Consider the following 72,089-nt stretch of genomic DNA (forward strand, 5'->3'; position numbering starts at 1 on the left):
GAAGAAGAAGAAGAGTGACCCAGCAAGAGCACAGGTCTCAGTGAGTTACTCAAAAATGAAAGTAAGTGCAAGCGGATACAAATAACAAATATCTAAAAGATACTGACAAAGAGAATGGGAATTACTCTTTCTCATTTGTCCTTGTTCCTCCCATCTAATTGCCTTTTTAATTTGACTTGCTTGCTGGGCTGTCTCCTTTCCTGGCCAATGTGCCCAGGTGGCCGAGAAGGCCACTGGCACCTGGCCTGTATCAGCAATGGGGTGGCCAGCAGGAGCAGGGCAATGATTGTTCCCCTTGGCGCTGGTGACACCACACTTCAATCCCCGTGTCCATTTCTGGGCCCCTCACTGCAGGAAGGACACTGAGGGGCTGGAGTGAGTCCAGAGAAGGGCCATGGAGCTGGAGAAGGATCTGGAGCACAAGTTCCGTGAGGAGAAGCTGAGAGACCTGAGGGTTGTTTAGCCTGGAGAAAAGGAGGCTCAGGGGAGACCTTACTGCTCTCTACAGTTTACCTGAAAGGAGGTTGTAGCCAGCTGGGCTTGGTCTCTTCTCCAAGTAACAAGGAATAGGACAAGAGGAAATGGATTCAAGTTGTGCCAGTGGAGGTTTAGGTCAAATATTAGGGAAAAACTATTTTAAAGGGTTGTCAAGCATTGGAACGGGCTGCCATCCCAGAAGGCATTTAAAATCTGTGGCAGCTGAGGACATGGTTTAATGGTGGACTTGGTAGTGCTGGATAAATTGTTGGACTGGATGATCATATAGGTCTTTTCCAACCAAAATGATTGTATGATTATAACTATCTGATTTTTTGTTTGTTTTTTTTTTTTACTGTTGCTTTTCCCCTTGATGCCAGGAAAGTGAAACACAGAAATACAACACATGAAAATCATGCCAGAAATACAAATCTAGCAGTGAAAATACAAATTAGCCTGATGGAATCTAGAAGAAAAGTAAAAACACAAACATATAAATAATATATATAATATATATATAATATTATGTAAATAATATTAATTATATACGGTATAAAAATAGATATATATGTGTAGTTTTGGTCATTAAATTCTAGATTAGAAATAGCAAATTATTGAAATGAAGCTATTATTAGAATTCAAATGAACCAAACTCACATAAGTATAAAGCTGTCTTTCCAATGGATATTTAAGAAGAATATCACTAAATAAAACAGAAGTGTGAGGTGCCTGCAAGCAAAGGCCCATTCATCATGGCAGGACTTAGAAACAATAATATCTGTGACAACCTCTAGAGACAGTTCAAAATAAATGCATAAATAGAACTGATCCATACGCTTTTGTACAAACGTGAATCATTTGTATCTGAACAAATGGAGACATTCCTGAGTCCCAACAAAGGGAAATTTGTCCTTGTTCTCCACTACCCACTTGTTTCTCATTTCAGTGTAAAATGAGAAATAGGGTATGATTTCATTTCACAAGAGCATTATTTTTTCTTAGGAAAACCTGAGACACATCAGAAAAACCAAATAGGATAAAAAAAATATGCTTCAAAACATCTTAGATTTGTGGCAACTTATCCACTCTTTGAAGAAGTATTTGACATCCAAAATCAGAATTGCATAATAGACTGGCTTCATGTAAAGCTGGATCAGTTAGTCCTGCTCAAATCAGGAGCTATTACTCTGTTCCATTACCATCTTTCTCCAGTTCATTTTCTGACTTCCATTCTGCCATTGTTCCCTGAGGAGCTGCAAACAGGGCTGGGGAGATGAGGAACAGCAGCACTCCTGCAGTGCCTGGGGTTGGAAAAGCCATGGAGGGGAACAAGTGGTCTCTACCAAAGGCATTTGTGTGAGGGAAATTTGTCAAGCTGAACAGTAATGCTTCTTGTAGGAAACTCTATGAGATGGAAGAAAACTTCAGAAGGTCCTTCAAGACACAGAAGCGTTGTTGTCACCCATGCCTGATCACTGCAACTCAGACACAGCTGACAGTCTCACTCTGCTGATCTAAAAGAGAAATTCATTACTCTATAATAATGGGTGTTCCCTGTAGAAAATGATAAGAAATATAAATGCTAGAATGTTTCATTTTATTTTACTTTTTACTTTATTTGCAGGGACAATACCACTTCAAAACCAGGGGGAAAAAGTCACAGCACAGCTGGAAAGAGATGTGGACAGTTAAAACTCTCTGAAATTGAATCCAGTGAGGGACATAATGTGATGGGCTTCTTCAAATGTATCGCCAGAAAAAAAAGGAAGGAGATATATGGGTTTGCTGATGAATTGTACAGGAGAGCTGGTGACAGAGGAAATGGGAAAAACCAAGCTTGTTGCCTTCTTTTCTTGGTCTGTATGGGTAAAACCAGGCTTCAGGAACCCCAGATTCCCAGGGCCAGTGGGAAAGTCTAGAGCAAGGAAGACCAGGTTAGGTATCATTTCAAGGAACTGGGCACATACAAGTCCATGGGACCTGGTGATGCACCCATCAGCACTGAGGGCACTGGCCAGTGTCATTGTAAGGTTAATCCTTTATTTTTGGACAGCCATGGCAACTGGGAGAGGATCCTGAGGACTAAAAGAAAACCAATGTGAGTCCTGTCTTCAAGCAGTAAGGGTAAGGAGGATTCAGAGAATTACAAGCTGGTCAGACACACCTTCATCTCTAGAAGGTGATGAAAAAAAAACAGTGTTCTTAATACCTTCTTTGCCTTGATCATTTCCAGTAAAACCAGACCTTAGAAATACCTGGAATTGGATGTGGCTTCCTCCTTGAAGGGAAAAGGAACTATGAAAGACCTAATATTACACCAAGTAAATGGTTGCTATTAGAATCCTTGTCTGAAGTATAGATAAATATTTAAATTGAGGAAACAGAAGGTATAACGCATAATGAATATTTTTAAAGATAACTTGAACAAGTATAAAAATGCATATATCACACTGAATTTTCAAGATAGAGGCATAGTTCTACTCCACTCTACCCAGTCAGTCACTTAGAATTTACACTCATAGATTTTTTTTATTTTTTTTTTTTTAAAAATCTAAATGTAATATAATGTACAGGAAACTTTGTGCTTTAGGGCATTCAATGAGCACCATGGAAAATAAATCCCTGGCCTTTACCTGAATTTAGTATTATTAGTTCTGCTGGAAAATGGACATTTGGCTTTTCCTGTAACCATTTTTTGTCTTTTGTCAATTTTACTAAACTCTCCAAATCAGAGCAAATTATCACACCCATATTTCTTCTAAATGCTCATGCAGACAAGGCAACCACACATCTCTGATGCAGTAACAATAATTTTGAGCAAGCCAGCATGCTGCATTTGCAGCTTGAGACCCTCTGAAGTTTGTGTGGACTGAGATGACCCCTTGGGCAAGGTCAGCAGAATCTCAGCCACTTGCTTCCCAACCAGCTTAGCCATTAAGCAGATTATGGATGCACTTGGAGAGTTTCTGAGTGCTTAACCCAATGAGAGCCCTTCTGTGTTTTGCACTCCCAGGCCCACAAAGATGTGCAAGGCTGCAGAGGCTGTTCCATTCTTGATCTGACAGTGCTTGGCCCTGAACTATTATCTGCCAGAACAGCTGATTAGTAGGGAGCAGTCCTGCATTATTTGTTTATAAACCAGCTCATAAATGATGAGCACTAGTCTGTCACTTTCTAAATCCATCTTTCTAAATCCATACATGTTTTGTCATCATTCATTGTAAAGAGGAAAAGCCAAGCTAAAGACGTACCTGTCAACAAATGTTTCATCTTACCAGCCCCTGCATTAAGAAACGCCTATTGAAAGCAAAGATTTTTTTTCACAAACAATACCAATGTTCAAATTCTCATGAATACTCAATACTTATTTTATTTTTAGAGTTGGCAATATAATATTTTTATATTTAGGATGGGTGATAACACTGTGATTTTTTCCATTGGATGACTGCAGTTTTATCTACCTGTTTATGAAGCTGACAAATGTAATGGAAAATTCTTACAGATCAAAAGATCACACCTGGGTAATTTCCAAGGTGTTCCAGCTCTGCCACTCCTCCCTGTGCCCTCCCACTCCGTATGTCACTGTAGTACAATTCCACCCTGCTCTAACCTCCCACACAAATCCTTTGGACTGATGGGTGTTCCCATCAGCTGATGGGGAGTCCAGTGGATCACCCAAGGTGTTTCCTTCAGCATCCTGGTGGGCTTCAGATGTGCCCATCAGCTTCAGCACCGACTGTAGGTGTCCATGCTCCTGCCAGTGAATATCTCACTTCCTGATGTTCACAGAATGGTTTATTACTGCCTTCCTCTTCTTTCCCCCCGCCCCGACATTTCTACTCTTCTTTTCATCACCCCTGCCTACCTTTCTCCACCCTGTCTCCTTCCAAACAAACCACCTGGTTATCCCTGTTTTGCTACATTTATTTCCAAATGCCTAACACCACTACATGTGCAATCTCAACATTAAAAGTCATTAATGATATGGTTTCCTAAGCACAGCTGCCCTTACAAGGCTCAATTCCCCAAAAGATCTTGAATTCTCCTTGAATTACCTGGTTCATACTAGTTTCAGCTGGCCTGTCTTGTATGCTTTCTGAGACATGGTGTCTCACCTATATCTTCATTCCCCTATTCAGCTTCAAGTAAGCTCAAGCACTGTCTTGTCCCATATAAAGCTTCTCCTGTAACGTTTTTTTCACCTTGTTTTTTTGGGGTTCATCCCATCCTGATCTCCCTTCCTTTCCCAGTCAGAAATCATTAGCCTGAACGTGTCCTTGGGACACCATCCTGCTTCCTGCAGAGGCACCATCCCAACACCATCCTTATCCTCTGCATCCCACAAGGTTCTCCTGGTGCTGGAGGGACACCCAGTCTGGGCACCGCAGCAGGGGCAGGACAAGGGACAGATACAGCCTCCTATTGGCTGCACAAAATGTCTCTAGGGCTCAGGTCTCCCTGGATCTATCACTGCTGGAGGTGGGTTTATCTTTGTCAATGTTTGTGCTTGAACAGATGTGCACGCTGCTTGCTTTGTTTTGGGGAGGAAACAAATTTTCTGGGTGATACAGCTTTGCTAAGAATTGACCAAACCTGGGTTTGGCTAAAAAGAGGAGGAAGAAAACCAAAGCATTTTGCTGCATTGCTTGACACCTGATGGGGAAAATGCAATTTTCCTTTCTAAGTATCTGGGAAAAGTATTTTCTATTGGCAGATATTTGCTCAGAAGTGATAAATCATTTATTGTAATAATTTTAGTAGGAATACAAGTTCTGTGAGACCTCTCTTATCCCTGCAGCCAGTCAGTTCCCCTCTCAGGCACTGGCTGCAAATTCAAGACAAGCAATTTTGTGAACACAAAAATAGGGTGCTATAATCAGAACACCTGATTATAATGTCACAAAAAGGTAAAGGAAAACACAGAAGAAATCTGATCTCCCTTTGAAATAGAAGTGCAACAATTAAAAACAGGGGGTGATGTTTTACTAGAAAAGCACAGGTGAACAGGACTTGATTTTTATTCCTTTAATTTATAAAACATTTTATGAAGACAGCTGGCCAGTGTGAAAAGAGTCACTAGCTCGATTGATCTTCCTTCCCAACAACTAAACTAGATGAAATGCTAGTTGAGCATGAGAAAAGCCCAAGTAAGCATTTTCTGTGTGAGAGGGGGTTTTTTACTATCTGGTATCAATAAAGACCTGATTATGTTCTTGCTTGTTATCAGTAAAGATCTGATTATATTCTTTCCTGATCTCTACTTCATAGGAAACTTTTTTAAAGGTTATCATTGCTCGTGTCAGTGACATTTCTGCTAAGCTCTGTGCCACTCTTGCTCCTTTCTTTGCTGCCAGGGCTGAATTCCCTGTAATCTTATCTAAAAAGTCCTTATGTGTTGTTTCTAGTTCAGTTATCTACTGTGGTAACAAACCATGGACAATGGTAGTATTTATAAAGGTAGCTGGAAGAAGGAGATTAATTAAAAGCCATTTGGAAAAGAAGATGGTCCCATTGCCTTAAAAAAAAAATATCAAGACCGTGCAGCTGTAACTGCTTTGGAAGATTTACTTTCACTTTTAAAGCAGATGTCTCTGTTGTGATTTAATTGTGAATAAACTGGAATAGCTGGATGCTATGGGAAATCTGCTGCAAAAGCAGATGTCAGCCAAACTGTTTTAGCTCATACCAAGCACTTGTAAACTCCAGAGGGTTATGGCCTCTTTTAGTTAAACCACAGAGCCTGCAACATATAGTGCTTATTGTTTATTTAATGCAGTTTGTGAAAAGCAATTTATTAGGGAATGTTGAGATTGTCCCATTCCCTGACTTGTCTTATCCTTTCCTGAAGAACAGTTCAAGGATGTTCTGCTCTTTTTTGATATGTAAAATCAGGCAAAACCAGGTTAGTACCTTATTAGCACTAAGCGCATTTTCAGTCAAAAAAATGTAATGCAAACATACAGGTTTGGAGAAAATCTTAAGCACAGCTGAGACCTTCAAAGCTCTTTTAAGACCAAATTTCTTTGACTGGCCTTTCATTTCATGCTGAAATGAGTTTTTTTCACTAAAAGATGGAACTTCTAAAATTACTCTAAGCAGACTTTTTTCTAATTTCCCTTTTTTCCCAAAATCTTGCCTCACAGTGACTGCAGTAAAGTTTTGGGCAATTGTAGTAGAGCAAGCAGGAAGCAGGCATATATCTGGAGGTCTGGGAGCTGTGACACTGGTGCATTGGAGATGGATATGGGATAAAACATGAAGATCTCTTATCTTTTCCACAGAAGACAGGATTTGGGTCCAGGATTAGATAGCAAATGCCTGCATTCAAGTCGCCCTCTGTAGACGTCCATTTGTGGTAATGAGACCTTTGATGTTCATGTAAAAACATTCATCCATTAATCTTAAATTGAGCTAAGCTGTATCCCACAATTAGTATGTTTTCTAAGATGAATAAAAGGCTAAAGGATGAATTTAGTTTTTGGACTGCAATTAATGTCCACAGAATGATGACACGTTTATCCAGTGGTAACACCAACGGATGAGGTGAGGGTATCTCTACAGTTGCTATGATCACAATGAATTCCTCACCATTGAAGGGTTGTAACCAATATTTAAACAATTGAGAGCAATGCTGTTTATGTCTTGTGGCTGACCATGGTTTGCTTTAACAGAGCTTGTGCTTCAGGTGCTTTGTGTTGTGAGAAAGCACACTGCTGTTTTCAAGATGTGCCTGTCATCTGCTGGTCCTTCTGCCTACACAGCCAAGCAAGCATGCAGGAGCACCTTTGATGGCACACTTCTGCTTCCTGCAAGTGCATCTTTGAACCCAGCAATGAGGAGGGCTAACTTTGCTCCAAGAATTTTGGTAAACTTGTATCTCTCCACAAAATTTCAGTCTGGCTGCTCAGTAATGTGTGTAGGAGAAGCAACAGAGATTCACAGGGGCCTGTCTAATTGCAGCCTAATTTTCTGACTTGACAGTAGCAGCACTGAAATTCTCTGAGGGGTTTTTCCCATTTCTGTGTGCCTGTGCAAGGAGAGGCATTTCACTCTGTCTCTCCCCCAGCAGCACAGAGATCCTGTCAGCCTCAGCAAAAAACAGCTGCTTCCCTGGAGAAACCTCTCCTAGGCCAGCACATAATACTGTGGAGCAATAAGGCAATTGGCTTAAAATTGCATTTTTTTACTTGAAAAATGTATATGGTTAGTATGTCACTCTGCATATAATTATTAATCTGTATTTCAGCTTTTCTTTAACCTATTTCTAGGCAAAGTAGGGATGAAAACAGGACTTTTATATAACCCTGATGAAAGCATCTGTCAAGTAACAGGAAAGAAATAAGTACAAGAGACTTGTTAATAAAACAGTAAAACTATCTGGAGACATAGCATTACAACGAGGGAGCTTAGTGCTCTAATTAAACCATCTGCTTTTAAAATTGATTTCCTTTAGCAACTGGCTTGATTGCTGGGGTGTCCCTGTGTGGCACTGAGCTGAGCCCCCAGACTTGCCTCAGTCAGCCTTCCCTGGCCATGGAGGCACTGTCCTCCACACCAGCTGTCTCAGATGGTGCAAAACAGCCCCCAAAGACATCATTCTCACACAGGGGTGCTCCAAAGAGGTGGCTCCTGTCCCAGGGGGGTGATGTCAGCTAAGATAGGGAGGTTTCTACCTCATCCATACATCTCCTTCACTAGGGTCGATGCTGAAACAGTAAATGACAGCCCCACTGTTTGGGGGAACAGGGAGGAGGAATAAAGTAACCTTTCTCTGTCCACTGAAGAAATTTCCTTGGTTGAAGGATAGTGGCTACTGACTGGTTTATAACATGAAACAGTAAATATTTGGAAGTTTTGATCCTGAACATAACTGGAACAACTTTTGCAGTTTTAAAGCTTTGTGAAGAAGTCAGTCCCCATGTCATTCAGTTCTACAGAAGCATCATCAAGTGTTCACTGCCCAATTTATTTTCCACACATAACGTGCTTTCACTGCAGGTGAGCAGGTTTTCCTACTTTCTTCTTGTTGTGTTTGTCTGCTTTTCCAGACATGGTGTGCAGGAGAAGCAGAAATGCCATTTCTATCACCACAGGCATGAGCATCATGCTCACTGTTGCCTGATTTTTACTGAAGATCTTTCATCAAACTAATGAAATAAAAAAAGTACCTGCAAATGTCAACCACTGGGATCAAATTCTTGCAAAAGCAAACGTGCAGGAGCCTCCCCAGCAGGAAAGTAGGCAGCAATGGGGGTGGCTGACTAATGCCAATGTGCAGAGCTGCTGGAAAGCAGTGGCACAGGTTACACATACTGCCTTACCTGCCCTCACTGAACTCAGCCTTGTAAATCCAGAGAGCAAAGCTGAAGGCATGGGAAAAGCTAATTAAATGCAGCACTCAATTAAAATCCCTCTAAAAACTTTTATTAGTTTTGTGAAAAACAGTTTACTCATCCTTTTACTATTCTTCTCAGTTTCTTTATGAGGACAGACTGTTCAGGGGAGCTGAAAAACCAAGGTGTAGAGTAATCCGTGAGCCTGGGAAATTAACCCTTTATGTGCCAGTTTGATGTGGTCTAAACAGAGTGCTGAGCTGCTGCCTGCATGCTCAGCTACCTTGAGAGGAATCATAGAACTATAGAACATCAGGTTGGAAAGGACCTCATGGACAATCTTGTTCAACCTTTCTTGACAAAAATATGGTCTAGGCAAGATGGCCCAGAACACTGTCCAGCCAAATCTTTAAACTGTCTAATGCTGGGCAGTCCACCATTACCCTGGGGAGATTATTCCAATGGCTGATTGTTCTCATTGTGAAAGACTTCACTCATTTCTCTGGTCAGCAACTCCCCAGGAGTAACATTTTCTCCTTACCCCTAGTGTTTTACATGTGACTCCTTATAAAAAGGCAGTGTCCATCTTCTTTATAAATACCCTGTAAATACTGGAGCATAGTAATAGTGTCTCCCTTCTCAAGGTTCTCAACAAACCCTTTTCCCAATGTGGAGTCTTTCTAGTCCTTAAAATATCTTTGTGGCCCTTCTCTGGACCTTCTCCAGCTGGTCCACCTCTCTTTTTGCCTAGTGGGAGCCAAAACTGAACACAGCACTTCAAGTGTGGCCTCACACGTGGGATGACTCCTTTATCATTGCTGATGCTGCCCTTGTTCATGCAGAAGCAGCTCCTTGGCTTGAAGTGATTGCTGACCACCTCCTGGGGCAAAAGACTTGAGCCTAGCTCAAAGAGCAGCAGTTAAAAATAATCCGTCTAATGCTTCTTGGAAATGGTAGGAATTGCTGTTTGAGCCTTTTCTGTTGTTTTCTACATCTGTAACACCTTGGTGTTGGCAGAAAGACACAGAGAAGGTGGTCTGTCTGTAATAACTTTTATTTTCTTCCTCTTCAGCTGTGCCAAGAAGAGGAGCCTACTGTGGAAATATGTCTCTAAAATTAATTTAATTTATCAGGAGCACCCCTACTTATTTTCTTTAATTTTAAAAGCCGCCTTATCTTGCATTAACAGAGGCTTGAGCAACATGTTCTTTATAGGCAGGCGTAAAGTGCTCACAATGCAAATGGATGACAACAGAATCACACAACGCTCCTGGGTGCTCCTCCAAGCAGACAGACCCCATCCAGCCCCAGCCACAGTCCAGTAGGGCAGGAAACACACCTTGTGGTAGGGCTTGTGCCCTGCAGCACCCAGCAGCACCCCATAGCCCCCTGCTGACACTGCAGTCAGCACAGGGTGCCAAGCAGCTGCCCGTGGACCCTGGCATTAGAGACAGAGGGCTCTGCCAGCCTCTGACCTCCCTCACCTGGATGAGTAAAGCCCATGGGCTTCACAGCCATAGCAGGTGATGGCTCTGCCAGCGTGTTCCCCAGGATGAAACTTCTGTTTCATCAACAGCTGCAAGCTGGTTTGGTCAGTCTCACATTTTGTGTTTGATGGGAAGAGGAAGAAGAGGGCACCCATGGAAGACAGCTGGTGCCTCACAGACAACAAAAGATGCCACGTCAGAGTTCAAACTGGGTAGAATGCTTAAAGGTGGCATGAGTATGGAAAGCCAGTGAGTTTCAGCTGCAAGTATCTCTGTGCCTGTGAGTGGTGCCAGGCCAGGGAAGGCTCACTATACATGAGGTTTGGTTACCTCATGTTTAACAATGTACAGACTGTCTGTGCTGTCCTCTAGATGTCAGTGACAGACAGCACATCCCAGCTCCCTGCTTCCTTCCACACCCTGCCATGGCTGGGCCAGGCTCTTCCCTCCTGCCCTTTCCCTGGCTTGATTGTCTCTGATACAGGACTGACATTTTGGGGCAGCACCAAAGGAATTCGTCCTCCAAAGCAAGCGAAGATACAAAGCCACGACTTCCATTTTTTGAAAAGGCCTGTTTCCAGTTTTCCCCTGGGTTACCACTCCTTGGTAACATGGTGTCACTATGTGCTGGTGCAGCATCTGGATGTCCATGACAACATGGCTGTGCTTTCCCAAAGCAGATGTGCTCTCCTTAGAGGTGATCAAGTGATCCCTGATTGAGATGGGGAGCACCACACCAGGGTGTGCTGACAGTGTTACAGCAGGATACCTACCAACAACGGATAGCTAAGAGGGTGCAGGAGAAAGAGAAGGCTATTCAACAACTTCCTGTACTAATTTATGTGAAGTGAGCTTGTTATTAATGGAACTGCTGGTAGAACAGTTTTCCATCAAAGCCTTTCTTGATGAAAAATGAGGTGATTGAAAGTGCACATTTAAAAAAGTCAACGTACTCGCTCTCTTTGTGGCGTCTATCTTTCAAGAAAAATGCAAAAAGTAATTATTGCATTGGCTTGTTTTCCATCTCTTTATTCTACAAGGAAAGTGAGTGACATCTCTCTAAACATCCCTAATGTAAAGATCTTCAGTCAGCACACTGAAGCACGGTGAAGACCATATTCACTAGAGACCTCATTCCCTAACTTCACCTTTCTTTCAGCCCTCTACCTAGCTTTTTATTCCCCAGGATGTGAAAAATGTCTTCGGAAAGGTGCAACAATTACAGAGTTTGCCTTTATTGATCCCCTGTAGTGCTAAGTGTCTAAGAGCATCTTTTATAAGGACTGCTGCTGATTGGTTGAAGATTTTGCTAAGATACTGTGATGTAGTTGGGCGGAATAGAGGAAGCTAAGAAAACCTGGAATGTTCTTCTAGTTTCAACTATTACCATCCACGAAGACAGTTTAATATAAATATTAGGTCATCCTAACCCTGAGAGGATGTTGAGCAGGTCTTCATGGTGAAGAAGGTCCTGTAAAGTTACAGTGATCAAAACTCTCCCCAGTCTTTAGCTGGGAAAAGCTGCTGAAGTAGTCACCATTTCATGTTTCATTCTCCATGGTTTTAGGACATATGCATCAGTGGTTTTTTTCTTATTCTTATTTATTCTTATTCTGTTGAATTATTACATTAAATTATTATTATTATTATTATTATTATTATTACTACTACTACTACTAAATAAAAGAGCATATGTCCCACTGGGGTTTGGAAAGCATGAGCTCCACAGCACCATCTCAACGCATCTACTCTGAGGGCTTTTGGCTGTCCCAGTGAGAAGTGTTTTCTGGTGAGTGGTACATTGCAATGGCAATTGATTACTCTGGGAAGAAGATAACCAGGATGTTTGTTACATTTCCCCTTATAAAATGTCCCAAAACTTCTCATTTATCTTTGTAACCTCTCAGCTGGTGACACAAGGCAGGAAGACTGATGTGAAGCCGGGGGTGGTGGCAAAGAGAAGACACAATGGCACAGAGATTGCATTTGAAGGTACAAAAAGGTGTAAAGCAAGGAGAGAAGACTGGAAATTACTCTGTTAAATGTGTTGGAAGTTTAGATAGGATGGTACAAAAAGAGGTGGAGGGATTCAGTTGCAGGAGCCTGCTGAAAGACACACGCAGGAAGCAGGTCAGACCAAACACCACAAGAGAGATTTTGTTGGGACAAATGCAGTGATTTTGCTTTGACATTAGGAAATCCAGGCAGCAGCACTGTGCTGGGGGGTGAATGAGAAGCAGCAGCAAGAGAAGGGGAAAGGGGCGCAGCCTGAGCCCTATGCAGAAACAGCAGGCAGCATTCAGCTGCTGAAGGAGACAGATTGTGTACATGCCTGTACATGAAAAGTGGCCACTGCCCTTGTCTTGCTCACCACAGCCCACAAACAGAGCCACGACCATAACAGATCTCAGGCCCCTCACATACAGGATCTTATGCAGGAGTTGCTGCTGTCTGCCAAGGATAGTCATGTTCCTTGTTCTAACTAGTGTGGAATTGGAATCTACATTTACAAACATTTTTTAAAAGGTATGTCTATCTATTAAACTGAAATAAAATTATTAAAGTTTTAAAAGATGGCTGGCTACCCATGGTCTTTTCCAGATCTGTATTTCACTCCTGCAGCTATTATAAGTTCAGGGAGTGCATCCCTGGCTATCGATTTTTCTGACACCTTTGAATTAACTGAAGGTTAAAGTCTGTCAAGAGAATGTTTAATTCATGTATTTAGCAAGCACAGTTCTTTCATCTGCCCACACAATATGCCAGGAAATATGCTAAATTGGAGCAATACCTCAATCAGGGCTAAAATGAGAAACTGTTTAACAGCAACACTTCTGCCAAGACACTGAGAGCAAGTATCAGGATCATCTTTAATTACAAATTCTGCTAGCTGAAGTAATTAAAGAGCTCATTCTGGACTTGCTTCGTGAAGCTACTCTGTGTTATTGACTAGTGGGAATCTTCTCATCCTGGGGATTTGGATTGACCCTGGATTTCAGTGGTGCCATCAGGAGAACTGGACCCTTCACTGGCTCAGCCAGTTCCTCTACCTGACAAAAGCATAGCTAAGGCAGAAGGAACCAACTCATGACAGGTAATTCCTGAAAGGGAGATATGCAAATGAAAGAACAACCAGGACAACGAAGACAAGCTGGCCACGAATAAAATTCAGCTGGAATTTGGAAGAAAGTTTATTTTTTGCTGCAAGAGAAGTAGGATTTTGAGACAACCTTCCAACTAGCACAGCAGAGCCAAAAAACCACAGGGAAAAAAAACCCAGAGCCAATGTTGTGCTTTTAGCTGGAGTTGTGTAGTTTTATGAAACAGGCTCTGTGGCAACAGAAACAGCAGAGGACTTGTCTCTGTAACCCAAGAATCTCCTCTAGGCTGATTATTTAATGCAGACTATGAAATCTGTTGCATTGAAATGCCATCCCCTCCACAGGTTTCAGTAGGTATAAGTGGGTTTGATGGATACTCACACTTTGCTCAGAGCAAGAATGTTCCAAAGGACATGAAATGGCCACTTAGGGCTTAAGTATCATAGTCCATCTGGAGCAGCACTGATGCTACAGCAATTTACCTTAATGACTCAAGAGCATATTTCACAGCAATGCTGTATAGCTCTTCCAACCTAAAAGCCCTTTCATGGCTTAAACTCAAATTTATGTCACTCACAGAATACATCTAAAAGAAAAAAAGACATATCCTTCAAAATCAGGAATAAAAACAGAGGATTTGAAGCTATGAAAACCCAAAGATTAAAATGTGCAGAAGGAATATCATACCAAGAGTGCTAGTGATTATAGAAGTCTCATAGTAGGGAGATCATTTCCTTGGGGGTCAGCAGTGAAAGCCATTAAACAGACATCACCAGGTGCAGAGTGGTAGGGCAGCAGCAGGATGGCCAGACTGCAGCACCAGTCAGAGGCAGTGCTTGTGGGACCACAGCCATCTCAGCAAGCAGCATTCCTGTCTTTTGGAGATGGCACACAGCTGTGCCACTGCTCCAGGCAGGCGATATCACCAAAGGACTCTGCAAGGGCTATTCCCAGCAGACAGACATTAGGCAACAGCTAAAAGAGAACAATACGGGGGTGTGAGCAAAGAAAACTGAAGCAGAAAAGCCGGAGCCCCATCCAAATACAGCTTTAATTAGAAAACCCACAATTAAATGACAAAGGTTATGTATCTGAACACATTAGTGTGCTGCTCATTTTACGCTCAAGAGTGATTCAGCTTTCTTAATTCTCACACCTGAGAGGCTGACCTCTTCACATCCACATTCTTCTTGCATCCCTCTGTTAAGCAGATAAAACTGTGAAATTCAGAGAATCTAAGGAAAAAAGAAGGGAAGGGCTGTTAGCCTTAACATCAGGCTCCATGAGGTGGATTTTTCAAATGAAGGATGGACCGGTGCTTATGCGCTGCAGACAGCAGCAGCACCCACACCATGTCCAGCACTGTGTGTGCTTTGCCCTGTGAAAGAGAAGTTGACACACAAATTGGCAGGAAAGAAGGAAAACTGGCTGAGGCAATCTTGGAAATGCATGCAGAAAACATGAAATTTGAGTTACCCTTTTTCTGTTGGGAAGCTGTGAACTCGAAGTATTTAATGAAGAGCAGTAATGGGGAATCAGCAGCTGGAGAAGCAGAATGGGACAAACCTGAGCTGTTACCTTCAGCAAACCTCACCCACTACAGTTCCATATTATTTGCTTGGCCTTGCCCCGAGCTCCTAACCACCTTCTTCTGCAGGTTTGTCTCCATGCCAGCATTGATCTGCTCCTCACTCCTTCAGTCACACATTGGTGAAACAAATCCCTCATGCCTAGGTGCAGTGGTGGTCTGGTCCTCTGGGAGTCAGAAAAGCAGCCATGGCTTTTGTTTGGCATCTGGGGCTAGAAGTCCTCTACACCCTCACTCTGCTATTTACCTGGGTAGACCCCAAACCTGCAGGTATTCTGGACACATTGCAATTCCCATGCAGCTACTGGGGTTCAAAGCCAATTAACATCTTACAGAATCAGGCTCACCCATCCCAGGTGAAAAGTTCTGCAGTGCTTCCACCTGCAGAGGCTGCCCAAACCAAAGCACCAGGCTGCCACCAAAGCAAGCCGCAACAAGAATAAACTCGTATTTTTTCATTTCATATTTTCATTTTAGCACATACAGCACAGTGCAAATTTCTTTTTGTGAATTACAGTTCTTTATTAGATGAACACAGTTTAATACATAACACATACACAACCTAGGATGCAACATGCTCCCTCCCCTACTGAGTTACAGAACACTGATGCCATGAAGGGGAACACCAGCTCTGTGTTTGTGACCCCACAGGGATGTTACAGATGGCTGGGAGTGGAAGCTTTGCACACAGGGAGGTCTACACAGGACAGAACGACATTCATGAGGAAGAGGTAAAGATAAGGGAGTAAGCTGGATCTGCCCTGGCTGAAGGACTGCTCTCAAGAAGACGTTGTTTTCCCTCCCAAATTCCTTAGGGAGCAGGAGGGTGAAGCATAGGCAATGATGCAGCTGAAGTCCTGTGGAAAGCAGTGGTGTGTGGTGTCACATGTGGCGCTGCCAGTGAAGGGCCCCTGTGAGAACCTCTGCTCAGGGTGCCAGAGCAAGCTGAGGGCCATTCTGCACTGGGTCTTCCACTCAGGCTCCCTGTGAAGGGTGAACATATAGGGCTCCATCCTCCTCCCACTCTTTGTGCCATGGGTAGTGAAATCAGTGAATAAGTTACTGAAAACCAAAGAGATTTGGCATTTCCCTGGTGATCACCCCAATCCTGCACTCCTGTGAAGGGCCACAAGGCATTTCAGGGTCCTACTTCTGAACCACGGTAATGCCTGAATAAGACACCTCAAATAAATGGCCTGAGGGTGAAAAAGGACAGGGAGGGACAAGCAAGAAATCCACTGAGAGCTTGGCAGCTACTCTTCATTTCAGTGATAGCACTTGGCCTGCTCAACATTGAAATCAGACACTATTTTAAAGAAAGTGTAAACATGAATTTATGGGCTTTACTCCAGGTTCACTTCCCTTGGAAGGTTTGATGCTAGACAGTCAACAAAAAGGAAAAGAAAATTAAAAAAACAAAGTCACCTAGGAAAAATCAAGAGTTCAGAAGACTCATCAAAAACTGTTTCAGTCTTACAAAGAATGTGCCTTTTGACTCAGGCCTCAAAATAAATTTACTGTATTATTAAAAAAATAGCAATATAGAAACTATGCCTTTCTCAGTTCAAAATTTAAGCACATCTAAGAAGACCCCACAGAAACAGTCCTCTTTCTGGCAAGGCACTATCCAGTAGTGTGTGGCACAAACAAAAACACCTCTATCAAAGCCACTGATACAGTGAATGTGCACGTGCACGTCAGCCCACACAGCAACTTTAGCTAGGTACAAAGATTAAGTTTCACTCACACTGCTCTCCATTTCAAAAAGTGGGGTAGTTATAAGTATTAGCTAGAAACTGGGATCATTTGGTTCTTAAGCATAGCTTTATACACCAAAATTTAAAACAGAATTAAGAATTTCCTATCGCTTTCAATAAATGTCTCTAGTTTCCCCAGACCTTTTCAGTTACCTGATAGCTACATATCATTACTACAAAACTGATTAAAAAAATTCCAGATCATCTTGTGTAACAAACTAGAAGTCTACTTGCTTTAATTACAAAAATAAGGCTGTTGTACAACAGTCAAAATTCACATCCAAACATATATACTTTTTTTTTTTTTTTTTTTGTTAAACTAGCTACTTATAATTCAAAAGCACACATTCTAAGGGACTTACACTGCCAATCCATGCAAGCAAGCAGGATATCTTTGGAGCTAGTGTTGTCCTCCATACAACTGACTATGCCCACACACATGCTCTGAAATAAGCCAGGTTTACTTAAGAGCTGAAACAAGACTAACTCTCCACTAAACGAGAGCCTTCTATTCTACAATTATCAAAATTCAAAAGGAGCTTTGTGAAACTAATTTCACCCCTGGAGAAATCAGAGTGTTTTTTCCTTTCACATCAGTAAGCCTGGGGTTTCACACCCAGGATTACTCATGTGTCTATGCTTACACACTTAGATAAATTTATCAAACCTGGGACTTCAGGCAGTTCTCAAAGTTTACAACATATCAAGTACATGATAAATCCAGGATGGCTTCTCTGTAATCAACTGCAAAATTACATAAATTCATATATCTATTCATTTACAAAGTTAAATATTTAACTTCTTTTTAGGAATAGTTATATTGAATGTGGTGAAGTTAACAATGTACAGCTCCACCTCATGTCATATTCCCTTCCTATAGCGAGGTTCAAGTCTCATGAAAATATGGGATTGGTTACAAGAATGTCACAGTACCTTGACACAGACAACATAATTCTTAAAAATGCATGTACATACATCAATGCCCGTTCAAGATTCCTCTAAAGAAGGTGCTCTGGAAAAGATTTTGACCTGTGAATACAACCACAGACTTCAAATCTGTGTGTGCTCTTGTTCCATCTAGATCTTTAGCTCAACTGAGCAGCCAGGTTTGTTCAGTCTGGTAAGAAGAAGGCTAAGAGGTGACCCAATGTTAGCCTACAACTATTTTGAGGGTCATTAAAAAAGGAATGGTGCCAATCTCTTCTTGTGACTGCCAAAAAAAAAAAACCACTGCAAAGGCAGCAGCCTCAAATTAAAGCCTAGGAGCCAAAGCTGGACTTGAAGAGATAAAGTTTTCACTAGGAAAGCACTGCAGCAATGTCACTGGTTACTTAGAGAGTTATGAGATCTTCAGCTCTGGATATTCTTAATGCTCTGCTAGACAAACCCATATCTGATCCAAGCTAGTGTGGTTCTTCAGCCTGATTTTGACAGTGCCGGACCAGAAGACCTTCAGTTGTCCCTTCCAGCTGACATGTCTGGTATGCTATGATTAGTGATGTCAACAGAATATGTGATCTACTTCACAGTGGGGTTTTGTTGTGATAGTATTGCTTTCTGACACTTTTTACAAGTCTGGCTTCCTTCAAACTACACAGTCTGAGTGATTGCAAAGCAGCTTTTCTATACAGTGGCTGTCTTTCATTTGCCCAAATACATAAGGATGTCCACTCTGATGGCACTACCTTGCCAGCATGAAATCACTAGAGTAAAAGCTACATTACAGCATAGCTGTTATTTATGTATCTGGATTTGATTCAAAATGTGTGATGCAATTTTACTTCTGTCTAGAATGCATTCTGTAATGGTCACTGGCAAGTCATAGGCCTAAGTTCTGCTATGTGCATCAATGCAGTCCCACTGGAATAATCTCCACTTCCTTTACTTGGCTCCTGTTCTTCAGCTGAACAAACTCATTGGCCTCATTTGGCAAAGCACACACACAGGTTTCTCACTGCCTTTGAGGCACCTCCACATGACCACATCTGGGGATATAACCAGGACAGCAGCTAGGCAAGTTAAGCATGATCTTGGACCATGGTGGAGTGTTTAACCATGGGACTGAAACCTTGCTCTCAAAGTAACCCCCTGACCCTCATGTGGTTTGTGGTGGAGCTGTGTGTTACTGAAGGTAAACTGAAGTTTTGGCAAAATTTCATTTTAAGACAGTCCAACTATAGAGCTCCAACCTTGGGTGTTAAAGACTTTCTCAGTTAAGACATAACTTCATATTATCATTAGCTATGAGACTCCCTTTAGCTCTTCTGAATTCCCCAGTATTGCCACCAAGTGCTTTACTGAACATTTCACCTGCATTTGGAAACATGTCAAAATATTTCACTTTGGCACCTCCTTCATGGTAGCAATTTGTTTTAAACAGTCAGTTGCAATGTGCATCATTAGACAAATTGAGTCTTCATTAACAAGATTAGCAGCCCATGTCTCTTAAAACAACCATGATCTAGAATAAACATCACAATAAATAAATGTAGAGCAAAAATATGGCAGTTATTGGCTTAGACTGAGATCTCAAGATTGATGCTTTTTACCTTCTGGATCATAGCCAGCACAAGCATCCTAATAACCACCAGCACTTCAACTATCATCATGAGCTAATTTGAACTACAGTAGTGGGAAGAATTAAAAAAGGTAAGGAATATGACAAGCCCTACACTTCCAATCCTTATTCTCAAACATACATGCCTGCTAGAATATCAGGGCCACTTGCAAAATCCAAAGACAAAAGTGAAACATCAACAGTGAGCATTTTTACAATGGAAGATGAGTAGCCCAGCCCTAATCCTATTTCATATGTGTGTTATTAGCTCCACATTATTGGAGAGCACCATCTCATGGCAAGCAGACTACTACTAATGACATGTTTGCTCTATCACAGTGATCCAGTGGGGAAGCTGTTATGTGCTGAAGAATAAAGTCACTCATTCAGGAATGTGCTTGTTGATACTTCACATGAGCTTTCTATGGTTCTGACTCCTATTGAAAAGAGAAAAAATAAAGAGTATTATTAATTATTATTAACACAATATTAATGTTATTAATACATTCTCATCTCCCATACCTGTGACCTTTGCATATAAGGCAACCCTAACCCCAAACCACTTAGGAGCTGAGGATGCATCTCTCTGAAGTACCACCAGACTGAAGCAGTAAGTTTATTGAGACACCCCTCCAGGCCTCCAACACAATATTTTTTAGGAACAGAGCTGCATAGAAGCTGCTATTTCAGATTGTGCCAGAACACTATCTTTTTCCTAGGACAAGTTATCCAATCTACAAGGTGAGGCAGGCTGCCAAAATAACCTGCTTCTGTGGTTCTCTGCTGAGGTTCCTTCCTACTCCTGTCCCTCAAGGGGTGCAGAAATAAATGAATTCCTGACAGAAGAAGAACTCTATAGATACCCAAGAGCTACCACCCAGGCCTGAAACAGTACTAGTACCAAATATAGATATACCGTATCCAAGGAAAGAAAAATCCTCCCCTCTGTGTCAGATCTACTGCCAAATGGTGCACCACAGACTGTGTTTGAACAAGTGTCCAGACTTCCATATGGCAATAAAATTTCCTGTTATACTGCCTTCAACAGAAAGACGCTACCTGGCTTTGTGTTTTGACCTGTAGATATGTGTTTGCTAAAACTGAATTCAAAAAAGTTAAATTAAGTTCTGAGTGCTCCAACATTTCAGCATTAAAAAAATTGTTAATGCCTAACAAATAAATCCTGAGCCATTATGCCAGGCTTCAGAAAGATCCCAGTTCTGTCTCCTCTTATAATTAAGCCAGTTGCAATCTTTAAACTTAACTTACCTGCTGTGCCAAATTACTCCCATGTATACGCTTGTTTTACTTTAAACTGCTTTACTTTTCGTTACAGCTATCTCAATTACTTCATTAGCATTAAGGTGATATGGACAAGGTATGGATCACAGCAGGAATGCATCCAAACACAGAGTTCCATCCCACACAGGGATCAAAGAAAATTCAATCTCAACATCTCAATAATTCCACAAAAAGTCTGCAATACTCTACTAACCTTTGATGCCAAAGTAGGTTTCAGTCCAAGAAAGGAAAATACAGTGTTGCTCTCCTTTGATTCGAAAAAGCCATCATAATCCTAGAGAATTAAAAGAGGAAAAGATGAGTCAACGTTTGTATTCCTAGTTTCCTGACTGATATTACCACACCTTGTATTAGACTAAAAAGTGACACCTAATAATGCTCATAAAAATATTGATACTTACCCCTATTCTCCTACCCAAACCTAAAACCTAAACAGAAATGATATCACAAACTACAAACTACAGTGGTGAAGAAAAACACATAAATTCTCTAACTTCAACATCTCCCACTACTTTGACAGAAAAGTATAAGCATGTACTTGCATCAAAAGAAACTCTGTTGTGGGTATATTTTAAAGGTATTTAAGTGCAGAATTTCTCCTAAAACCTTTATGGTGTGCTAGGATGAAGATGCTTTACCAGCATTTCAGTAACGATACACTGCTATATCAGTGTGAACTGGGATACTTTGCAGTTGCATAATTATTTAAACAGCCTCAGCCCTCCCAAAAACACAACCATAGCTGCACAAGGGCAGCTCCTCAGCCTAACCCCCTATACTAAAAGCACCTGTGAAAGACACCAAGAAGCCAGCAGGAGCATATAATGGTCCTCAGGCCTCAGGTATATTAGCTGACAGAAGTAGAAAGAGTAAACCCTCTTAAGATGACTTTTTGTTGTTTTCTTCTTAAAACATGGTATATGCTAACTCAGGAATTAACAAAAATTTACAAGTAATTGCCAGAAAGCAAATCCAAGTAAAACAGGCAAATCAACTAAGCCATGGTGTAAACCGAAAGATTACTGAAAGGATTCCCAACAGTGCCATGGATTAAAAAGGGACAATATAATCATTGAATACCTAGAGGAGTAATAAGTAATACTGAAGCTCTGCAGAAGGATGTTGGATTAAGCCCTTGACCTCTAAGAAAGAGACTTCAAAAGCTGCATGGACACTATTAAACCTTAAAAAGGTCTGTTCTGACTCTCCTAAAGCAGATGAAAACCCATGAGGGATAAGGCTATATAAGCAACACATGGGAAGACAGTGTGTGATCTACCTGAGAAATAACCTTACTTTGCTCCATGGGGCTCATCAACAAGTGAGTCACACTGTCTCTGGGGCTGAAGGTAGGGCAGCAGTGGATGAGTACAACCCACAGGGAGAGGGACCCTTTCTTTAACATCAGGGCTGACTCAAACTGACTGAAGATGCCCATTACAACCCTGCAGACTACCAGCAGACAACCTGTGGGCATGCAGCCATCGTGGCAGACAAGGTTCCTGTTTATTCCTGGTGGGGTCCCCACCAGGAATACTTTTTGGGTCCCCACCAGGAATACTTTTTGGGTCCCCACCAGGAATACTCTCCCTCCTAAGCACCACAGGCAGTCTCCACTAACCCCCAGACACTTCTTTGTCTCAACAGTGTGTCCAAAGAAGGTTCTATGTTTGTTTGGGTGACTCATCATCTCTCAGCACCATTTCCAAGTTCTGGGGTTCTCCTGAATTCTCTCAATCCCAGTAGTTCAGTTAGCTCTAGAAGTATCACTATTCTAAGACCATGGTTTTTACACTATTTGTTAATAAACTGGTAAGAAAAGAAAGCAGGAAAGTGACTGAAAGTAATGTCATAAGAAAAAGGGCCACACTCCTGGCTCAGACAATGACTGACACTCAGTTAATCCACCAAAATCTGTTTTTGAACATCTGTTTAACCTAACCTCCGTAACGTAATTTAATACTTAATGATAAAAAGCTTTCTTCAAGTACTAGCTATCATTTTACATTCAGAATTATCAAGTCCTGACTTGGTATGTTTTTGCCACATTTTTACTGATTACCAAACCTGGATTCACTTACTGAAAAAATTGTGAAGGTTAAGCAGCAAGCTAAACTGAGTCATTCTGTATTTGAAAGCACACAAAACCCAGTGGGGATTGATTCATTTTAAAAGGACCTGAATATTTAAGAACCACAAGAGATTATCCACCAGAACCAATCTCCCTGATGTTTTGAAATATCTGCATTGCAAAATGTATTTAAATGCTATTGAAACTTACTTTCATGGGTGGTGGGGGAGAAAAAGCATAATGCTTTTAGATAAAGTAGAAGTAAATTTTAAATAGGAGAATTTCCTAGTGATGTCTGCAATTACAACATATGATCTCAAAATATTCAAATGTGAAACAAAAAATGTTACAAAAAAGCGTAACAGTCCTATAAAAATTTTAAGAAATCACTTTGGCACAGTAATTTCTTAAGAGATTATTGTGAAATATGATCTCAATGACGCAATGGCTGTGTCATGAGTGGTAGGAGTTCAAAGTGGGCATCCCTGGCTTTTCCTGTAACACAGGCGAGATAAAAGATGTTCCAAAAACACCCTGCCTTTGATCTTACCATTAGAAGGGGAGGAAATCTGTGCAGATTTGGGCCACATGTAAAGACACTAAATCCATGAGTGAGGACATAAAAATTCTTATTGCAATAAAAAACATCACACTGCTACAAACAGTAGATGCAGAGGCTGAAGAGGGAAAAGAGCACAAGCTCAGTGAAAATGAGAATTTCATATCCAGGCAGGAGCCCAACTCACTGGTGACCCAATGGGTTCCATTTGGAAAAGTTCTGTGGGACATTCTGCCTCCCACGGAGGTTCATCCACTGGTTTTGGCAAGGCAGTGGTTCCCTTTCTTGCACCACACTTCACCACCAGCAAGCAGCAAGTTACTACAACCTTCTTGTCACTGTCCCAAGCAGCTCTGCCCCAGGAGCACTGTGGCTTTGCTGGGATCAGTGGAGCAGTGCTGTCCTGCTCCTGTGCAAGGAAGTGGCTCCCACTGCCAATGGGAGGCACTCTGAGAGCAGCTGCTAACCTCAAAATATACAAGCATGGCAAACTGCTACCCACTGCCCTACTTCAAAGGCAACTATGTGTACAAATATAATTTTGACTGTAGCATTTTAAATCATGAAACTTGGTGCTTTCCAGAGCTGCTAGTCACACTTCATTAATGTATGGAATTCTGGCAACATCGGTAGTTGATTAAAACTGATTAAAAACTGAGTACTAAAACTAGTAGGACATGGAGACAGTGCATATGAATCGTCAGCAATGCAGAGATGCTCAATCCCTCTGGAGAAGTCGAAAAGCCAAAAAAACAGATGATAAATCCTATGACTGAGGGTATGAAATGTTAGAAAAAAAGGACAAATGCCAGTTAGGAGGAAAAAGTACATCTCAGAATGGTTTAAAGGGACAAAGAAGGGATAGGAGGATAAAGAAGGTGAGTAAAAAGCCATTTCAAGGGACAATGGGCCTTTTAACAAGTTAACAACTAGATGACTGCTTTAGGCACGGTTCCTCACCCTTAAAGTTGGTGGCAGGTCCATCACCCACCACGTTACTGGAGCAGGATACAGCCTCTCTGTTTTAACACCACAACAGTTGCAGCATTCAATATGCTCAATGAGCTGCTGTGGAGTGGATTAGCTGACCTAATAAGCTCTCACTTTGTTGAAAATAAACTGAAGCCACTGCAGGTGAACTACTTGCCTGTAGCTCACCTATAAACAATGTTGGCCTGGTATGGCCTAAAGCTCTGCTTTGCTTTCCCAGCTCCTGCTGAGTGACTAAACTGGGATAGAGAGACAAGCTTTGGCTGCAAAGGTCTTCAGGACCAAAGTTACCCCAGAGGGTAATGGCAGGAAGGCTAGGAAGGCTGTGAAGCTCACTGTGGTGGCAGGATGCTTGGTAGTAGATGTGGTAGTGAGCACATGGAATGCACTTCCAGAGCATAAAGGAGATGTTAAAAGTTTCCACCACAAGGCTTCATGAAATAAAAATGTAAGAATTACTAAATATGCTAAAGTGGCATTTACTTCAGAAAAATAACTAAAGACAAGGAAAATATTCAAACTTTATATCTTGATTTGTTTGCAGTCTTTCCTAGGCTTATGGTCACTGTTGGGACAAAACTGGGCTTGATGGACCTTCAGTCTCACAAATATAAGGCCATTTATGCCAATCTTAAGGTGTATCATACACTAGGTTTTAAAATTAACATGGAATCAGAGAATGACTTGGGCTGGAAGGGACCTCAAAGATCATCTAGTTCCAACCCCCCATAATCAGCAAAGCCATGTAGTGTTGTCTATTAAGTATGATGGTAAAGGAAAAAAAAAGAAAAGAAAACAAAAAACAACCCAAGCCTCCAAGCCCCACACTCCCACAGCTTCGTTTTTAAAATTTTAATCTTTGCAGTTTATCTTGGAAATAAAAGGTGCTATGGCTGCTTTGCACCTCTTTAAAACCAGATTAATCAAAGACAGGAGAACTTTGTTAATGTCTACATTGTGCAGTAATCCCAAAGACCATGGACTGCCCAAATGTTACAGAAAACTAACATCAGTTTACTCTTTGAGACACTGGACAAGCATTCAGGAAATCTGACACAAATGCCTTAGGTTCTTCTGGCCTTCATGTGGGTTTTATGCCATCTTAATCCAGTAGGAAAACCACTGGTCCTTGGAAATTCTCTGCTCTAGAAATCCCACTTCCAGGGTAGGTTCTTCTCTCAACAGCAACAGCCAAGTTCACATAGCTCAAGGTGGCCACAGGATTAGCTGTATTCCAGCTGTGATGATTGCTAGACCTTAAGTGTGATGTATTCCTGGTGCTGGGAAACCAGATCACTGCGGTGGTATAATTACAGACACTGCCATAATTAATTTGGCTCAGGATTTTGTTAAGCAGGTATACTCAGGATTGTTTAAATAAACACTGTCACTGCTGGGAGAAACTATTTACTGCACACCAAAGTTAAAATTGGCAGTACTGCAGATCAGCATAAATAATTATTTGGGCTTCAAAGAATATAGCAGAAGCGTGAAGGCATTGGATCAAAGTAAAACACTAACACAGAGTAGATTTACAATTAGCAATTTTACCTTCACTGCTGCACCAAGATTAGGAGAACATTACATCTAATGAACTTTCAAAGACAGCAACTGTGAATAAAATTTTTTCCAGAAAGTTTCTTTAAACAAGCACGTTGGTTTTGTTGCTGTTTGCTTTAGCTGGCAATGAGAGTGAGCTTGTTAAACATCTCAGACAAATCTTTATTGCTTACCACACCAAGAAGCAAAAAACCAAGAACCTCACCCAAATGTAGCTTGCATAGCTTTTCCTAACGATTTTTAAAGTACAGTGATTACTGGACAACACTTACAGATTACTCCATTGGCATGCTGTTCAAATGTATTTCTCTTTGTCAATATTTTTAATATAAGATTATGATCTCTCTGTTCTTATGAAAGGGCCAACATAATTGCTCCTTCAAGTAGTAGTGAGGAACTCATAATTTAAACACATTCAATCAGCACTTTGCTACTGGCTGAGTTAATACTGTATGCCATTGAGAACGAGCTGTTAACATCCTCCCTGAAAAGGGCAGTTCAGTTCTCCAGAACAGATGACATTCATTTACTGATCTGATTAGTATTACAATGGAAAATTCTTACACAGCACAGCTACCCTGGCAGAATCCATGTGCATGCGTGAGTCTCTTCTAATATTAAATAAATACACAAATAAAAGATGATCACGTCTCCACGAGATCAACACAGGACAAGCTAAACACGACAGTTTTCATTACCTAACCTTCTGATAAGATCTCTACACAGGGTTTTTAAAGAGCTTATAGAATTGACTCTACAAAGCAACTTGTTACTCCTCTACTAAAGGCCAGATGTTTATTTTGGTAATCTGTTTAGTTGTAGTCTTCCAGAAACAAAGGCTTTAATAAAAGGGAGCAGATGTCAGCCCCAGCTCTATTGTTTGGACAGTACAGGACAATCTCAGGCTGATGTGATGTTTGCCATTCATGCAGCAATGGTGCCAGGGTACACAGACATCAGCAATCTAAGAACTGATATCCCTCACCTCCAAGGCAGGGAGTGCAGCAGGACTTCCCTTAGACCAGCACTGAAGACCTCAAACCTGGTGCCTAGTACCCACCTGGGGTAGGGGAATATTCAGGGGAGTTAGTGGCAGAATCTGTAAGTACTATGGGTGGTAAGAGCTGTCACCTCCACCTTTTGTGCCCCTTCCAGCCCATTGTGTCATCTTGCAAATTGTTTGCATAAGAGTATTACCAAATCAGACCACAACAGGAATTTGAGATCGAAGTATCAGGGAGCTGACTATGGTAGTCAGGCTGTTACATGAGGTAATGACTAAAAGACACAAAATGACCATGTTGCTCAGAAGCTCTGCATGCACATATTTTAACTTGGACACAAGTGGAACAGAAGTGGATTGAATTATTTCATCCTGGCTGTTGTTCACTGATGACAGCCATGACCTTCTCTAGATATTGTTCCAAAATACATCTGTATTCTGTGCAATACTATGTGACTTCAAAGTATTACTGACACTTACTAAGATTTCCTAGCCTTTCCTCAGGTATCATTTATCCTCTATTTTAGAGCTGGCCTTTTAAAACTACTTTAGTTAAGGTAGTCCAACATCTTTAATAATAAAACCTGCTTTTTCAAGAAAGCACGGCACAATAGGAAGTTTCTGTTCCATGGAAAGGAGTATCAGGATCCCAAACAAAAATTTTAATGATTATGTCATACTTGCTGATAAGTTTTGCAGAATATCAGTGTAATAAATATAAAAGTGAAAAATAAATGTGCTGTATTTTCTACGACAACCTGTAAAAGTAACAATTCTAATTTTACATCAGTCCCTTTTAAGTGTTCTAAAATACATGAACACCCTACATCATTATATTTATATATAAATATAAAATAATAATTAACTAAATAAGAAGTCTCCAAACAGAGTAAGGTATCTCCAGAGATGTCTTTGATGCCTATCATTTTTATGTAAAGGGATAGTTTACAAAACAACTGCTACTTCACTTTGAAACAACAACTAATGAAGTTTACTTAGTTTAAATAAAAACTGTGGTGTTCAACAGGATTGTAGTCTCTCCACTACAGGGTAAACAGCAGCACTATAATACATTACTGAAACGAGTCCTGACTTCTAGGAGGAAGATAAAATTATTGGATTATTTTATTTTTACTTAGTTGCTAAGCTTCTATTTTTTAAGCCTTGACACTGAGCAAGCTGGCTACTCTACACTTAGCCTCTGGTACTACATTTCCCTTTATAAAGTACATATTACACAGAACTAAAACTCTTTTCCTCAGGAGACAGAAAAGCAATGACAAGTGGATGCCAAAAGCATAGGCATAATCTGAAAGTTATAACTAACCCTTGTGAATGATCTGAACAGAATCCTCCCAGTGTGGAGAAGACTCCTGGGCAGAGGGTGCTTTCCAACACCAGCTCTGCCTTCTATATTCCTCACTTGAAAAAAGGCCTTAATCAGGAAGATAAACAGTGCATGTCACTGGCCTCAAGTCACATTCAGTCTAGGGTTTGTGGATGAGCCAAAGCCTGCTCCAAAACAACTGTAAAAGGCAATTAAGAACAATTTCACACACAGAGCTCAAATTTGCCATACAGGAAACTCTACTTCTGATAGCAAAAATAATTAGTCAAGAAAGTTTTAGCATCATTAGCCATTGTTACATGATCTCTGAGCAATTCACGTTAACTTTTATCTAGCAAAATTATCCCCCTTCTAAAACCAGACCTGGACCAAAAAAATGCTAAGTGAATCAGACAAGATATATCTAAGGGTGCAGAGAATCAAATGTAGACTTGCTGGATACCGAATTAGCCTCCCAACTCCTCTAGCTCCTAAAGTGAACACACTATAGCAGCATGCTAAGGGGAATTCTGCCACATTGTTGGAGGATCTAGAGTTCAAGCTCTTTGTACCTGTAGGCGCAAGAATAATAACAAACTCCCCAAAAGACAGGCCAGGGCAGAAAAGCTGAGGTGGCCTCTAGCCAGTTTTGTTAAATTCTTTTCTTTCTTTTATCAGTAAGCAGTTACTTATTTGCAATGTGACACCTATAAAAGAGGAAGAAAAAGAAACATGTATGCATCTTTTCACAATCTTAAAAAAAAACAGAACAGAATGATGCATAACAGTGCAAAGAAATCAGGGCTACAATAATTGTCTGTGCACTGAATAGTTTCCCAAGAACACTGCACCTCTTTCAGCAGCCTATTTTATTTCTTTCTCATCTATATGCCTTTGCTGTTTTGTTGGAGTTGACACCCATATATTACATTTCAGGGAAGGACAATAAATATCACATATCTCTGTTTCTACTGCTGCCCACTAGGCACTCTATCAGGACTTACCATAACACTCTAAACCATACAAACAGCCTCAAAGGGAAAAACAAAACAAAACAAAAACAAAAAAACCCCAAACAAAAAAAAAAGAGTCAGTCTGCTATGTAAATATTTTCCCATTGGCTCAAATTCCCACCTGGAGACAGATTTTCTGTTAATTTTGGTTGGCCTAAATTTCAGGCAATCTCTCTTCAGTGGCAGATTTCTGCATATAAAGCTGTCACTGTTCAAAGTGCTAACTTGCAGCTTCACAGGACTGCAGTTTCACTGGGAAGTGGGTATTTCCAGTCCTCTGAAAGATCCAGGAATCACTTCTACTCTAAAAAGAGTTGTGTACTCAGCTATGGAGAAGTGTGAGGCACAGCCCTAATTTCAGGCATTCCATTTTCCAGCATTTCTGGCTTTCTGCTTAAATATCTGGGCTGCTGCAGGGCACTGCTGCCTGGGTGGAGAACCTTGTAAAAGGATGTTATGCAGATGTTCACATACCTGAGAGCCATGCCACTGAAGAACAAGGAAACAAGGATCAGGCAGACCAGGCTGCCAGAACTGAAATGGCTGCAGTGGACCTGGATTGGGAAGGTAAGGACAAGCTGACCACAGCTCAGTGGGCCTGTGACACATCAGAACACCAAGGAGGAGATGTAACATAGACAGGTTCATGATCAAGGGGTGGACCTGACCACTGAAGCCACTGAACAGGTGATCCAGGAATGTGAAACGTGTACCACGACCAAGCAAGTCAGGTGGGTAAACCCCTCCGCTGTGGAGAACAGTGGCTGGGAAAGACAGTATGGGATTACTTTCTTGGGGGAACATAATCCACAATTTGAGTTGCATTTCATAGCTGTAGGTCAAAGTATTATAGCAGGAGCCACTAAATCTAACTGAAAATGAGCTCTGTAAGGAACCAGGCAAGACAAAACTGATTCCAGGGCCCAACAATGCAACACAACCTACCAGATCCTACTAAGGCTCTACTCCAAATTAACCCCACTTTACTATTCTTTATGCAAAGTACATGAGTTTTCCCCAGAAGCATGCACTAGACACTAGCATCCCCTCACTCTTACAAAGCACTAACTAGAGCAAAATAACTGTACTGATTTCAGATTTACACTACTGCAAATTTGAAAAGAAGGGTCATGTGTCTGATTTGTCTGAATGGTAGACTCTGTTCTCACATACAATTTTATAGCAATGTCACTAAGATGAAACAACAGACTGTAAAGTCATTAAAACATGCAAATTATCGTATTGCTGGTGCTATAACATAGCACTTGATTATCACTAAAATTATTTGTGTTCTTGTGTGCTTGCACCTCTTATCTTGTTCACAGGAAATAAAAATTGTTCTTGCCAAGTGCTTAATTTCAAAATCTCTTAGCATAGCTTGTTACTGAAAAATGGGGAGTGCATCTCAGAAGACTAAGAAAAGGAGACAGATTAATGATTAATAACTGTATCTGCAATTACATTTTATTAATGCAATTAATATTTTTAATAGAGAGAACTGGATTAAAGATTGCCTGGACACAAATCAGAAATTATTAACTACAAATTTCACCAACTCAACTAACAGAAAGCTCAGCATTTTTTCAGTTTGTTACTTAATAGAGATTATGCTTTAGTTGTTTATGTCAAGATAAACACATGAAAACACTCTGAATGTGTTTGAAATTAAAACACTCATGAAAACTGAAAATGACAAAGAGAAACAAGATGTGCAAGGTTTGCTGACTTCTACCTAATTGTAATATTTTACCCCCCTTTCCAGCACTGACCTCCTTTGCAATCTGCACAATGTTTTGCCTCCACTATATTACCTAAGAACTCCATTAACTAATGCAGCAGGTTAACTCATGAATGTTGGAGATGCTGCACATCCTTTCTCCTTCATCCTAGAAAATATAGTTTCTTTCAAAGCATATTTGCTCTTTGAAGATGTTCATGCAGACAGTGAAGTCTAGTAATAGGATTAAGTCTGCTCAACCAAAATGGCTATCAGCTCAGCAGACAGATTAATGAGATCATCTCACATGTTGCATGACATCTTCTGCCTTGCTAATTCCAAACAGCAACTTCTAAGACTAGGTTAAAACACTCTACAGGGAAAGAAACAACATGTAAAAATGTTGTATTTCCCAGGTAAACTAAAATCACACAGAACAATGTAAAGGTTATTATTGGTAAGTGAAGGGCTGATCCATAAGCGAGGGTAATAATCCCTTCCACGTCCCAGATACATTTCTTTGATTGACTTACCTTACCTGGAAGTAAGAAGATAAGAGTTAAACTGCTGAGGTAAACAAGTAAAACCAATACAAAGCACATGGGAAGGATGTTAAACACTTTGCTTCAAGAAACCAGTTAGCTGCTGCATCATACCCAATCTCTTTGTTGCAGAGGATCATAAATCACTTTTTATATGCTTCCTGCATTAAGCTAACAATTGCACTGCAGTCAACAGGCTCTCATCAGACCTGAGCAGCACAGCTGAATCTGCCAGGGACTAATTCAGGACCACTTTGGATGTACATATCAAAGGATACTGCTTCAGCTTGTGCTGGTGGATGGAGAAGTTTACACCAAAAAAACAGTCCACCCATCAACCTCTTGTCAGACTCAAATCAAATAGTGTTCATTTATCCTAAACAATCTGATTCCATAAAGACGCTCTGAGCAGAAATGAAATTTACACCATGACAGCAGCAGGAAAGGAGTTTAATTACAATAAAAATAATACTCAATCAAGCAGCAAGAATACCACAAATTCTCAGCTTACAGTGGTCTCACCAGGCACTTTACCATCAATAGGTTGTACATGAAGCTTGTGACATTTCTGATTTTCATATTCCTGGAGGGAATTCCCTAGACAGTCCTAGGACTTATATAAGAATGACCTGAATTTTCCCTGTTTGATCATTACCTGATCCTATTGCCCTATTAATTCAGATTCTATTAGAGAAAGCTCAACAGCAAGTCCCACGTTTAAATGGCCAGCTGAGTGTACTGAATACTGAAACCCACTGAGAACCAAAAGAGCTACTTACCCCACAGTACCGATCATCACTGAATATCTGTGGTGGCAGTGGATTGCCTTGTGCAGGCTGCCTATCCTCAGGAATATTTTTATACATCCATTGTCTCTTCTCCTCTGACATGGTGATATCCACTTCTTCGAACTCAATGCGATTGGCTTCTAGAAACCGCACCACATCCTGTTGCCTCTTCTTTATCTAGATGGAAGAAGGAAAATTAAAAAAACCTAGAGTCAGAGCAAGTCCTCCATAACACAGACATGCTTACAAATCTGAGAAGATTCCACCTCTCCCACCCCACTTTCATAGGATGGGAAGTCACAAACTCAAAAAGACAAAGGAGAAAATATTTATTGGTAATTTCAGCCTTTACCCTCTAAAGATATTTTTAGAAAGCCAGCTGTAGGGGTCTCTTTAGAAGTAAAAGTTAAAAGAGTCAGCCAGGTTTCAAAGACATTAGAGGCTACATTTTTAAAGTATACATGCACCTAAAAATGTGAGGAAAATAACCTGGAAAGTCCCAGAAAAATTTACTCCTAGAAGTGTTCATTGAGATGAACATGTCAGTACATCTGAAAACACCCATTCCAGGTACACACATTTTTGTTTTTCTAGACACCTACACATTTTTTAAAATGCAGCTCAACAGTTTCCTGAGCAAGGCTTGTTGAATATCTAGCTAAGAGTGTCTCTCAGCATAATACACCTGACTGAAAGTAAGCATGATGTGAACTCTTGAAAATGAACTTTTTTGCAAAAAAGGAAAACATGAGTTTTGTATTAAATATATGAGGTTTCTGCCCCTCAAAGAAATTATCATCTTTATACAAAGAGGCAGAACACAGGCAGTTTTTATCTCATTGTAGTTAAGATTGATTGAACTCAATGATCTTAGAGGTCTTTTCCAACCTTAAATTCTATGATATTAAGATCACCCCTTAAGAGCTAGCTGGGCTTCAAGAAGATACATTCAGGTAAAGACAACCTCTGCCTCAAATACAACTTTACTTCATGACAGCAACCTTTGAAATGAAAGTCTGTGTACTTTTTGCATCAATCTAATGAAAATATTACTTTCAGAAAGAAACTATAAATTATGTGCCACATTTTTTACAGCTATCATTGCTGTAATCTGTTTGAAAGACATCACTGCTGTCTTTTGAAAAACTTTCAGCTTTAATAATTTTACAGTATTCCTGGAGTGTCATATCCATGCAGTTGCTGGCTGGCATAAAGCCCAGGTGGATGAATCATGCCTGTGGGTATCATATGACCTAGATACTATTTGGAAATCAGAGGATTTTCAAAATGAATGTGCTAGTTGCTCCTGTCATACAACCGAGTCTATCTATCTAAATGCATCACAAAAATGCATAATTTGGGAAGCGATATTTCCTTGAAATAAGGCAGCCATCCCAAGAAACTACACATCCAAAGCTTTGAAACAATTACTGTCTTTCTTAAGAAGTGGAGTGCACAATAAATTTGTGTCACGGTCTCCTATTCTTTTTCCTTTATTTGCACACACTGATACCATTTTTTAGGCATACGTGAAAGAATTACTTTTTCATAAAGAAGGCAGCTCCTAACCTTGCATGCAAGTAATGCATTATCAACAACAGCAAAATTACTCCATCATCATCACTGGTGGTACCAAAGGCAACACGCCTTTTACTACATCCTTAAAAATTCAAAGTGTAGAAAGAAAAAAATATTTTCCTCTGTCTTTCAACAAAAAAAAAAAAAAGCTGAAAAAGAACACAAAAGAGATAGATTGAGATAGTCTTAATGCAAATATTAAATATCTGGTTAAACAGAAAAGAGATGTCTAAAATTATATATGGGAGAGGTCATTTCCTTACAGTGAAATGCTGCTAAAACTCACATGAATTCCCTCCTGCACTGGTCAGAGCCATAAACAAGCTCCAGAGTGCCTGGTCCAGCCCTCTGGCCCCAAGGCCAATTGGCATCCTCCAGCCAAAGCTACTACACCTTCAGCCTCTCAAAGCTGCTGCTTGCAAACTGCACACTGGGAATGATCCCTGGCATGCTGTAACATATAAATCATGGCCACGGGCTGCCTGTGAGACTCTAAGTTAGCCTTGGCCAAAGCTGACTGTGCCAGCAACCATCCTTCAAACAGTTCCAGAGTACCAGAGCACTCCATTCTCAGGGCCAGGAGATGCACCAGTACAGGTGTTTCCACATGGACCCATTTTCATCTGCTGTCTCCCAGCACCCTGTAAACTGAGCAACTTAGATTTAGTCTAAGTTAGCTTAAGATCCCTATTATTTTACAGTTCACACCATTAGAATTCTCCCACAAGCACAAGTTTCCTAATGCCTCATTTTATTTTTATAAACTAATTAAGATGTTGAAGTGAAGTAAATTGGAGTTTTGGGGGTTTTTTAGCCATAAGCCTTACAATTCTCCACATGACATCTGTATGAGTTATCAGCTGTGGATGTACCAGCTGCATAAACCTAAACAAAATAGCCTGAAAATTTCAAGCCAAAAAACTAGCATTTTCTCCTCCCCAATTTATTTGATTCAGGCCTTTAAACTGAAACAAGAGCATTAGTTGTATTTAAAACCCTATTAAATTACGCCTTGTTGTTTAAGATGGATGCTCAGAGCATCTGTCACAACAGAAGCCAGCTGATTATTCCCCAAGAAAACCACAGGACCTTTGTCTCTGTCTACAACTGGATCTGTGCCGCAGAAGTGCGTCAGCCTCACAATCCTGCCTGCAACTCTCATCTGTGCTTCCCCAGAGCCCTAAAAGCATTTGGCCACAGGAAACACCGAGAAAAGGCAACATGGCACAAAGAGCAGTGTCAGTCCTCGCTTCCTCACTAGCCTGTCCTGTCAAGAGCCCAGTGGAGAAAAATACATCCTCGTCTGACAAACTACAGAGGAGGATAATACTCTTTGTAAAGTATCTTGCTGCTACCAAGGTTTTCTTGAGTCTGATGATCCCATTTTCAGAGGTACCATGTTCAGAAAAATTTGGGTTGTGGCTATTCATACACCACTTTGGGAAAGCGTTTGTAGTCTTACATGACAGACTGCTTCAGCATCAAAATATTCTGGGTTTAATATCTTTCAGTACACCAAAAGTCACTGTAAAATACACCTTCAAAACATATATCCACTGTGAAGTTTCAGAGGAAAGTCTTTATGTAATATGATCCTAATCTATCTTTAAATGCAGTGAGAAAACTCTGATGGAGTTATCAGCAGTTATAGTCCAACATTTGCCTCCCCTATTTTTAGCTTGGTAATTCTTTTCTGAACATCATTTATCTGGGTTTGGTTTTATTGTTAATCTATATTTCTATTCACAAAACTAAGACAGGAAAAAAATCCCCAGAGACAACTCAATTTTATCCTTGTATTCAGAGCCCGTATCTTTATTAGAATTAAAAAGCAGCAAAAATAGGATGTCCATTGTGATACATAAAACTGCTAAAATGAGCTAATCACTTAATCAGTAACCCAATTTATAAAGGAAGTCTATTGTAGCTAAAGTATTCTGTCTTTCTGTCCTAGTTTTCATTTCTTTATACTGATTTGCAACAGGTAACAGGAGGATGCATCTTCAGACCACTTTGGAGAAATATTTCAAAGAGATACTCAGGCCAGTCCAGGTGGGACCACTGGGATTATCTGTTCTGACTATCAGCATCCCTGAATTAATTTCTTTTAGGAGCAAAGGGTTTCTTCAGACTTCTTTTCCCCTCTAAGCTCCATTCCTGAATTAATAATAACAGAGAGCTGGTCTTTGCAAATTGTTCCCACAATTAATTGACTGTCTTTACTTGAAATATTTGCTTGCTTCTGTTCAGAATCCACACCTCACTTCAGCCACCTCACTTTTCATGTCTTCGACCAGACTGAAAGCTGTTCTGTTCTAAGATTTCTGTTTCCCACACAACTAATACCAGATCTCCCACCTAAGCTGAACAGTGATCTCTGGTAGCAAGAGAAATCATATTGCTCATTTAGTAGCCAAATGGGAATATGAGGATGTTACCATTATAAATCAGGTCCAGGTTGGAGCAGAAGTTTAGGAAAATCAGATCATATCCTCTAGCAAAGTTCCCTGGAAGCTTCTCATCACTTCCAACAAGTGACAGTTTCCTTCTTTTTTGCCCTGTCTATGGTTCCTGAACCTGCTTTCAGAAGTTCTCCTGTCCCAGAAAGGCTTCCCTACTGACAGCTGCTGAACCAGAGGAGCATAGCACATGGTCTCTTCATTACTAAATGTCAGCTGCATTTCATCATTTCTATACTATTTTAACAAAGATATTCAATATTTTGCAAGAATCTTGATAGTCCAGGATTTATCTAACCCAGATAGGATAAACAAATATTATTTCTACTCTACTATATCGAAGATGACTCAAGTTGCAATATTAATAGGAACTGTGCTATTATTAAAGATAACTTCTCTGCCTTTTTTCATTAGCCCAGATAATATAAATGGGACAAAGCAGACACAGTCTCAGTGTCAAATTTCTTCACAGTGTCAACAGCAGGAATATTGCCGAGTGTCTGGTGCTCACAGAGTGGACGTGGAAGGTTGGTCTTCTGTAGACTCTTCCTTCTACCTTCTGGAAATAAGGCACTCCCTGGGTTTTTATCCTCCTGCCTGCAGGTGGAGGGAATGACAGCATGTGCATTGGCTGGTGACTGAGATGTGCAGCACTGACTGTTTTACAGGCTCATCCTCTTGGAACTGAAGGAACTGAAAGCCTAGCCTGAGCTGTCCACTTATTCCAAGTGATCCCAAGAACAAACAGCCAACTTTCTGACACAAAATCCCACCCCCAAAATATATTTGGACCACACATGGTGAGTGAGAACAAAGCCTTATGAGGTTATCTTCTAAGCTGGCTTGTCAGACCACAGGCGCGTTTTAGATGCCTGACATTTAAAAAACAAAAATTGAGTGCATGTTTAACTTCACCTTCTTACCAGGCTTGTTTCACAGCCTGGCATACCTGTGCCTCTAAAGATGGAGATGGTCCTACTAATTTCCCTCCTTTTTTTAATTTGGTTACTCTTTCCACACACCTGCCCTCACTCCAGAACTGCATCAGCCGTGTTATGCACCCACTGTCTCAGCCAAAAACTGAATGTATTGCATTTGGCAGGGGCACCTTTATGGTGCAGTTTGATGATACAGCTCAGCAGATCTCACTGCTGGCTGTCACTGAGATGACACAATGTTCCTCCCTCCTGCCAAGTAGCTCCTGCAGCTTTCCTCGCACAAGCATAATGCAGGAACCAGGGGAACAAGGGAAGGAGCATCAATAATGCCAGCACCACAGTCTCATCAGTTTATATCAGGAGCAAAACTGCATCCTAAGAAAATGGCTCAGCAGTGGCTAAAGCATGACCAGCTACAGGTATTTGAAATATGAACTGCATAAGCATCATTTGTGTTACATAAACACAAGCTCAACTCACTCCTACAACTGAAAACATTAAATGTGAGACTCTGCCTTTACAAGTCATGCAAAGATAACCAAAGGGACTGTTGCACTGAAAAATGCAGACATAATATAGCTACTGCAGAGGATTACTTACCTTCATTTCTCACACAGATGTGGCTTAACATATACTCCCAGATAATAAGGAGATACTATGCTCTAACAGATATAAGCTCTAAACACATTAAAGGAACAGGATTTTAAACTGTTTCAACACATTCTTTTCTTATGTTTCCACTATGTTTCTGCTCTCATAAAGAAGCAATAAAAAACTATCCCATGCATTCAAGAGTTTTAAATGCAAATCTTCATGGTCCTGTTACATTTGACACTGGGGTAGTGATAGAGATTTTCTGCCAAATTTCTCTTTTCTTTGCCTGACTTAGGAAAGGAGAGAGTAACTGACCCCTGACGATTTTTTATTGCAGTGAAATGGCAGCACTGTGGCAGACCTTTACAAAGGTTCATATGATTAATTCATTGTTCTTGGCACAGGAAAATACAACTCAGCTATATACATATGAGAAAAAAAAAAAAAAAAAGGCATGAGAAGCTGTGATGAATAGAAGAAGGCTAATAGAGAAGAAATTTTTAAAATAAAAAAAAACAAAAATCAGCATTGTATAACTATTTCCAAAAATAAAGTGAGGGGCTCTCCACCGTAGCAAATACCACATTGCATCTGACATAAGGAAAACACTGTCTTCTCATAGCAGGCCTCCAAATAGCTAAAAGCACCTGAATGCTTCACCCTCAAAAAAATGTATGTTTTAATACCCCAAAAACTAACCACAGAACTTTTCAACCTGAAGAGAAACAGAACAGTGTGTGAACAGTGGCCACATGCAGCCAGCACTGCCCTGGTCTCCTGCTAGCAGCAACCTTCTGCTTGCACACAGAGACATAATTAAGGACACACAATATGAAACGCTATTAAAGTGAGAGGGCAATCTGTTCAGCTTTATGCAAAATCAGTCTGCAGGTCTCTGGGAGCTGCTGAGATACTGCTTAGCCAAGGACTCTGCACACCTTTGCCTCTGTGCAATGTTTGCATGGTAACTTTGAAAAGAATCCATCATTTAAGAAACACAAGTAAAATTTGAGACAGGTTTGGTTTTTAAGAGATTCTTAATCACAAGCAGACAGCAAAGGAAGTAATTTTCTATAAAGCTACAAAGACAGTTAAACTGCTCCATGCCCAATGCCTGCTAGCCTCATACTGCCCTAGCCAGATGTTGCACTCTGATAAATGCATTTAAATCTATTTCTGTGTGTGCACATATGTCTATCACAAGGTGAGGGGGAAAGTTTAATATTTAAGGCAGTTTGTCTGCCATAAATAATAAAAATTCATTGCTCTCAGTGCAAGTAACAGAGTAACATTCTGAAACAAAAAGGAGTCTTTAGCAAGTATAAATACAACTATCACTGCTAAAAACAAGACATAATGGGAGTTTGCTCACAGGTTTATAAGGCATGGCTTCAATTAGCATTAAGGGAAAAGGAGAGACAAAAATGGAAGAAACAGAAAAAGGGGAAAGACCGAGAAAGGAAAAAGACAACATTCAACAGAAAAATCACCTAGAGACAGTGCCACATGGGGTGCCTTTGAGATGTATGCAGCTGGAAAAGCCTCTGAAGTCATACCCAGGTCTACTTCTTTTGAATTCTGTATTTTGGTAAACAAGGTTTGCTGCCAATGTACACAAATAAAGTAAGTAATTCTATAATTTTCTTCTTGCAATAGGAACAATGCGTTCTTACAGTGTTGAAAATCCATTTACACAGGAGTTTCTGATGGACTGTAGGAAAACAGATGCTATGAACCCCAAATTTTGGCTCATTGCTTCCCCATCAAAAAAATAAGAATGTCATTGATGCTGGATCTACCTTCCAATTAATAGCGTGATTTTTTTTTTCTATCGCATCAATGTGAAACTAAAAAAATCAGCATTGCTGTGGAAATAAAAAATGGCTAAAACAAAGTGAAACTTGAAGACTGCACAGCAGGAATTGAACCAGAACCTGGAAGTCTCACTGAGGGTACAGGAAGCTCCAAATTAGTGACACAGACAAAGAGCCAAAGGACTCCATGCAGACTGAGTAACATAGCCAGAAGATTCCCTGCCCAGCCTGGCAAGCAGCAGGTGACTGCCAGATTAAAGGTCAGGATGCAAAGCTGGTTGTTCTAGTAGGGGACCTTGCAGAGCCTGCTGCCAGTTTAGATTCTAACCTACAACAAGAATCCTTCTATCCTGAAAACATTTATATTTGAGAAAATGCATGCTTGAAACCGCATTTTTGCTACAGATACAGGATCTTTCCTAGTCATAGGTATTTTCTTGTGAGGACACTGGGAAAGGGTGTTGGTTCTTCAATGGTTCTTCACCTCTAACTAAAACAGAGGGCAGATTACCAGAGCTTGTCCATAACTTCATCTGATTTTAAATGAGCCACAAACTCCAAATTATTATAATAATTATACTAATATAATTATTACTAATATTATTATATAATATAAAAATGCATATTATATTATATAGTCTATATAATAAATTATATATGTAATATTATTACATAACATAATTATTCTATATTGTTATGTGTTAGGACCTTTTTTTTCCTTTTAAATGAAATTGAGGTTCCTAGTGGCTAGCCCAAGAGACAGGAGAAACTTTGACCTGCTTGGAAGATCTCAGGAATTCGTAAAATATATCACTTCTCCTGATGGAACCATCCTGCAGGGCTAGACTATTGCTTCAAAAGGCTAACAACTCAAATCTTAGCTGGCAGCTAACTTCTTTCAATAAATAGATGTTTTTGTTTACAATTTACCATATGTTTCAGTAGTTCAAGAGAGTGGTTAAAAAGAAAGTGTTATTTTCATGCATTTTTCCAGCAGAAACCTTTCAGAGACACCAGAGAATAATATAAATCTCCTGTTTGGCATTCAACATTTAACTCCTCCTCATACTACTCCCTTTTGTCAAAGTGGCATATTTATAGCAAGTATTTTGCATCATGAAAGAAACCCTTTCAACAAGCAGCATCTATCTTCCTTTTCAAAATACATACACATAAATACAAGTATGATAACTGCAACCCTCATTATTTCAATTACTTTTCAGCACCTACTAACAAAATGCAAGTTGTTCTCTGATCTCTATGCTATATTACATTTATTCATGTTCATTTCTTCTGATTTCTCCAAGTTTTTTGATTCTGGGGAATATCCTTTGCACCCCAGCAAAGTTCCAGTTCAGCAAGGTAGATGAGAACCATCAAGTCTAAACTATTGGAAACTCAGTCCTGCATAGATGAACAGAAAGTTGATCTTTCGGTCTCACAGCTGTGCAGAGTAAGCGGAGTGGGGGATAGTTTGCACACTGGAGTCTAAAACTGCTGCAGTTAAAAATCTGCAGGGATTTAGAGATGCTACCTTGTTGTGTGCATTGGCTTGCTTGGTAGAATTATGATTTTGGGAAGTACAACATGATTAATCCATTTTGTTTCTTTATTTTCCTAAAACATTAAATATTTGGTAATTGATTGAAGTTCCCTGAAATAGCACCAAAAAGAGCAGCTTTTTAAGCAGGTTTTGGAAAGTAAGCAAATGCTTACTTTCAGCAGTGTGCCCTGGCAGCCAGGAGGGCAGTCCACATCCTTGGGTTCACCAAGCACAGCATCACCAGCCGATCCAGAGGGGTGATTATCATCCCACTGCATTCAGCCTTGCTGCTGCCTCACCTTGAGTACTGCAAGCAGCTCCAGAGTTTAGGAAGAATGTGAAGGCCCCTGAATGAATCCAAAGGAAGGCAACAAAGCTGGTGGTGGGGCTGGAAGGAACGTCCTGTAAGGAGCACCTGAGGGCCCTGGGCTTGTCTAGTCTGAAGGAAGGGAGGCTAAGGGGCGACTTCATGGCTCCCTACGGTTTGCTGAGGAGGGGAAGTGGAATGGGAGGTGCAGATCTCCTCTCCCTGGTACCCAGTGATGGAATGTGTAATACCTTTGCCAGGGGAGGTTCAGACTTGTCATAAGGAAGTTCTAGTGTTTGACTACCTCTCTTCACTGGAAGAGGCTTCCTAGCTTGTCATTGTTTAAGACACATTTAGACAATGGCATTAACAACATGCTTTAATTAACTTCTGGTGAGCCCTGATGAGCAGTTAGATTAGATGATGATTGTAGGTTACTTCCAACTGAAATATTCCATTCTACTCTAAATTCTAAGAAGAAAAATAAAAGTTTAGAAACAAAAAATCCCCCTAACAAGATATTCACACACATTTCCTATTATGTAACATGTTTACCACCTGAATTTATAAGATGAAAACACAGAATTGACTTTTTTCATGATGAGGTGAGTCATCAGAACACAGAAAGTGTTTGAACTCGTTCTCTGTATTTATTAGTCACATTGTTTTGTTACAATGAATAAAGCATTCCCAGCTGTATTTTCTGTATTTACTGCAAATGAGACATAAAAGAAAATTTTCAGCACTGAAAAAAGTAGGTCATGTTTCTTCCCTCTCATTATCTTTAAGCAGCAAAACCCGGTAGCACAGGAACATTTATCTATCAGAACGGATACAAACACCTAGCAGCCCAGGAGACACTTGTTTCATCTGGGTGGGGTCTTAGTTCTGTCAGCTCAAGATACAAGTTCTTCTGGCCATCTCCTGCTATAACCATGAGGTGCACCCTCTATATTTTGTCACTCAGGGCCCATAGCCCAACATCCAGGTACACCCAACTGCGGCTCCAAAACAGGAGCAAGAGCCAGAGGATGCAGAATGTGCATCCAAAAGATGCCATGTGCAGCTGTCTCCAGACAGCAGGGCAGAGGGTTTAAGGCACAAGAAGGCAAGCTTGAGGACTGCAGTGTTGTCTAGCCCAGCCAGTGGCATGCTGGGTTTAATGCAGAATCCTATTCCTACATAAGGAATATACAAGGTCAAAGCCATATTATTCCCACACAGGTACTAATCCTCCTCCATGAATCTGGGAGAATGATACTTGACCACTTGGAAAAAACACCTAGCCTTTCCTTAAGGAGGACTATGCTTGCATTTACAATGATTCCAACATGTTTCCAGGAATTTCAAACGTAAGTTTGTGAAATAAAGTTGTCAATGCTTTTGCTAGTTTCTCCTGACAGTTACTATCCACACAGCACAGATGTGTCATTCTGCCAACTACAGATATACACACCCCTGACAATGCACTTTAAAATAACAGCAGTAACAGCAGTGCAAGTCATGCAGAATTCATTATGCTAAGTTTTTGACGATATTTACAGGTTTTCTCAGCACTATATGAAACTGCAACAGAAAAAATGCACTTGTGGCTTGAGACAAATGTCGTATTTCAGATAAAATTAGACTATATTACTGCAAAATTTTCTCATGTTTTTGTAATCCTAGAAGATGGATTTTATAAACCAGGGCTGACTGCCACTACTATTATTCAGATCTGTAACAAAATTATCTTTGAGTCAACTGAGCAGAACAAGGTTTCTAACCTTATTAATAAATGTCAACATTATTTCTCTTTCAACAAATGCAACTTTATCTGTGTAGCTTGTGTGGTTTTGCAGCTCTGTATCTGTAAATTCTCTTTTCTTTTATGCTTCTGCAGACCCATTTCTTAGTGACAAGTTGCATCCCCAAACACAGCAGCCAATTATTATTATCCCATAAACTGCAGACACATCTCCTGTAAGGTCAACAGGAGGCACCTCCACACAGCCAAAGGTATTGTTGAATACCATGCTGCATAAACCCACTGACTTTCAGACTTCCCTGGGGCCTGATGCTGGGAATCTTTACTAGAAAACAGACCTTGCTGCAGGCAAGCCAGTTTGACTGAGCAGGAAGGGACTGCTTGCACAACAGGCCCTTCATAGCAGCTGTCTTCTTTGATCAAAGACTAGTTTTGTATCTCTTTTCTAACTAATTTTAGCTTCCTAGCTGGTCCCTACTGAAGAATGTGATGCTATCTACATGTTTCAAATGCCACTCTTGTCTCTGTTTCTACATAAACCTATCAGATCACTCAATTAGAAATGTTTCAGAAAGGCTATCTGACCTCAGGAGATGCAGATCCAGATCAAAGGTTTAATGCATACTTGAATTGCATTTTTTTAGATTGGACAGGGATGATAATTTCACTAACCCTGCAGCAATTTAATGACAGTTTTCAGTTGCTGATGCTCTATTGTTCATCAGATCAAAGGAAGCTTCCTTTCAAATGAAGGCACACAGAAATTCACTTGATTTTCTCAGAAAAACAGATTAAGAAAACAGTCTTTACTTGATTTCTAATGTTACTAATAATTTGTTCCAAATAATCACTCATAAAGGTTTTAATAGCACTGGTAATACCCAATATAATCCTCTGCAGCATATGAAAATGCCAGGAAACAAAACAAACTTGTGGAAGTTTTAATAGAATTTCTACTGTTAAATTCTGATTAATTTTTCTCTGAGTCACTTTCTCTTGCTTCAAGTGGGACCTATCCAGTGAATTCAGAGGACCTGTGCTACATGGACTGGTGAAAAGAATCACAAAAGTGTATCTCCCAACATACAAAGGTAAACAATATCCTGCCCTTTTGTAACAGCATAAAAATCCAAAAGCCAATGGAAAAGCATGTTAGCATGTGTGAATGGAACATACCCAATGACGTTTTGATTTGCATTTAACATGAAGTACAAGTTCATGGTTTCAGGCCTCTTCTGACAAACAAAAGCTCTGTGGGTAACCCTGCTGGCAGAGTTTGCAACAGAACAATCCCATGAATTGGGACATTCAGAAAGCCAGAAACTCTGGCTGTTCAGGGCTTTGCCACAAGCAGAAGCTTGTCCTAAGTTATCATTACCCCTGTGACAATGGCATAACTGGACACAGCCTGGTGCTGCAGACACTGAGGTCCAGGGGCCAACGTGTCACTCGCCCACCTCAGCACCCATGGAGGAAAATGTTGACAGCTGTGATGGAGGAGGCCAGAATTCGGCCAAGTGTTCAGTCCTGGAGCTCTGCAACAGCCAGAAGAACAACTTAGAAATTATCAGCACTAAGGTCCACAAATGCCCCTGCCATTCCTGTTGGAACTGTCAGATAAAAATCTCTGTAACACTCTTTATACTGATGATACCTTTTCCCTATGGAAAGGAAGGGAACTATTTTATTCCACTGTACATCCCCATTAGCCAGCACAATCGTATTGGTGTGTATCTTATGTTGGCATGACTATTCTGATATTCTGCAAAACAACTCATTAGCTGAAGTAAGGTACATAAACAAAGCTTTTAAGCACAGGCCAGACATGTGGAATAACACAGAATAATAGAGATAGGTGAGCAAGCACCACAATTTCAGCGTTCTAGTTTACACTGAAGATAGACATCCACAGCTGCAATAAAGGAGCAGGCATTTTTGACATGGCCCCAACAGGTGATGACATATCTTGAACATCCTAAAGGCACCAGGACTTTATTTCTCTTCTGGGAATGCTAAAATCAGTGGTTTATTTTTACTGATAGATAATTAGCATCAGTGATTCAAAGGCTCAAGTATGTATATATAAACATATATATACATATCCATATCCAACATATATATATATATGGATATTTGTATCTCTCCATATGTATGTGTGCATGCAAAAGTACATATCTACATATGCATGTTCAAACAAAATGCAAGTTGATACAAATGCAAATGTCACTCCCAGGCATTGACTTCTACAAGTTTATTCCTTGCAGTAAAATGACAAACACCTTGTGTTTTCCCATTATGTCTTGGTAAGAATGACGGGGATTAGTTATTCAGGGACAGAACAGCAAAACCAACAATAACAAATCCTGGAACTCTTAAGTGTGAAGACAAGGTCAGTCCTACCCAAGGCAGATGGGCAGGAACAGAAGGAAACACTGTCACTGATGATTCACTTTACTCCCTGAACAACCTGCATCGCCTAAGAACTTCTCTTCAGAAATCAGCTAGCAAGACTGTTACTCCCTTTTCTTTGTACCAAATTCAATTACAGTGAAGTACAATATTAAATTTAGACTAAATAAGCTTGCTTACTGATGTAAATCAAATTGATTTTCCCTTCCTCCACTAATGAGATAAAAATAACTTGTTTTGAGTAGGTTCCTCATCACTGTACTTCTTATGACCACAAAAGGAGGATACCCACATGCTTTAGACTCAGCCCCTTCAGAACGGTGATAAATATCTTCCAGTAAAGTAGCACACCTGAATGGAAGGACTGCCACAGCTTTGAAATGAAGAATTAAAAGATTTCACTCAAAAATACTTCACAGATGGAGGTCTACAGCCCACATAAGACAAGAAGGAAGTTTTATGTCTCTGTTCTCTTGCAATAAGACAGGCTGTGTTAAATGAATTGCCTGTACAACGCTAATATCTCAGCCACTGCTCCTGCTCAGCCATCAACAACTTGGAAAGATCAGGTCACCCTTTGCTCATCTACATGAGACACACTGAAATCTGGTGTTTTCAGAAATGACAGGCAACGGTGACTTGGGTCTCTGAATTGAGTCCATCAGCCCATCCAACAGGCACCAACTAAACAACACACCAACCCCAGGAAAGAAGATTATGGAAACAATATTTCAGCTACTGAGGAATTCAGAGGTTCTTCTAAGCTTTGGCAGCTATCTGCAGACCAATTTCACTGACAATCACAGGTAAGAAACACCACTACTGCCTCTACATTTCCCCTCACCTTGCCAAGGAAGAAAATTTGCCAACTTAAGAGACTTGTGAAATGTTATCTTCTGTAAAACTTAGTACAAAATAAAACTGTTAAAAAACACTGGCAAACTTGAACATGGTCATGCTTTTTTGGATACAGTAGATTTCAACCAGGAATAAATTCCATGCAGAACTGTGTTTCTGCATTCATTACTTTTCTTACCAAGCTTCCACACTGTCAGGAAAACAAAGACTGCAGCGTTTCTTTTTGGACAGACTCCCTGAGGGGGCCAACACTTGAGGCTGCAGGTGGGGAAGATGATGCCCTTAGTGTACTAGCTAGTAAAGAGACACACTCTGGGTTACCAGCTCAGTGGCAGTTCTCTATCTTCAAGATGCACTCAGATTGTTAAACATAAAAGTTATACTAATATTATAAAATGAAGAACTTCCTTACATGCTATTTTTCCACAACTCTCAATTTATGAACATTCCTAAGTAATTTGTATTAAAAAATTGCATGCAAGTTAGCTTTTACTTCAGTATTCTTTTTCATTTATTATAATCAAATTCAGCTATATGCAACATCCAGCAATCACTGGTACTATGACCAGAGTTAGAAAAAAAAATTGCTAAACTTTAACAACATGGGTGGAAGATTAAGGAGAACAGGTCACCACCACTGAAGTATGTCCATTTGGCTACTTGCACATTGATACTGCTGTACTCTATAGAAAAACAAAGGGGAAGTGTCTCTACAACCTCAACCAGGACAATACCTCCTTTGAAGTTTTATTACAGCTAATTGTAATCAAAGGTCGGTAACCAACCTTCTGCACATGACACTGTGTAGTCCAAAGCATGTTGTCTAAAGTAGCATTACTTCTGACATGATCTATCTGCCAAGAAGAAATGTAAATATTTGAAAAGCACTAGAGCATACAAGAATGGTGCAACAGTTAGGTACTAAAAACCATACACAAATTCAACCTGCATGCTTGTGACTAGCTCACACTCAGCTCCCTCCTGAACACATTCCTTATGCAATCTCAACTGCTGTTCACAGGCTCACAGTTCTCTCCATCACGAGGCAGGAGAATGGAACTAGAGTTTAGACTTATTTGGAATACAAACCTAAAACCCAGATGCACAGACAGGGAGTCCTTAAGGTGTGAACCAGTTAAAGCCCTCAGCATTGACCTCCCTGCCTCACAGAATTCACAGTTGTGAGGCTCTCCAGCTCTCTGCCACAGCCCTGCAAAATAGGACTGAAAGAAGCCAGAAAAGGTGAATATGAGTCACCTGACCCAGTAAGAAACATGAGGAAGAATGAAGGAACTAATTTTGTTTGTCAAAGGGACTAGATCCAGAAAGTCCCCAGATCTCTCCTAGGCACCTAATATAACTGATAATGTCCAAGGTGCAGATACACATGATGTGTCCAGTGACTGAGCAAGGACAGTGATTGTTCCAGTATCACTGCTGTGGTTACAGCAGTGCTCTGTAGGTGCACAGCCAAAAGCACCACCACCTTGAACAGGTGAAGTGACACAGTGTAATGTTCATGTAGGATTCATAAATCAGGCTTTGAGGATCCAGTCCAACAGGTGTATTCTCAGCATGCTGACAGGTGTAGACAATACTGTGGGTAAGGACTTAAAATACTGCTACTTCCTATGTAAATATTACATGATCACTTCCAACTGTAAAGAGTATTCTCTCATTTCTGAAAATCTATTTTATCTGCTGCTCTGATCTGATTTTACAAAATTCTTTATTAAAAGATCATGATAATGTTTATTATTTACAAAGCGCTTTTTTTTTTTTTGTTGAGCTTGCATAAATCACATGCAACAAGCTGCAAATTCCTCCAAATAAGCACCATAACTAATACTGTTCTCTCAAAAAGCACTTGTATCACTCAACCACATCACTTTCAGTCTTGACTGTTGTGCTTTTGGAGTGCAGAGAGGCAAGCAAAAAAAAAAAAAAAAGTTAAAGATGGTGGCTATTCTAGAAGTGACATATTCTAAGTTAACTTATTCCACAACTCCAACAAGAAGCACAATCTGAGAAGTGCTATGAGAAATGTTGAGTTACAATGACTTTTTACAAACAAGGGTGGAGTTGGAATTCATCATCCATCAGAAACCAGCTTAGCCTTAAGAATGCTAGCACTGTATTTGTCTCCATTACATTACTCAACAACACGTAAACCAAACAAACATGACTGTAATTAATTCTGACATTCCAATGTTTTATAATGTGATTTAAAGTCATTCCAGGAAACAAAAAATCCAACTCATTTGACCTCCATAATACGCTTAATCAAAAGGAGAGCTTTAGTCTCATAAAACCAATATTTGCTATAGAAACAATTTAACTGTAAGTGCACCCATCTTATCAAGCTTCCTAGTAAAAAATCCATAATCCTCTTCAGTCGCAAGAGTCAAAGTCCAAGTTTTGGTAATTTAAAAAAGTCTGTTATTTTCAGGTTGTTGTTGCTCTGCCCTGAAACATTCTTGTCCTCCCAAACATGTTCTCCTGAAGAATGTGGCTGAGCAGCACTTATATTTGTGCACTAAAAGGAATTCATTTCAGTGACCTGTTTTTCTCATCTTGTGAACATACAAAAATTTCAATGGGAAAGTGTTTCGCATATCTCACTATGTGGATGGTACCTGCTGTGCCATTATTTCACTAATTCCCCTATATTATCTGTTCAGCTCAACAGATGAAGCTTCAATAAATTAATATCACAAAGGAGAAAGTACAAGTGAGGCAGTTGTTTGAAGGTCCTTCATTATTTAAAAGCTCTTCAATGATATTTCCCTTACCTCATCTTCAGCCCTTTAACTGCAAGACTGAAGTCTTCTCTGGTTTGACATTTCTAGATAACTGTAGGAATTCCAAACTTAAAGTTACTTAGCTCATACTATCAGCTTCTTGACAAAGGTAAAGCTGCTTTAAAACACTGAAAACCATTTAACTATGAGTCTGTATGTAAGTGTAAATTTTTATTGACAGACTGGAGAAAGTGAAACAGATAAAATTACAGTCACCTTGCAATGATTTGGTGAAAAACGGGTATAAACTATTTCCTGAAAACAGTGAAGCACTGCTGCGGGAGAAAAGTAAAGGCTACTTTTAAAGTAACCTATCTCTTAGGCACAAAAGAACATTGATTGTCCTTATCAGGGAGGAGTACAAAGCCTGCCTCCCCAGCCCTACAAAGAAGTGCTTGGAATTCGAGCCACAGCTACCAACACAAGGAGAAATTCAGGTCAGAAAGAGCAGTAGACAGTAAGGCTTGTAGAAACATGCCTGTCTACCTATTCAGAGGCTTCGCATTGCGATTCAATTGAATCTGCCTAATGCATGCTTAAAACAACACGAGGTGATTTAGAAATGTACCCGCACGCACAATGCCTCCCTCCTCCCTTCCCACAAGAAGATCTCAAACTTCTCCACAGCGTCCCTACAGGCTAAACCCACTGTCCAGCCTCCATAAACACTCAAAATCAATGTTTCCACCCAAGCAACAACTATATTTTGGGATCTGTGAGTTATTTTAAGCTCATGAAGCATTTATAGTCACAAGTTTTATTAAACAAACATAAAGCAGTTACAACGATTAACCTCTCAGTGATGTTTGCAAGATGCTGCAGAGAGAACTCCAAAACCAAATGAAGGGAAAATTCACATTACACTTGGCTCCTCATTCGTTTCAATTACTTCCTTTTCTCATTCTTTGGAATGACTCTCAAAATATTTTATGCACTAGACTCTTAGAATTGTGTGTGACAATTCCATATTTCTATCTTCTTTAATACAAAACAAATTACACCAAGTATCGAGATCAATAAATGCTTTAGTAGTTTCTAAATAAAGTTATATTTATGCAAACTAAAAGCCTTTCCTGAGTGTATATATATATATATATATATATATCAGTGTATTTCTCAGGAATGTTTCAGCCATCATGCCTATCATTTGACCTCGGTATTCTGAAGATTTCAAAAGGACTCATACACCAAGAGTTTGGCTCATTATATTTGCCAAAACAAAAGCTTACTCTAGAGACTACATGGACTTTCCACTGTAAAAAAAAAGATTAACTTAACAAAGTATGTCTAGAGAGATTGGAAAAATAATTATGTCATGATGGCACTGCTTTTTTTTTTTTTTGTCAATCAGTATTACATATAGAAGTTTCTGGTCAATTACAGCAGGTCAGATATTAATCTGAGAAACAGCCACTCTTACAAGCAGCTAGCCTACAATTTGACTCAAGTTGACTTACAGGTAGAAATTAAACCATGGATTCCGACACCATTTTTAGCAGGAGACAGAGCAGGATCTATATGAGGTACTCCTTTTTCTTGATGGGGAAATAATTCTGTCTCGTGAATTGCACAGGATCCCAAAAAATAGCTGATATAGTGCTGAAGGCTGGAGGAGATGACAAATGCATGACTCAAAGACTTTTTCTTGCCTTTCACTGATGTTTAGTTCTAGAAGAATGATAAGAAGTTTAAAACTTCCCTTAAAATTGCTTAGAGACATGAAATACAGTAACCACCTTCTTCTCCAGATGCAGATTCCCACATAACTAGCTAATAATAGTGTTTTCTTCATCATTTTCTTCCATCCTTAGCCTGGATCTAAGGACACCTCCTGCAAAGCCTACAGAAAAAAAGAAAAGCCTCCATGATGCAATACTGAGAACAGCAGGAACCCAGCCCATAATTAAAGTTCTTATATGCTGTGATAACACAGATGAAAAAAAAACCAAAACTGACAGAAAAGAGACATCACAGCTCTGGCCCTTTATAACAGTTCCTTCAATGACTGAATCATCTGTTCTTCTCTGGTTAGGCTGCACTCAGATGACTAGGTCATCATTAGGCTGACTAGATGAAGAAAGTTGACTGACCATCACCAAGATGCAAACTGTTACCCATATTCTGTCATCATCTTGTTATCCAACCCAGAAAAAAAAGGCAGCAAGAAAACTGATGTGCAATTGAAATTGGTTGTCAAACTCAGGTTTGGTTTGCTGGGTTAATAGATAGTTATGAGGATTATATTTCTCTGCTAACTGCATATGTACCTTGCAGGCAAACAGCGTAAGGAGAGAGCAGAATCAAAAACTCCTATCAGCAACCTCCTGGTAAACTGGAGATGGGGGTGGGTGAACTACGTGGCCCTTCTCTACCCCTCCAACAAAAACAAAAAAATACAAAACTATGTATTCTGTTCAGTCCATGGGGCATGAAACAGAAACTAAAACCAGCAACGCTACACTACCACAGCGTGAACCAATTGCCCATGCAGGGAAGGTGATGTTTCTCTTATGGATGCTTGATGGACACGGATTACAGAGTTCTGAGGATGCTGTGTTTACTCAGTTGGGTACTGAAATGGAGAATTAGTTTTTATTAGCTGTAATGCAGCCACTAAGCATTTTGAACACTTCATGCCAAAACATACCAGAACACACACATACCTGTCATCATGTTACTGAACTGAAAACCAGATCCACACAGTAAAAGGCTGAAGGAACTGAATACACAATAAACCTTCAGACAGGAATGTGCTACGTCTTTCTGCAACACAGAAAGTGCTGCTGCCCTCACTGCTGAAGCATAAAGAATATCAATTATATCTAAATCCTTTTGATGTTTCTTATTAAAGAACGAGTTCAGTACGATGTTTACGCCCAGATTTCCTTAACAGAAAGCTGTCACTTTATATGAAAATATGGAAATTCACAGGTCACACGCATTTTACCAAGAGAATGATGTACAAGCTTCAATTAAACAGAGAACGCAGTGATGCCCTTCAAAATCGAGTCTGATAAGAGCTGTACCTATTCCCGATATTTCTTAATGCAGAGGTGCTGGTGGCCTGAAATCTGTCCCTAGGCTCTCCTCGTATTTATCTGTTCATCCTGCCGTGGGTGGCAGGCACCGAGGCACCGCACCTGTCCGGGCTCGGCTCCCCTCGGGATGGTCACCCCTGCACCGCCGCGCTGATCGCCTCCCAGCAGGGAAAGTTCGGCCTCACTTAACAACCTCCAAGACCCTTTAAACACACCCGAGATTTGTCGCCTATGAAGGTTTCGGGGTGCTTGGTTTGCCAAAGGCAATTTACGAACTAGTTAAGCTTCGGCAGCATTGCGGAGGAGAGTTGTCTTTTCCGCCCCCATCGCACAAGCAACCGGGCAAATTCAGCCCCGCGTCCCAGGGCAGCCCACGGCCGGGCTGGGTTCCGTGCGAGGCTCGGAGCCGAGGCCAGGCTGGGCAGGGCGGCCAGGACGAGCTGCCAGCCCCGCGAGTCCCCGGCCCCGCAGGCTGAGCCCTGCCCGCGGCGGCCGCGCTCCTCTCCCCGCTCCCCGCCGCTCGCCCCCACTCACCGCCACCGAGCCCGAGGAGGAGGCGACGAAGACGCGGATCACCATCTTCACCTCATGAGCCGCGGCGACAGGAGCGGTGGGGACGGGGCAGCGAGGCTGCGAGGAGCCGCTCCCCCGCACGGGACGGGGCCGGGGCCGCCCAGCTCCACCCCGCCGCTGCCGCCCCCGAGCGTGGCCGCCTCCCGCAGCACCCCTACCCTGCCCTGCCCTGCCCGGCAACGCAGCCCCTCTCGGGCGAGCCGGGTCCGGCTCCCGGCTGGCAAGAGGCAGCGATAGCGGCGAGAGGCGGGGGTGTGTGGGCGACGCGCAGGGACCGACGGGCTCTGTAGTCCTCCCCGGGCGGGCACAGCCGTAGCACGGAGCCGGGAGGGAGCCGGGAAGGAGTCTGCCCGCCCCCAGCTGCCGGAGGAAAGCGAGGAAACGGAGGCATGCGGCAGCCTGCCCGCCCCAGCTGCCGTGCCCCAGCGCCCGGGGCTGCCCGCTGCCGCTCGGGAGAGGCTGAGAGGGGCTTCTAGCAGCCTCCAGGTGCGCTGCCCGCCGGCCGAGGTGAACAGCGCCTGAAATTGCTCCCCCACGCCACGAGGGCTGCCCCTCGCTCCAGCTAAGGCTGCTCCTGGTTCTCCTACCCCGTGTGGAGCCGCCAGATCTGATCCGCTGGGTCCCTCGGCCCCTTGGCCGCCGCTTACTGCGGCAAAGGTGGAAAATGAGCCGTTCTGGACAGGAGTTCCTGTCAAGGCAAGCGACAGGGATAACGCAGGAGAGGCAGGACACTGGGTGAGAGGGCTGTCCCACGCCATACATCCCAAAAGCGCTGCCCCTTTTCACTCCCTGGTGTGGATGTACAGCGCCCAATATTGTCAGCTGTGGAGCAGATGTTATTAATCATCAGGATAAGCAGATAACCCCAAATAACCCTTCGTCAGTCAGCTCATCTGCAAGTGACCGCAGGGAACTCGGTCCTCATCAGTTTTTGGGTCTGTGAGGATGCAGCCTGCCTTTATTTAAAGTCAAGAATCACACAGCTGACAACCTTATACATTGCTACTACCATCGTAACCCTCACCCTCTTTCTTCCCTGCGTGCAGCCCGATGGTTGCTCCTTCCCTCTGACTAAATTTTCCCTTCATGCCGTTTCACCCCAATGATGAAGTGTGCTGTGTCATCCTCCTTGACACCTGTGCATTGCCACTGCCCTCAGTAAATTTCCATTGTTCAGACTAAGCACAGACCTCGACTTGCTGCTAAATATATCCTTAAAGCTTGTTGTATATCTTAATATTGATTATTTATTTTGAAATCCTGAATTTCTTGAGGAAGGTATACCTAGCAAGAGCCATAAAACTCTCAGTGCCGTCTTAGATCTTGATTTATCTTGTGGGAGTCATTGGAAAGCTTTCTACTGATTTCACTGTCCTCTGGACTGGAACTTAATATCAGGAATATAAAGTCCTAAAATGGGAATTCAAGTAGCAATCTTGCAGAGATGTATGCATTAATTGGCTTTCATGAGAGTGCTTGTTGAAAGAAAAAAAGCAAACATTATTGGAGTGCACTTAGGTACAAAGGTTAAGATTTTCTGGCTTCAGTGCTCCTGTCTTCACTTAAGCATAACTTTTACTATGGGAACCACAAACTGGTGAACAACGAGTGTTTATTGTTTAATTGCTGCTGACCGACCAGGGAAAGCAGCAAAGGAGACAAACTTGTTTTTATGCTGGTTTGTAAGAGAACACCAAGCAATGTGTTAAAATTCTGTGATAGGTGAGTAATTGTAGGAATTTGCTGGAAAGTTCCCGTTACCTTAGTGAATTTCTTTCACACTGCAGGATCATTTCTGACAACAAATTTTCCTGGATTTCTCAAAGTTTTCTTTAAAAGATGAAGGTGCTTACTTCCTACCTATTTCTCTATTTACTCACTACTAGAAAATATTTGGTTTAATATTCTGTTTTGACCACATTCTCATTTTATGAAACAAATAAAATCAGGGCAACCCCCTACAGCTGATTGTACATGATTCACTCACAGCACAAATACATAACTTTAAACTATAATATTAATAACTCCTACTTGCTAATATATTTCATAAATACTGTAAAGTGGGGGAAAAAAGGCAGCAAGAGTGATTCTGAAACATGCTGGACATCTTTATCTCTCACTAAATAGAAGAAGAGAATGCTCCTACATCTCAGAGACACATAACCAATATCTCAGAGAAAGCATGTGGCAATGGCATTATATGGAAAAAATCCACAAGCTGTAAATAAGAAAATTAAGAATTCTAATGGGGGGTAAAAACTGTAATGAAAGTATTTTTTACTATTGTTTCCTCTTCCTATAAGAATCCTCTATTTTGTTAGTTCCAAAAGCCACAGATACAGTCTCCTTTCCCATGTGAAAAACAGCTTTCATTTCAGTTCATTTCAAAGTGTTTATAAGCTGCATAAATTCTCAAAAGCTATGGGGAAAAAATTGCAGACAAGACACTGCACATTTTTCTTTTTTATTGTTTTTAGAGTCTCCCTTTTGTTCCTGCAGCCCTTGGTTTGGCAGGTTCCTACCTAGGTTGGTAGGTTCCTAGTCTGAACTTAAAAACAGTCTGAGCAGCTAAATTCATCACCAGAGTTGATAGACTCAAATTGAGCTGAAGTCATGACCAGTCTGGTCTTCATGACAGAGCTCATGAAGATCTTCCTTTTATCACACTTGGCACAGCTTTAGCCAAAGCTTCAGCATCTTTATTCCACACATATTTTGAGAAACCACCAAAGAGTAGAGGACTTCTTGCCCACATTCAACTTGATAATGAATGCAGCAATTAAAGCATCCTTTCAAACACTCTTTGGAACTGATTTTGAAAAATCTCAGTCTGTATTTCAATTTTCTTGTAATTCTCAAATTTTTAAGTATATTTATAGTATTTCAGGCTAAAAATTTTGCACCTAGGTCTTATCAGTATGCAACACGGGAATTGAAAATCCAGACATCTCTCTCATGTCTCTCTTTTCCCAGTTTTTCCATACACACAATGAAGCTAGTTCGTTGTGGAAGTAATCCAGAAAGTTAGGAAAAATAAACATTACACTGAGAAGCTGGAGATTTTAAAGCTTGTAGAGCAGCACCTTACTTTATGTGGCTTCTAAGCATTGTTCCTCTGTGGAATGTAAAACCTATTGGACATCACTCTGTGATGTTTTGCACTTTCAAGTGGTGTACAGGTTAAGACTGGACATCACCCTTTGTCCTGCAGCTGCTGCTGGTAAATGTCCTGAGGCCACACCTTTAACTCCATTTCTATTGTACAGTTCTGGATGCTTGAAGACAAAATAGTACGAACTTTCAGTTAAGTAGAAGAAATGTAATAAATTAAAAACATTGCCAAAATGATTTATGAGCAGTTTCCCATGTTTACAGGAGGTACAGGAAGACTGGAGTAGACGATGTAAATTTATGGGGGGCAGGGGTAGTTTCTAAAGATTTCGTGGTCAGAATGATTCATTGTTATGCCAGACCTTCATGGAAGATTAAACAGAACTTTACTGCTGCTAAGGTAACAAAATACACACAAACCTGAAGCTCATGAGTGTGTGGAAACAGAAGTACAACTTTGAGCAAAGAACATTCTAGTTATGATAAAAGGTGATTGTACAGTAAGATGCAACAGGCATAGGATAAAAATATAGCAGAAACATAATATTATTTTTAGGACTAAAAAAATTTTTAAGTTGGCTTTTTTTCCACCTGAAAGAAGTAGTCTGTCTGAGGCATTTTAGAAGTTTCCTGGTCTGTGGGTTGTTGGTACCAATCAATTATTTCTCTGGGTTCCATGAAACATTGCTAAGAAACGGTGAAATCTCACAGACTCTGCAACAGTCCACATACTTTAAATTTTTAAAGAGGTCTTTATCACTTTTTTAAAAATTCCAAGGATCAAAACATGTTGAAAATTACAAATTTAGAATGCCCTTAAAAGCTCTGACAGTTCAGATCAATCTTTTTTTTGGTAGAAATGTGACTGTCATGGTAGGGAGCAGAAAATTAAGGGGTGAAGAAGACATAGTGCTCCAGCTTCAAGAGAGCTACAGAGTATCATCAGCTGCTCTTGCACCACAGAACACCAGAGAAAGATAACTTAAATGCTCCAAACCTTACAAAATGGCCAAGATAATGTAATGTAAGTACAGGACTGTTTCACTTGATGAGTAATGGCACTCATTGTGGTGGCTGATAGCTGTCTTGGCCAGACACAGCTTGAAAGAACATGAGATAATGCTGCTTGGAGTCCAACTCTCTGCATACATCCTAGAAGCCTCTGTATTTTTAAGGTATCATTTTATTCATAGAAGTAACCTCCAGGACACATTTTCTCTGCTATGCTTAAATACCTGCAGCTGTGGTCTGTGCATACTCTTATGAATCTTCTTCTACATGCACAACAGGTCAAGCAGCTCCTAGTCAAGATCACTCTATCCTTTGCAAAATTGTTTTGGATGTCTTATTAATCATTGATGTTTCTCAATAACAAGCTCATTTTCATCCAAGCCTCTGTTCTTTCCAGAACCTTCACTGCAGCTACACAGTGAAGGCCATTTCTGATTTTTCCCCACAGTCAGATTTTAGAGATAACATCCCAAGATAGAGCTCTTTCTCTTTTGACTGGAATTACTCTGAAGCTACGACAAAGCCCATGTGTTAAAACAGGCTCTTGGGAAGAGACAGAGCTGGAAAATTTTTGAGAAAGCTTTTGATTCTTTCATTTACAAATTTGTGGCATATTGAAGAACGCAGAGAGGTACAGCTGTTCTTCATTTCAGAATTATTTCTGTACCATCTCTTTATAACTGACAGAACAAAATAAACCCAAACAAACAAAAAAATTTTAAAAATTCCAGAGATCTTAAGTGAACTTTCCTTCATGCCATTTATATCTAAATGTACTTAGATAATTACAAAGCGGTATGAGTCCATTCTTCTCAGTGGATGCTCTTTAGCTGGAGTCACAATCTGCTGCTCTTTAGTTAAAACATGAATAGTTCTAGTATCTGTGGCTGCTTTGATTCCCTCACTGAATTTCTAATACTAAGGACCTTTGAAACAAAAAACATTTTCCTGTGAAATTCCGCATCTGATATAGGTCAGTCATCTGACTTGCTCAGTCAACTGAACTTGGAGATTAAAACATCTTTCTTGTTCTGTATAAATCAGACATCATTCCTTAAAATTCCAGCTCTGTCATGTAAAAAGTTCTAGAGTTCATCCTCTACTTGTGTCTTTAACGATCCAGTCTTAATTGGATTAACTGTTTCTGAAGGTGGTGGCTCTGACTGAGGAGCAGGAATTCAGGCAGGTTTCAGTCAGTGTCAAGCCTTCTACCCTGTCTACACTTTCAGCACAAGATACTGCAAGCAAATCAGGCTCAACAATGTCAAGTCCAGTAAGTTTACGTCTGTATTTCTGCTGATTTGAACAATCTTTAGTAATCTACATTACTGCAAAGGGATGAGGGATGAAAGCCCCCACAAATCTCATTTCTCCATCTGCTCTTCCAATGAAACCTAAATTAGAAAGCACTCAAGATGTGTAGTGCACTCAAAGAGCAGCCATGGAGCCTTACATTCCTGCCAGCCCTTTCCGGGAGGGGCCTTCTGCCAAGCCCTCGGAAAAACAATCTACCACCACATTCATTTTGGCTTTTTTTCAGCTGTTTCCCCATATCTGTTCAGTTCCACTCTGACAAGGCACTTTAGAAGACTAATTTCTTGCAGGATGCAGAAGTGGGTCGGCAATAATATTTACATATGGAAGGACAAAAAAGAGAGTCATCTTGTGGAGATAAGAAGCAGTTGAGTACATGAATTTTGGTAACTTTCCTAAAATATATGCACTAAATGAACTAAGAATACTTATTATTTTTATAGTATTCAGATTTTTTTTTAGATGTTTCACAGAACAGAGAGGTGGGGAAACATCTCAAACATGGAAAGCTGATGTAAATTTGAGGATAAGGATTATGTGTGCTCTGCATTTCAAGCATGGGTACAAGCCCACACAAGGAGGCCACTCCCCCACTAAGGGGACACAAGACTGTAATCGGTCACAAAGTTTGAGACAATCTTTAGGAACCATCAGAAAAAAATCTTTGGCCCACCTTTTATCCTCATCTCAGAGGCCAAAGGTGTCCCCACATGCAGCATGGGTGGCCCAGCAGTGGTCTGCTGTCAGGTGTAGCCCATCTCTCTGCAGAGGATGACACAGAGCTGACAGAGCCCTTCCCCACAGACAGGAGGCACAAGCAGCCTGAATTTAACTCCAGAGAAACTGTGCAGACAACTGCAGCCAACCTGCTGGCATTCTTCTGGACCAGGGCAGCAATACCCTGGCACTGGGCATTGTTGGCTTCTTGGACAGGGGCCAAGGGGAATGAAAGTGTGGAGAAATCACATGGGTCCTGTTTCCCAAACGGGAGAGAGGATGACCCAATCTGGAGAGGGGACTAGCAAGTGGGAGCTGAAGCTGGTAGAGGGAGAAGGCAGAAAAGGAAAGAGGGACAGCAGTAATTAGTCCTGTGCTGCAGACAGGCTGTATTGACCTACATGGGAAGTGATTGCAATGTTATAGGCTGTTTGAACCAAGATGACCCTTTTCTGCCTTGCCAGAAGCTGAAGAGATGTGGGTTCAGAGTGGGAGAACAGAATGGAAACAAGATGCTTGCTGTAGCACCATCAGGTTAGTGTAGGTACAACCTGTGCAGCCAATGCACTGAACAATGGAACATGTAGGAGGCAATGTAAGCCAAACAAAAAGACAGCCAAATAAATGAGAAACCATAGAGTGTGTCAGGTGATGGGTAGAGAAATCTTTCATGTTCTTCCATGCACAGCCTTTGTATTCTTTGGTAGCATAACCCTGCAAAATTGGTAATATTTGTTTATTCCTTTTAGATTTGTAGAATAAAGTTTGTTACATTTTGCATTTCCATGTCCTGTGTTCTGTACAATGTTTCCCCTGATCAGATCTTTGGTACAGCTGTTACCCTGTCTCAGAGCTACCTGAGATTTATTTTCCCCTGCCGTAAAGGTACTGGGGAGGCAGCAGTTGGAAAGTAGTATTTTCCATAGAGGGCTAATTAACCTGCAACTGTTGTTCAGTTGTAAAATGTAAAGTGGTGAAAATGCTAAGTGGAATATTTTAGCACTTCCCAAAAGTCAGCTACAAAACTCAGTACTGTTACCCCTGGCCTTGTTTGATCTTACCATATCTTCTTTGCAGAAAAAGAATGACATTCTTTTCATCTGTGATTTTCCACTGGGAGAACTGCTGGTTAACACAATAGGTATGTATGATTTTTGTCAGTGAAGGCTTGGCTTAGGCCAGCTTCCAGACTAGTCAGAGCATGAATTGGATGGTAAGAAAAAAAAGCTAATACAGCCCCATTTGTCTGGGGTTTTTTAATTAACTAGAAAATAATGATGAAAGACACACAACTGGTCTTCATAGGAAATTTGTAAAACAAGCATGGTTTGATCAAAGTGAGAAGCTATGAGAGGTTAGCAAAATTAATCTTGCTGCAAGAAATTGTCAATTCATCAAAACCAACTTCTCAAGATATATGTTTTCTATTTCACTAAACAACAGACATCATGCAGCCAGCAGGGTCAAGTCTGCTGCTCTGCTAATGGCATGGCATGGTAAGCATGTCAAAGCTGCCATTGATTTTTTCTAAATGAAGCTAGACTGAACTAAAATTACTTCCAGAATAGCAGATATAAAATAACCAATGAAGGTATGGCCAAGTAACTATGCTGCTAAACATATTTTGACAGCATACCTCTCTCGATCATAACCTATTTTACTCATGGTCTGCATAGGCTGTTCTTAGATAACTCCTGAAAAAGAAGCTACAGTATTTTAAAAACCTTACTTGTCTAAATTTCCTTATTTGTGTATAGGAAGTTGTTTTTTGACCACAATTTGTCCACAAATGGACAAATATGATATAACAGCTCTATCAGGCCCTAAGTGGGTGAATATTTGTGATGTCTACTTTCAACATGTATGCCTCCTCCACCCCCCAACCAGTCCTACTTAAAACAACAGGAGATAACATTGACTCAATACTAACTTTTAATCATGATAACTAAAGTTTAGGAAAGTCCAAGGAATATTAAACTCAACGCAATAGTGTTATAATTGGATGCAATATTTTTCAAAGGAATCTAGGTAACAGGACTTACAACAGACCCATTCTCAGAGTTTTTGGACTACATAATAGGCTGCACTGGAGGACAGTGTGAGAGGTTCCTCCTCACATCATCAGCAGTTCAAAGACTAGCAAGGGTTCAGCAAAGACCTTATGGGAGACTTGACAGAAGGGAAAAATATTGTTTCATATACCCACAGAGCCAGTTCAAATCTTTCACTTCAAATCCCCATTGAATCATTGAAGCCTGTAGCTGTGGTTCTTAGTCCCATTGAGTAGACCCCACTCAGAGAAGTAGCATTCAGTGAAATAAATGGGACTATCTGTAGGAAAGACAGATACTCCACAAGATGGGTTGCAGATTCAGGCTGGGAGACAACGGTGAATCATTGAGAAAGCACGAGCAGACTTCTTTTTAGAATATGACTAAAGGCAAGAGCCTTACAAACCTTCTATTGAATGACCCAGTGGTGAGACATGGACCTAGAGAAATCTGGCTTGGTTCTGATTTTAACAGCCAAACTAGCTGCAGCAGGCAGAAAATCAGAGAATCACATGCATCTTGCACATCTTCTTGAAAGCAACTTCTGAGAGACACTCTCTCTTGCAATATTTCTTTTTGGATCTTTCAGTTTTGTCACTTTCTGCAATGTAGCCATTAAGCATGACAAGCAGTAAATAAATGTTAAACATGGTCTTCTTACCTACAGATATTTCCATCTTGCTCAGATTCAGCTTTATCTATGGTATCTTCATGCTGTCTCCATGTCGCTGCCACTTCCAAGGCTGGGCTGCATCACCTCTTGGTCTGGAATTGCATCTGGTTCAACACAGATGTTGAGCCAATGAGAATGGTTTTTATGGGACTAGGATATGATGAAGATCATGGCTGAAGATAGTTTCCCTCACAGGCTGGAATTCATGTATTAAGAATAAAACCTTTAAGTATTCAGAGCAAATTTCTCATGAGACTGATGAAAAACAGTGCCATTCCCCAGGAACTAAGGGCTATTTATATTTCTTGGTACAAGTTACACTAACAAACAAAACCAAGTAAACTGGGATATATTATTTCTCCTATGTCTGGAACTTGCTGAATTCCAACAGAGATATGAACCTTTGTCAGTGAACCAAATATTTTTTTGTCTGTCACATGGAAATTCATGCCTTGTTTTAATATGGGAAATGAAAGACTGTTTCCAGATGGGTTTAGTGCCATAGAGCTGGTTCTTGCACAGAAGCATCTCTCTTATCTACAGAATATTAGTATGGACTTACTAAATTCAAGTTACATCTGCCTACATGATATATTTTATTATATTTATATTCTTCAGGAATTCAGGAGACTAGAGGAGGAAAAACAACAACAAAAAAGCAACCCTACATACAGTCTTAATCTCAGCTCCTCACTCTCTGTTTCCTTCTGTGACCTTGGAGTTCTTTGCAGTACTGATTTGTAGCATTTCCTAAAATATTAGCTCTTTTCTAAAGGTTTTGCTGTCCTTTTGCTATTTTTTTGGAAAGAAAAAAAAAGTTTGTTTTAGTAATAATGAATGATTCATAGCTCCTGCAGATCATTCAGGGACACCATTCATAGTTAATGATTAAATTTCAGTAATAAAACATGAAATGTTTGAAAGTCAACAGTGCTGCCTCTGAAGGTAGATCTTTGACAAAAATTGCTGACAGTATCAGAAGATTTTCCTTTATAAATATATATCCAAACATAATAATTTTGCTCTTTATTTTTTTCTCCTTTTTCCTTCTCTTCCTTGCATGCACCTTTTGTATGTGCAGTTTCAGGTCAATATTCTACCAAAATGGCAGTCTGTTATTTAATTTAGTATTTTTCTCTCTTCATTTAATTTTTTACTCATTTTTAGCCTGCAGTGATTATTTGCATGGAAAGAAATTGTCTTCAAAGTCTATATTTAGCCTGATATATCGGATTAGAAATGTAAGCCAATCATCCAATGAGGTTAATTTTAAATCCTGTGGAAATTGTACCACTCTATTCAGTTTTCTCAGCACTGGCACCCATCTTGTGTGCAGTCATATGACCTTTAACTCCAATGTCAAATGTAATTTTCCACCAAAGGGAGTACATGCAATACCCTTAAAACAGCAATTTTAGAATTTATAAGGAGAAGCCTGAGCAGCAGCCTTTTCTTTAAGTTTCTTTCTTTGATGAACGGAGGGCTCTGATTGTGTTTTAAAATATGCAAAGAATGAACATAAATGTCAAGATAAAAAAGCAGAAACTTGTGCTCATTCTACTTTTCCTACCGCAAGCAGTATTCACCAATTCTTACTTCAGGGTCACCCACCAATATTGGTAGACCTGCATTTTAGCTAGGGCTTTATTTATTATTTATTATATTTAGTCAACATTACTATCAGTTTTTACTATTTTTAAGTTCTACATCTGCCTTAACTGCTGCTTTCCAGCTCAGCATTCTGTCCCCATTCTGCCCCCCCAAAAAATCCTAACTTTTTTTATTTTATTTTTATTTTTTAATAATACTGCAGTTTTCTTGGCAGTGACTGTCTAGGGATGACTATCACATTCATCATCTCCATCGAATCTATTTATATCCATTGGTTAAAATCCAGCTTGTGATCACTGAGCTGCAGATGGAGCTCCCTGAACAGCCAAGGAGTCCATGCATCCGTGCCAGGAGCACTTGGAGTCACTGTGGAGAAGGAGCTGAGAGGATCTGTCATTACACAGTGTTTATCCCATCACCCTCAGAGAGGTGGCAAAAAAAGGAAAAGACTGCTACCTTACCTATGTATTAGTGTCAGGACTTTCAGCAGGCTTCAAGGTTTTTTTGAAGGTGACACAAATTTTATGAGTTATTAAAGACAATTTAGGTAGTAGATGTGATGTCAAACTTCCAATTAACTATTAACAAAATATTAAATAGATAAACTTTTAAAGTATGCGAAATGCAGGGTAGGAGTTCTTTTTAAAACATATTTTTCAGCAGAGCTTGTTAAATGAGAAAAAGCAGTTCTAACCTATAAACTTCTGGATGATCTGCGATAGGGTTATTTTTGTTTTCTAGGGCATGGGCTCACTTGAATATTTCATTCCTCAAAGTGCATGAACAGGAACTGAACAAAAGGTTTTAGAAAAGAAGGAATACAGTCAGATTATTCTCTTTCAAGGCCATGAGCCATGGAGGAAGGTCCCATCCCTATGCAGAGCTGAACTGGTTTCAGAAGGGCTCCACTCCAGGTGGACATCAGGGTGTCTCCTCATGGAGCGCTGCAGAATTAGGCTAAACCGAACATATTTAATATGATCGCAGAGAGCTAAGCTGCTTATCGCTGTGTGACAGATAATACATTATACTGCTGAGTGGCTAATAGATTAAACAGAGAAAGGCTGATGGCAGGGCATTTTCACTTCCCTTGGCTTACATCCTCCCCCCAGAAACAACACTGTGAATTTGGAAGGTGAAGGAAAGATTCTCAGTTTCCTCAGTTTCTCCAGAAAACCCGCTTTAAAATATTTATAAAGGAAATACTGTCTTTGGTATATGAAAAACTAAGCAATCCTTAAAGTCATCATGTCTCATAAATCTTGATATGAATGGATTCTGAACAGGAGTAAGGAATTAGTAATTAGCTAAATGTATTATTACAAGAAATCAGTTAAATGTTAAGAACTCTTCAGTTCAGTTTGGAAATTTCCATTTCGAGAAGAGGTTTCAATCTATAAAAGTACAAAGGAATTATCTCTGCTAATGAAAAGATATCTGTATTTAGTTGAACTGGTGTGTACAAGCCACTGATGATACCTGTCACAAACACAGCCTGAGAAGGATCAGGATTTCACATTTGTAACTACTGTCATAAATCAGATGAACAGAATGAACAGCACTTGCATGAAAATAAAGAGGTGTTTTTATTTTCTGAATTTATATTTTAGGAAACTGTGTTTATTTAGTCAGACTGTTACAGAACTGTAACTCTGTCTTGTTCCCGTGAAAATGTGACCACAGCCAGTGCCATGGCATTCATGGTTCAGCTAGCACTCTCCACAATGATCCCTGTGCATGCTTTGGGAAGCAGCACAGGCCAGGGCACACTCCTGGCTTGGAAACATCAACACAATTTCAGAATCACTGCATTACAAACTAAGGTAGTTTGAAGGGACTTCTGGAGGCCATCAGTCAGACAAGCTGCTCAAAGAGGCAACTACATTGGGTTGCTTGCGGCTGCATCCAGTTAAGGTCTTAATATTGCCAAAGCTGAAGACTCCAAAACATTTCTGGGCATCCTTCTTCAGTGTTCGACCACTCTCACGGTGAACAAATTTTTCCTACCATCTGGTCAGAATTCCCCGTGTTGCAAATGTGCATTCAGCTGCTTCTCATCCTTCCACTGGGCACTTTGGGAAGACAGTGGATCAATCTTTCCCACACCCCCCCAGCAGACAGCACTAACTTCTCCCTGAAGAATCTCTTCTGCAGGCTGAGCAAACCAAGCAGCCTCAGCTTCGCCTTGAATATCCTGTGTTCCTGCTCCTCACTGGCTTGGTGGTCCTTTACAGGATTCAATCCAGGTTTTAAATGTTTTTTCTTGTACTGGAGATCCCAAGACACATTGCTGAGTCATGTTCATCACTAGGATCCCAGGGCATTTTCTGGAGAACTGCATCCTGGCCCATACTTGCCTCATGGGGTTAATCTGTCCCCAAGAGTGACAGTGGGGACTGCAGAGTCCCACTGGCTGAGGCCAGCGCCTGCAGAGCCAGCAGGGCCGGGCTGGGACGGCGATGGGGTCAGCCCAGACCCCGCGGTCACCAGGCTGCTCCACAGCCACGGTGCTGCTGTGCCCGAGCTGAGGTCCCGTCTGCAGGGCAGTGCCCTTGGCACAAGACACGCAGCTGAAAGCAGCTGCCGATGGCAAGGGTTGGCCCGGCTGCATCCCCTCCACAGCACTTTGGAGAGCTCCCCCGGTCCCCAGAGGCCACTCTTGTCTGCACAGGCACGGAACGAGCCCCCAGCCCAAGAGCCAAACCTCAGGAATGGGAATATGTACCCAAAGCCCCAACAAACTCCATCCCTTGACCAGCTCAATAATAAAGAAATTAAGCAACACTGGCTCCAGCTTCCACCCTTGAGGGATGCCTCTAGTTACTAGCGAGCCTTTGCGAAAAAAAGGCAATTGGATGAAAGGAAGAAGGACGTATTTAAAGGCGGGACGACGCGATTTCCAACCCCTCCATCTCCTTTCAGGGCCGGTTTTATTCTCTGCCTCCGCCGGTGCTGAAGCCCCATCTAGAGCATGGCCGCGCTATTGCGCCCGCCGCCCCGCCGGGACCGGGCACCCGCAGCTCCGGGGCGAGCCACAAAAACCTTCCGCCTTTAAGGACGTGGAGAAAGGTTAAAAAAACGAAAACAAAATGTCCTGCTCGGCAATCCTGTGCTTCTGCTGACTGGGCCCTTGGCAATGGCACCGCGGTAATTTGAATTTCAGACCTTGTATAGAAAAAGTTGAACCAGATTTTTCAGGCAATAAATATAATCGCTTGGGTACCTACAGGCAGCTTTAGCTAGCAAGTGTCGTCAAGCAAACGAATAGAAATGCTGATATTGGATACTAATGAAGGAATTAACGGATTATGGGTTTATTAACGTCAGTCGACACAATTTCCCAAGAACCCAGACTGTCAAACAAATTTGATACTGTTTTAATGAGATTAAGCATTAGACTGATAATGAAGATTGTGGCTGAAATAGTGTCTTTGCCAAATTATTTGACACAATCTTGCATTACAAAACAACTATAAACAAAATCAATGTAGCATATTACATATTAATTTTTAAAACTGGTTAACAACTAAGTCATTAAAATACACTATAGCTGAAGTGTTTTCATTTCAAGGGATTGTATATTTTTCAAATTTATGGAAGAATCTTTTGGGTATGAATTTTTTCAATACATTTATCAATGCCCTTGATAAGAACTGCATCTCTGTACATAAAATTTGCACTATGACACATAAATTGCTGCTAATGTGAAAAACAATAAAGGTAACCATTCCATTATACAGACTCACTGATCAATTGTTGAGATTAAAAAATTGTCCAGTTTTGTTAATTCAAATGTCATCACAAATGCAAGCTCTTGCACTTCAAAACCAGAACCAAATAGCTAGATCTAGAACTGAGTCCTAAAATGCACTAGGGCATGCAAAAAGAAGTTCATAAGAAGTAAAGGGGTTAATCAACAGCAGTTGACTGATGATGCCACACTAAAAGTCCTAATCAAAACCTACATCCATGACATATGCACACATGAGAATTTAAATGACACAGTGTCTAAGTAGGACCAGTGTCATCAGCTCTAGCATTCCTTGTCCATAATATGTATTCTGGAATTGCAGAATCAGAGAATTACAGGGACCTCTCGATATTGTCTGAGACAACACCTACCTGCTCAGGTAGGTCAGCTAGAGTAGGTTGTTCAGGACCATGTTCAATCACATTTTAAAGCATCTCCAAGGATGGAGATTCCTCAACCTCCCTGGGCAAACTTCTTGTCTTTGATTGCCTGCGCAATTACAAGTCTTTTCTTATGTTTAAACGAAAGTGTCTGTATTTCAAAGTGTGTCCACTGCTTCTTGTACTGGGCATCTGCCTTTGGGCATCACTGAGAAGCACCTGATTTCTTTGCCTTTATTCCCTTCATCAGGTATTTACAGCCTCTCATACACCAGATGCCTCAATCTCTTCATGGTCCTTCACCAGACCCACTCCAGCATATCCATGTCTTTCTTCTACTGAACTGGTGTCCTGAACTGGTCCCAGCATTCCCAAAGTGTGCCACCAGAGCTGAACAGAAGGAAAGATCCCTCCACAGCTGACAGCACTCCCCTTCGCAGCCCCAGGTGGCATTGGTTGCAAGAGTGCACTGCTGACTTGTGTTAATGTGCATACATCACACATCCAGCACAACCTCACCTGCATGTTCAACCAATCTGCACCTAATTATCTCCCTGGCATGGGTACCCAGCTTTCCTTGTCAATGTTGATGCTGTTCCAGATTGAAAGTGACCTTGGAGCTGGGATCCAGTTAAAACCATGAGATTAGCTAATTTCAACATCAACATCGGGCCTTTGAGAACCCCTCCAGCCTGCTTTAGTCATAATTATTTCACCAAGTGACAGGTAGTCAGTGTCAATCAGGTCTTACAGGTCGTACTTTCATGGCATTGAGGATACAACTCCCCAGCTCTGCCAAACATTGTAAGGGTAATTTATCATTATAAACTTCCTAATTCCCTGAAAGGATAGCTACTGCCACGAGTGAAGATGAGTTTGATTCAAAAAAACAGATTTACCCCAGAATACCTGATATACAGCTACTCACCTCTTTCTGTGGGCTCTTCAGCAGGCAGCTGAGGCCTTAAAACTTAATTAAATATAAAATAACTTAAAACTCCCACATCTCTCCCATTCCAATTCATCTGGGTAGAAGCACTTCCTTCCACTACTAAAAAATGTGCATTTTCTTGCTTGGAACTAGTACCAGCTTCTCACCATTAAAGTTCATTACACCTTTTTACCTCTGGACTAAAAGTCCTCTACCAAGAGGAACAATAGACCTCACCATGAAACAATCTCTCAACCTGTATTGGTATTGAATCTTCTCTTGGGTGTCTCTCCCTGTAACACTGAGTTTTATGGGACCCTGGTGATTCTTGAAATGAGTATGCAAAGCTTTTAGTTTTTCAATACCTTTTTCCAAGTGTGGACACCAAAACCACCCACCTTATTTCAGCTGACAGGTTTCACTTGTGAAACAGAGAGATATGATGCCACTTTTCTCTCCAAACTGTTATCTCCTGGCAGTATCCAGGGAATGAACAGGACTAAATCTCCAACGATCAATACTTCTTATCGTTTTTTTATTACTTTAACCACATGGTGACCAGAAAAAGCTAAGGCAAGTGAGAGTAAAGCCTATTTCATTCACTTTGTTTGGATGGACATATCTCCTTTTTCACTGATGGTATGAGTTGTCAGAGGACTCGACCCTCAAAGCCAGCATTAGCTTTTATAAACATCCCATGTGCGGTCCTTCAATCTGTCTGAGCAGACCCAGGATTTTTCTTTGACTATATGAAACATCCCTCCCCTGCAGTCCAGGTTAGTTCAGTCACTGTCCTTGCTTTTCTGACAGCTACACAGTTACTTACTAGGTTTTAGAAGAGGATCGACAGTTTTGATTATAAAACAGAAGGGGAAAAACATCCAGAAAGAAGTCTTCATCAATCTAAGCATCCTTGAAGCACAGTATGGAACAGTATAGAGGCACAACATGAATAGTATAATATTCTAGCATTTGGGAAGGAGGAGTAGCGGGGGAGTTAAACTACTTCAAATCCTGAGATGACAAAAAGGATGTTCATAGAATCATAGAACATCCTGAGCTGGAAGGGACCCACAAGGATGACTGAAGCTAGTGTTATTTAATACTAATAAGGAGAATTCCAGTAAACTGATTAATATATTGCAGGAGTTTATGCACTACAAGCTGCAAAAGCTCAAATGCACACTTCATAGGATTTTAACAAATCAAGGATATGAAGTCAAAACTGCTGTCACCAAGCTGCTGTCCTTCACAGTGGTGCCCAAAGTGTCCAAGGAACATGTTCGGGTCAGAGGCATCTGAACCTTCACAGCGATGGGCAGCTCTGGATGCATATCTCATGGATAATTTCAGTCTGCCTACACAAAGAAGTTTGACTTAGGGCACATCCAAAAATCCAAGGACCCAAGTTCCAACTCTCTTCTATGAATGGGTTTAAATCCCTGCCTCCTACTTGCCCAAAGTCTGTGATACACAAGACTGTGGGCTGACATGCTGGCACTTCTTCCACATGGGAAAGCATTCCATTTTTCATTAAAAAAAAATAAAAACAAAGAGAATTTGATGACATGATTAGTTGTCTAGAAGTGGTGTGAGTTGTTCAGACCTCTTTTTGGGTTTAACAATACCAATCAAGATGTGTCTATCTTCTAAATAAAGATTTCTTTTAAAGGGAATAATTTTTCTGTGTAACTGAAGCAATAAAACTGTTTTCAAAACAGTTCACATTGAACACTGAGCCAAATTTATTTTGATATAAGATACATTCTTTTTGCTGGTATCAAGGATGCATTTGACCTCATTCCTCTACAACATAATGTATATCACAAAACTGTACAGAGACAGAAGAAAATTAATTTTCTATCCTAGCAATAAGAATAAATTTTAAAGCCAAAAGAGATGGATATTCAAAAGCAATAAACATTGCTTATGATTCAAGAATTTTTCAAAATTATTTGATCACTGCTTTTTTTTTCTTTTTTTTTTTTGTCAAAGGCTAATTTACATATTGTTAATATGAAATTACAGATTATGAAAAAACAACAGAAACAAGTCCACAGATATAATGTTTGTCCTTCAAATAGTGCTTTTCTGGAAAAAAAACCCTCCAAGAACAAATGCAGCATTTAACATAAAACTGCCAGATTCTGAATAATATGTGTGAAATTTTCCTCCCAGTAGCACATGTCTTCCAGAGAAAGATGTCCTTAGCTGAAATGTCTCCTTCAAATAATTTTTTTTTTTCCTAATCTGACATTCAATACTTCTTTGCTCAGCATCTTCTCCACCTTCCCAGGGTTTACTGGGCTTTTTTGTCATTTAAATAGCTTCTAAAACACTTGTTGCTAGACCACTGGCAATAATTACCTTGTTTTAATTTGTGTCCCTGCTAAAACACACCTACATTCACAATATGAGCAGTTAAAGCTTCACATTATAGTAAAGGAGTACCTTATTTTATTATGTAGAAGTGTTAACTCATCACATTGTAAATTGCATTCCTGTGATTCACCAGCAATCACTTTATGTTATTCACTTAGTGTTTCTCCACAAGGCAGCTGTGAGCTCAAAATCCAAGCAGGTATACTAACACAAAGAATTCTGATAAATTTGTAAAACCTCTGAAATCACCTAGTGCTGTGAAGTATACATAAATGTTTCTTTCACTGCACTATATCTGCCCTTTAATATTTCATATTTCACAGCCTTGGAAATTTGTACTGTTAAAAACAAATCCCCATGAACAATGCCCAGTGTGCTTCTTTTATACATCCTCAAATTCAGCTGAGTTCACGGAAGCCCTTTCTCCGGTGCCTGTCAGAGACACAAAAGGGGTGTCAGGAGCGCCAAAACAGCTCCAATACCACCACGGTCAGAGAATGCTCAAGAAAATCCTCTTGAGGAGGTTGAAAGAAGTCTTAGTATGAGAAGTGACACCAAAAGACATTCTTTCAAAGAGTTATAACGCTAAGTTGTCAAAGGTGAGCTGCGGCTTCTCAGCCGATGACTCAGGAGCACTTGTGAAAAGAAACAGTGGAGAGGTCTTGGGTCACTTCAGAGCCCAGGACATGGGAGGTAAGCTCTGAAAGTGATCTTGGGCTTTTGATTTCTCAAGGTAGGTGAGCATGCAGTAAGAAAAACAGCTGGCCTCCAACAAAACCACAGCTTATTTTGACACATGCATTAAAAAGTACAAGGAGACCATGAATATTTATGATGTCAAAACAGACTGACATTTATTTGCATTACAATTTGAAATATTTTGATTATATGATTGCAGAGAGCTGAGAGCAAAGGGAAGTGTGTGCTCACACACAACACATGCTGTATTCAGGACAATATGCCAACACTTATTAAGAAAAAAACCTTCAGCTGGACCCTAGTTACGTCCATGTTCATGCTCTAATACAGAAACCTTAGTCATCTCATAGGCCACCTTTATAGCAGTGGACAGAGGGAATAAATTATGGGGGGACTTAGCAATCTTAAAGGTATTTTCCAAACTAAATGATTCTATGATTCTATTCCTAGATATCTCCCTTGCTACTGGACACTGAACAAGCACACCTGGCAACCCAGACCTGCTTTGAACCAAAACCTCCATAGTACAAACCCCTCAATTCCAAACAGAGATGTTTTTGCAAGTGTGTATGCAAGGTACTACCTTTGGTATATATGCAGGGAGATGTATATAAAGGTTTATGCATG

The 72,089-nt window shown here is 40.6% G+C and overlaps 1 protein-coding gene across 1 annotated transcript; it reads right to left on the reverse strand.

The window, feature by feature from the left end:
• Positions 1-15,483: 15,483 nt before the first annotated feature.
• On the reverse strand, positions 15,484-53,593 carry SH3BGRL2 (SH3 domain binding glutamate rich protein like 2). Its single transcript, XM_015623159.2, has 4 exons — positions 52,793-53,593; positions 32,164-32,349; positions 20,796-20,876; positions 15,484-19,737 (listed from the first exon to the last, which is right to left on the reverse strand). The coding sequence occupies exons 1-4, from the start codon at positions 53,591-53,593 to the stop codon at positions 19,723-19,725; spliced, it is 1,083 nt and encodes a 360-aa protein (XP_015478645.1). The 3' UTR covers positions 15,484-19,722.
• Between the last annotated feature and the right edge of the window lie 18,496 nt (positions 53,594-72,089).

This window comes from Parus major, chromosome 3, assembly GCF_001522545.3.
Source record: "Parus major isolate Abel chromosome 3, Parus_major1.1, whole genome shotgun sequence".
NCBI classification, from domain to species: domain Eukaryota; kingdom Metazoa; phylum Chordata; class Aves; order Passeriformes; family Paridae; genus Parus; species Parus major.

Coding starts and splice junctions, on each gene's coding strand:
- SH3BGRL2 (XM_015623159.2), bottom strand. CDS start 53,593: ATGTATGGCGTGGGACAGCCCTCTCACCCAGTGTCCTGCCTCTCCTGC. Junction 32,350..52,792: donor CCTCCTCGGGCTCGGTGGCG/GTGAGTGGGGGC, acceptor TCTTCCATCTAG/ATAAAGAAGAGGCAACAGGA. Junction 20,877..32,163: donor GTGATGATCGGTACTGTGGG/GTAAGTAGCTCT, acceptor TTAATTCTCTAG/GATTATGATGGCTTTTTCGA.